Source organism: Loxodonta africana, chromosome 9, assembly GCF_030014295.1.
Source record: "Loxodonta africana isolate mLoxAfr1 chromosome 9, mLoxAfr1.hap2, whole genome shotgun sequence".
NCBI lineage: Eukaryota > Metazoa > Chordata > Mammalia > Proboscidea > Elephantidae > Loxodonta > Loxodonta africana.
The window spans coordinates 104176961-104249049 of record NC_087350.1 but is presented as its reverse complement, the minus strand read 5'-3'; the positions used below and the strand labels follow the sequence as shown (position 1 = coordinate 104249049).

Genomic DNA, 72089 nt, shown 5'->3' with positions numbered 1-72089 from the left:
AAATTCTGACTATAAAAAACTAGAAAGCTTAATAGCTTTGGCCCAAAACCAAACCAAACCCACTGCCGATGAGAAAATTCCCACTCATACTGACCCCGCAGGGTCTCCAAGGCTGTAAATGTCTCTGGAAGCAGACAGCCCTATCTTTCCTCTGAGGAGCCACTGGTAGTTTTGAACTGCCGACCTTTCGGTTATCAGTCCATTGCTTTAACTACTGCACCACCAAGGCTCCTAGCTTTGGCCCATTTATGCTAAATTTCTTCATCTATTAGCCAAGTGAAAGTTTTAAAAAATAAAGTGAGATGATGGCAGTGCCTAATGTTTTAAGAACCCGATCTTTTCTGTTCAGTGATTAAAATAATGATGCGAATACTTAATACATATTTTCTTTGAATCCAAAAAAAAAAGAAAACCCATAGCCATCGAGTTGATTCCAACTCACAGCAACCCTATGGAATATAAATTATTCCATAACCAGACTTCTATGCTTCATCTATTCAAATGAAAAGTGTGTTTCCTTCCCATTTGATCTTTTGTACTGATTAGTATCTAGGTTTAATTTTCTCTCTCATCAGTTTCCTAGTTTATTTGTTTAAACCTTTCACACATGTTGGAGAAAAATCATTGAGCACTTCAGAAAGAATATAGAGCCCTATTTTTTTACTTAAAAAAAAAAATTTACCTGCTTATAATTCTGCACGAGAAAATAACCTACTGACAGAGCTCATTTTGAAATACAGGAAAAGGTTTAGTAACGACCACTGACTAAAACAAAACTCAAATAGCATCTGGAACATTGCACCACAACTGGACAAGGGAGTCGGTATTAAAAGACCATAGTCTATTTGTCTATATTTGTTAGTATAAGATATTAACATAGCTCATAAACAAAACACATCTATCAACCTATGTTGCAGTCCCTTAGATAGTCCTTTAGATATAAGTTTGACTCCCTTAAACATTTCCTATCCTTCCCTTCAATTGTCCTGTTAATTTCAAACTGTAGATGTCCTTGCCCATTGTGGTCCAGAGAACTAAAGAAGCTTGCTCAAGTTTGCACACCAGTAAATCAGTAAGCTGGAATTGAGCACATTTTTTTAGTCCCATTTCTAGTATTATTGAATTGTGTCCCCCCCCAAAATATGCATCGGCTTGGTTAGGCCATGATTCCCAGTATTGTGTGGTTGTCCTCCATTTCGTGATTGTAATTTTATGTTAAAGGGGATTAGGGTGGGATTGTAACACCACCCTTACCCAGGTCGCATCCCTGATCCAATGCAAAGGGAGTTTCCCTGGGGTGTGGCCTGCACCACCTTTTATCTCTCAAGAGATAAAAAGGAAGCCAGCAGAGAAGGGGGATCTATTACCACTAAGAAAGCAGCATTGGCAGCAGAGCATATCCTTTGGACTCAGGGTCCCTGTGCAGAGAAGCTCCTAGTCTGGGGGAAGACTGATGAGGCCTACAGAGAGAGAAAGCATTTGCTTGAAGCTGATGCCCTGAATTTGGACTTTAAGCCTGCTTTTCTGTGAAGAAATAAATTTCTCTTCATTAAAGCCATCCGCTTGTTTTATTTCTGTTACAGCAGCATTAGATAACGAAGACAATAGCACAACCACAATCAGCTGTAATGTCATGGAAATAATACCGGAAATGGGACTAAAAAACATGCTCAATCCCAGCTGATTTATTTACTGATTTACTGGTGTGTAAACTTGAGCAAGCTACTTTAGTTCTCCAGACCGCAGTGGTTAAGAATATCTACCTTAGAAAGTTGGCATGAGGATTAAATGTAAGGCGTGTTGCACATTTGCCCCCAAAATTATAAGTACGCTTTTAGTACAAGTTCTCTTTCCTTTTCAATGTCCACTGAGAAGAACAGGTTCATAATAAATGGGTGAGCTAGGCATGACAGTCTTGACAAAGAGTCAGATTTATGAAACAAACAAGTGCTAAAAATAAAAACTGCAAAAGAAAAAAACAGGTCCTTAAAATATGTAAAAATTATATATGTTTTTATTAGGTAAAGACATAGTTCACTACTTACTATATGTACAGTATAAAATAAGTAGTGGTAATAGATCTTTAAATAATAAAAACATAATTTTATAAGAAAATTTTTTAATTAAGAAAATACTTAAGGATTTTGATGGAATATTTTACAAAGGGAATAAATCATGTTAACATTAACAAAACTGTTCTGTAGATCTCAAGAACTCCCAGATGCTGATAGTAATGTTGTTAGTTGCCACTGAGTTGATTACAACTCATGGTGACCCCACGTGTGCGGAGTAGAACTGCTCCGAAGGGTTTTTAAGGCTATGACCTTTTGGAAGCAGATCCCTAGGCCCGTCATCTGAGGTGCCCCTGGGTGGGTCCAAACCACCAACCTTTTGACTAGTAATGCTTAGCCATTTGTGGCACCCAAGGGATCCCTGAAAGTAATAGATGTGAATAAACAGGCAGATGGCCTTTGTAATGAGCCAAGTGCCAGGCTATCCAAACGAATTGTAAAAACAATAGTAGTATTCACGGGCACGCACCAAGTCCCTCAATGTTGATGATGCTTTTCATTTATTTCTCTGGATTCTGTAATTTTGACTTCTTAAATGTCTCACTTTCTACATCTATAAATTGGAAAATTAAAATAAGCAAATTCGATAAAAAAAAAAATTTATTTAAAATGTTGTCATATTAGTTTGATCTTCCTCAATCCATTATTGCACATAGTTTTCATCCCATTTTATTATTTGACAGTAATCATGACAAATCTATCCAGAACTTCACTTCTCCATCTGTATATTAAAGTTTCATTTTTTAATATAAGGCATTTTTTTCTAAAAAATTCAAACATTCTTGTAGGATTTCAAGGATTTCTGATTTCAAAATATTATCATGCTTATTTGTGAGATTTTTATACTTGTATATCAGATATCTAAAGTAAATTCAATATAACTTGGATTAAAAAAAAAAAAGATTTAGCTTACATGGGCTTTGGTTTTATATAGTAACCTGCCTGACCAAAATGATGGGACCAGGGAATCCTTCCAGGGCTCTCTTCAGCCTACAATAAGCAACTTACTTGCTCATATCTGGAGTGAACTATTCCCTCGGAATCTTCCCAGCACATGTTTTGTATATACTTTTTCCACTTAATCAGTGAGTTCTCCTGAGCTGCTCCCTCTCTATTTGAGTGTTTCTCTAACATTATCCAAAACATAACTAATTTTTTCTTTTTTTTTCTGGTCTCATAATTATCTGATGTCCTTTAGTAGTAAGGTCAGTTTCCACTAACATCTGGTAAAAAATTATCAACCATCTTTCAATGAGCAATAAGGAGTTGTCCAATCCAAAACCCCAGGTCTCTTTCGGTCAGCAGTGTTTCATTTCTGGTAGTGATTATTGTATTGTATTTTAGTGAAGACGCTTTTGAAAAAATCAACATAGTAGTTTGGCCAAAGGTCCCAGTCAGACAGGCACAACACTTTGTAAATCTTTTAATGCTTATCTCTGCATTATTTGTGAAGACAACCAGCTGTATTCCTAAATGGGAAATGGTATTTCACCAGCACCAGAGAAGTCCCATTGTTTTCTGGGTTTCTTGCTTAGCAGAGGTTTGCTAAGAGGTAATAACTGATTTCTTACAGTTGGAATTTTCCTTGCTTTCACTAGACCATGTGATTTCCAAATATTTCATAGATTAGGCTGAGGCTTGGATTTTATTTGCATTTTGTAGTCAGCCTCTATTTGTCTTATGAGTCACTGAGGTTTAAAACTGCTCCTGTACTTTTTCCTCAGTGGAGGCAGTTATCAGGGTATCATTAATGTGGGGTACTAACTTATCCTTAGTGATATTACAAAGTTATGACATCCATTTCAATCAAGCATTCAGGTAACAGCAATGCAACCACAGAATATTATCTTGGTACCATAGCAGTCACTATACTTTCAAGCCTGAGCACTATGTTTTTTTCATAGTTCATACATTTTCTTCTAAAAAAGAACCTTAAAAAAATGGCCAAAGGACTTGACTAGACATTTCACCAAAGAAGAAATACAAATGGCCAACAAGTACTTGAAAGGATGCTCAATGTCATTAGTCACTAGCGAAATACAAATCAAAACCACAATAAAACCAAACCAAACTCAGTGCCGTCGAGTCTACTCCAACTCATAGCGACCCTATAGGACAGAGTAGAACAGCCCGGTAGAGTTTCCAAGGAGTGCCTGGTGGACTTGAACTGCCGACCCTTGGGTTAGCAGCTGTAGCACTTAACCACTACGCTACCAGCGTTTCTAAGACCACAATAGATATGATTTTATTTTCACTGTGATGGCTATGACTTAAAAAAAAAAAAAAACAGAAAACAACAGGTGTTGGTGAGGATATGGAGAAACTGGAACCCGTATCCATTGCTGGTGGGAATTTAAAATAGTGCAGCTGCTGTCTAAAGCAGTTTGAGGTTCCTCAAAAGTCTAAATGTAGAATTACCATATGATCTAGTATTTCTACTTCTGGGTATAACCAAAAAGAACTGAATGTAGGAACACAAATAGAAACATGTACGCCAATGTTCATTGCAGCACTATTCACAATAGCCAAAAGGTAGAAACAACCTAAATGTCCATCAGCAGATGAAAGGATAAACAAAATGTGGTGCTTACATGCAAAGAAATATTACTCTGCTGTAAGAAGAAATAAGTCCTGATGTATGCTACAATTTGGATGAACCCTGAAAACATCATGCTGAGTTAAATGTCACAAAAGGACAAATATTGTATGATCCCATTTATATGAAATGTATACAACAGGCAAATACATAAAGGCCAAAGTGGTTACCAGGGGTGGAAAGGAGAGGGAAAAAGGGAATCATTGCTTAGGGGGCACTGAGCTTCTGTTAAGGGTAATGGAAAAATTTGGAAATGGGTAGTGACGGTGATTGTACATCCAAATGAACATAACTAATGTCACTGAATTGTATATGTGAAAAATGTTGAAATGGCATACATTTTGTTAAATAACTTACAACAATGATTTTTTTTTTTTAATTCTAGATTCTAAAATAGCAACCACAATAAAAGAACCCTGGTTATGCATCAACCTGTAATTATCCTACCCCTCACCAAGTTTTCCTTTCCTTTGAAGCCATTATTACACATTTCATCAAACATATTTTGGAGACCATAATTTTGCCTCTATGAAGAAAGGGGCCAGTTCCTACTCTTCTTTTATGTCTAAGACACTGGCTGTCTTATTAGAAACTCTTCCCATTAGATACATCCAATTATTTTGGAATTCTGTCAGACCACTTCTGATTGGTACTAGCATTGGTCAGAGGAAAAGTAATCAGGGGAGACAAAAAAATCACTGGCAAGATCCAGGTCTCAGAAACATGATGAATCTTCCATCGGAAAAAATCAATCAATAAAAGAGTATAATTATTATGTTGGCCATTTTGGAGCCTTGAAGATAGTCTATGGTCAGTCATTGGGACAGAGACAACTAGCTAATCACCAAGTATATTTCCTCTTTTTCCTTGGCCCAGCCTTTCTTGTAGTATGTTGGGGCCAAATGACTATTTTCCGAATAATGGAATTTTATAGAATATGATGTATGATGTTGCAGGTCAGGCCTATGAAAACCTCCCACATAATGTAGTCCCTGCTCTTTCTCTCTTCCAGATCTTGATGCAAACGTATGGTACATTTAAAGCCATGTGTTGAAGATGAAAGATTCACAAAATGGAGGGAATATGAGTTCTCTCACTTGGAGGAGAACTAGTCTGACTAAAAAATTTGGGTTCCATGTGAACAAGAAATAAGCAATTATGATAAGTTATTGGTGTTTGAGGTTTATTTATCACAGCAACTAGAGCTACTATTTGTTTTAACAAACTGGAATTTATTTTCTCACAGTTCAGGAGTCTAGAAATCTGAATTCAGGGCACTGGCTCTAGGGGAAGAATTTCTCTGTCAACCCTGGGAGAAGGTCTTTGTCTCTTTTCAACTTCTATTCTTCAATTGGTTGGCAATCATCATGTGGCATCTATCCTCCCCCATCTGTGGTAGCTTTCTTCTGTGCCTAATCTGCTCCTTTTATATCTCAAAAGTGATTGGTTTAAGACATATCCTACACAGGTATGGTCTCTTTAACACAACAAAGAAAGCCCTGTTCTCAAATGGGATCACATCCACATGTCTAGGAGTTAGAATTCCAACACATATTATTGGGGGACACAATTCAACCCATAACAATGACTGTGATGAAATTATGCCCTAGAGATATGTTGAGAAATATCAAAATGATCGTAGCTTTGTCTTTACCAACATTATAAAACCAAAAAAAACCAAACCCAGTGCCGTCGAGTCGATTCTGACTCATAGCGACCCCATAGGACAGAATAGAACTGCCCCATAGAGTTTCCAAGCAGCGCCTGGCGGATTCGAACTGCCAACCCTTTGGTTAGCAGCCGTAGCACTTAACCACTACGCCACCAGGGTTTCCATACCAACATTATAGTGCAGACCAAATCTTTGGAAATTAGCACAGTAATTTTAACTGCACTATAAATACACTACTTAATTCCACTGCAAACAAAACACTAAGCCTCTTTGATTATTTTGACTTTATCACTAACACACAGGTATTTAGAAAGCTCTCTGTAGGGAAGCCTAATAAGACCGTTTGCTTAAAAAAGCAGAATGGAGTGATCGGTAAAACAAATATTTTAAATTCTTTAATCATTAGTCAGCAACAGAGAGTTTCACTGGACAGAAATCAAATTATTGTTGAATAACCCTCACCAGTATTTGCAATGTTGTGTTGAGTTTTGAAAGCTCAATTAAGAAATCAATGGCACATTTTATCAGAGATCACGTTATCAGAGACCTCTACTGCAAAATATTCTGCCCTAGAAGAGAAATGCTATGTTTGATTGAACCTCTGCTCAATGACACAAAAACACATTCCTTTTCTTTTACTGAATTTAAGCTTCACCATGAGTTGAAAACACATGACTGGCCTAACAGACATATTGAAATGCCATAATGCCTGTGGAATTCTAGCCATTAATCTAAGCTTAGTACAGCTAAAGACATAATTTAATGACATGTAATCCAATTGGAGGGAGCCCTGGTGGCGCAGTGGTTAAAGCATTCTGTTGCTAACCAAAATGTTGGCAGTTTGAACCCACCAGCCCCTCTGAGGAAGAAAAATGTGGCAGTCTGCTTCTGTAAAGATCTACAGCCTCGGAAACCCTATGGGGCAATTCTACTCTGTCCTACAGGGTTGCTACGGGTAGAAAGCGACTCGATTCCATGGGTTTGGTTTGGAATTCAATTGGATACTGAATACATGGAGTATCAATTGCCACAAATGATCACTAAAGATATTAATATTCATTAATAATTTGACTGGAAAAATACAGGAATTCAAGTGCCCCTGAAACTCTCTTTTCCTCAATTTAATCTAAATCCCTGGTCTTTATAATTCAATTTTTTATTAAGTTTTTGAATTAATTATTTTATAAATGACAATCAGAAGACTTCAAAGGAAAAAGTGGGAGGGGAGATGAGTTCTTTTTCCTGAAATATGATCTCAGTACCACTGTGAATGTATGGCACACCCGCCAATGGCAGTTACTAGTCTTTTGGTGCTGCCAAGTTGTACATTTCTAAACAGCCCTATTCTTAATTCTTTGTCAAGTATTCCTTCTTCTGTTTTTTTCTCTGTTGTCTTCAAAACTATTTCTTTGGTTTAAAAACGCATTAACACGAAGAGATATTTTATACAATGAAGCTGTATCATTTATCTAAAGATCTTTCAGTATTTGTTCTTATTAATTGATAATATTGAGTAATAAGTGATTTATAGATGGATGTATTGTTTGGTTTCTGCTGTAGGCAAATGAATGTCGCTAAATACTTCAGACTTCGCTCATTGCTCTATCATAAGGCAAAATTACTATCAAAAAACTCTATTTCCACCAATAAAATCTTAGAAATAATTTTTGCAGTGGACCAAGGGTCTAGAATGAAACCCACAATATCTCTAAGATATGTCTGCATTTATTGTGGTTATTTTATAGATGAGGAACTTAGAGAAATAAAAGCACTTGCTCATGGTGGCAAAGCAGGTACGTTTTATGACTCGAAATATTGCATCCTTCACATTCCCCAGCCTTCTCTTATTTGAATGTAGTATGTATGACTCAGAGGAGTACTTGTAAAGGACAGACATTTTAGAACCAAACTAAGTTGCGTTCAAAGCCTGACTCTGCCACTTGCAAACTACCTCATCTTAGGAAACTTTAAGCCTTGGTTTTCTCATCTGTAAAACAGGGATAAGAGTAGTATTTTAACAGATTTTGAAAGAATGAGAAATAGTCTTATATAATATTTAGGAAATAATAAATGTTTATTAATAGTACTTTTTTTAAAATAAAATATTAAAGGCAGGTTATAGCTATACCTTATTGTAGGATGGTACAATATAGCAGAGAAATCATATTTATAAAAGGCTTCTGTTAGGCGGAGCCAAGATGGCAGAATAGACAGACGCTTCCGTGGAGCCCTCCTTACAACAAAGACCTGAAAAAACAAGTGAAACAAGTATATTTGTGACAAGCTGGGAGGCATGAACATCAAAGGCAAGCTTAGACAATGAACTGAGGCGCAGGGAAAGGAAGAGACCATTCAGAAGCGGAGAGGAGTTACCGGACCTGAATCACAGGGAGCCTTCAGGCACCATTCCTGAGCTGCAGCGGCGACGGCGGGCTGGTCCTAGTGTTTGGCCGCAGTTTCCTCAGGGAGAAGCAGCCAGCCGCACAGCCCACTCACATCTCTGGAAGCTGAGCAGAAGGGCGCTCTCAGCAAAAGCTAAGTACGTGTGTATATTTTACCACGCCCCCACATCCCCAAGCCAGCTTCAGCAGCTGAATCCCTCGGCCTGAGATAGACCCTGGTGAGCACATAGAGCCATCCTCCCGGCCTTGGGGAAGGAAAAAATTTCCAACTGGGGGGAAAGATAATTTGCTAGCTCCATTAACTGGGGGAGCTCAGGTCAGAAGCGGCTCCTGTCCAGGCATAAATCATCCGTGGAGCTTGAGCACCTTTCCCTTCTGCATGGACCTGTGTGGGCCTATTTTGGGAGAATAGGCCCTTGTTGGCAAACTCCAATCATTTCAGTTGTGCGGTGGAGAGGTGGGTGTTTGACATTTGACATTGCTTTGCCTATTAAACAAGGTCCTCACTTACCCACATCAGGGACCTAAGGACTTGTGGCTCCACTTGGGTCACCCAGCCACCCGCGACAGGGGTCCAGGGATAACTGCTACCTCCCAGCCCTTACAACAAAAACTTTGGATGCCCATGGTCCCTCTGCAGAGCCCACCCACCAGCATGCTCTAGGGAACAGAGATGCGTTTTCCATGGAGATACTTGGGGGTCGGTTCTCAGCCCCCTGCCTTGTTCAGAGCGTGACCCCCTGCTGCAATCAGATATGGGTAGATATGCCAATCACCCCTGCCCCTCTAAGACTGTAGGACAGAGCCTGTACCACACACTTGATATCAGCTACCTGGAGACCTGAGCTGAATTCATACAAGAAAACTGAATGGACTCCTAGACTGATATACCTGATAACAGCTCTAGCCAGCTGGGGACAGGACACCAGAGCTCCAAAGGCAAAAATAATCAAGCTAGCTCACTCAAGCAACCCATAGGGGTATAACAAAACAAAACAAAGCAAGCGGCTATGACACAGTAAGCAAGCATAAACTAATACAATAACTTATAGATGGCTTGGAGACAACAGTCAATATCAAGTCACATAAAGAAACAGGCTTTGATCATCTCAATAGGCTCTCAAAACAAAGAATCCAGGGATCTTTTAGATGAAAGTGCTTTCCTGGAATTACCAGATGCAGAATATAAAAGTTTAATATACAGAACCCTTGAAGACATCAGGAAGGAAATGAGACAATATGCAGAACAAGCCAAGGAACACACAGATAAAGCAACTGAAGAAATCAGAAAGATTATTCAGGAACATAATGAAAAGTTTAATAAGCTGGAAAAATCCATAGACAGACAACAATCAGAAATTCAGAAGATTAACAATAAATTACAGAGTTAGATAACTCAATAGAAAGTGAGCGGAGCAGAATTGAGCAAGTAGAAGCTAGAATTTCTGAACTCAAAGATAAATCACTTGGCACTAATATATTTGAAGAAAAATCAGATAAAAGAATATTAAAAAATGAAGAAACCTTAAGAATCATGTGGGACGCTATCAAGAGAAATAACCTATGAGTGACTGGAGTACCAGAACAGGGAGGGATAACAGAAAATACAGAGAAAATTGCTGAAGATTTGTTGGCAGAAACTTCCCTGATATTGTGAAAGATGAGGGGATATCTATCCAAGATGCTCATCAAACTCCAAATAAGCTAGATTTTAAAAAAAGAAAGTCACCAAGACATATTATAATCAAGCTTGCCAAAACCAAAGATAAAGAGACAATTATAAGAGCAGCGAGAGATAAAAGAAAAGTCACCTACAAAGGACCGCCAATAAAAGTAAGCTCGAACTACTCGGCAGAAACCATGCAGGCAAGAAGGCAATGGGATGACATATTTAAAAAAATTGAAGGAAAAAAACTGCCTGCCAAGAATCATATACCCATCAAAACTGTCTCTCAAATATGAAGGTGAAATTAAGACATTTCCAGATAAATACAAGTTGAGGGAATTCGTAAAAACCAAACCAAAACTACAAGAAATACTGAAGGGAGTTCTTTGGTTAGAAAATCAATAATATCAGGTATCCGTCCAAGACTAGAACACTGGGCAGAGCAATCAAAAGTCAACCCAGACAGGGAAATCAAAAAAAAAAAAAAAGCAAGATTTTTTTAAAAAAAGCCCAACACAGGGTAACGGCGATGTTATTACATAAAGAAGACAACATTAAAATAATAAAGAGGGACTAAGAAATGTAATCATACACCTTCCATATGGAGAGGAAGATACAGCGATACAAAGAAATAAAAGTTAGTTTGAAATTTAGAAAAATAGGGGTAAATAAAAAGGTAACCACAAAGGAGACAAACTATCCTACACATCAAAATAAAATACAAGGGAAAAATACAGACTCAGCAGAAACAAAATCAACAACAAATATGAGGAAAGGACAATATACAAAGAAAATCTACTCAGCACATAAAATCAAGTGGGAAAAAGAAGCTGTCAACACACAAAAAAAGACATCAAAATGATAGCACTAAACTCATATAAAAACTAAACTCATACCTATCCATAATTACCCTGAATGTAAATGGGCTAAATGCACCAATAAAGAGATAGAGAGTGGCAGAATGGATTAAAAAACAAGATCTGTCTATATGCTCCCTACAAGAGACACACCTTAGACTTAGAAAAACAAACAAACTAAAACTCAAAGGATGGAAAAAAATATATCAAGCAAACAACAATCAAAAAAGAGCAAGAGTGGCAATATTAATTTCTGACAAAATAGACTTTAAAGTTAAATCCATCAGAAAGGATAAGGAAGGACACTACATAATGATTAAAGGGACAATACACCAAGAAGATATAACCATATTAAATATTTATGCACCCAATGACAGGGCTGCAAGATACATAAAACAAACTCTATTAGCATTGAAAAGTGAGATAGACAGCTCCACAATAATAGCAGGCAACTTCAACACACCACTTTTGGTGAAGGACAGGACATCCAGAAAGAAGCTCAATAAAGACACGGAAGATCTAAATGCCACAGTCAACCAACTTGACCTCGTAGACATATACAGAACATTCCACCCAGCAGCAACCAACTATACTTTCTTTTCTAGTGCACATGGAACATTCTCTAGAATAGACCACATATTAGGTCATAAAGCAACCCTTAGCAGAATCCAAAACACTGAAATATTACAAAGCATCTTCTCTGACCATAAGGCCATACAAGTGGAAATCAATAACAGGAAAAGCAGGGAAAAGAAATCAAACAGTTGGAAACTAAGCAATAAAAAAAAAAAAAAAAAGCAATACCCTGCTCAAAAAAGACTGGATTATAGAAGACATTAAGGATGGAATAAAGAAATTCAGAGAATCCAATGAGAATGAAAACACTTCGTATCAGAACCTTTGGGACACAGCAAAAGGGGTGTTCAGAGGCCAATTTATACCAATAAATGCACACATCCAAAAAGAAGAAAGAGAACTATCCCTACAACTTGAACAAATAGAGAGCAACAAAAGAAACCCACAGGCACCAGAAGAAAACAAATAATAAAAATTAGAGCTGAACTAAATGAAATAGAAAACAGAAAAAACAATTGAAAGAATTAACAAGACCAAAAGCTGTTTTTTTGAAAAAATCAACAAAATTGACAAACCACTGACAGAACTGACAAAACAAAAACAGAAGAAGTAAATAACCCGAATAAGAAATGAGATGGGCGATATTACAACAGACCCAACTGAAATTAAAAGAATCATATCAGATAACTATGAAAAACTATACTCAAACAAATTTGAAAACCTAGAAGAAATGGATGAATTCTTAGAAACACACTACCTACCTAAACTAACACAAACAGAGGTAGAACAACTAAATAGACCCATAACAAAAGAAGAGATTGAAAAGGTAATCAAAACACTCCCAACAAAAAAAAGCCCTGGTCCAGACGGCTTCACTGAAGAGTTCTACCAAACTTTCAGAGAAGAGTTAACACCACTACTACTAAAGGTATTCCAGAGTATAGAAAAGGATGGAATACTACCAATCTCATTCTATGAAGCCACCATATCCCTGATACCAAAACCAGGTAAAGACACCACAAGAAAAGAAAATTATAGACCTATATCCCTCATGAATGCAGATGCAAAAATCCTCAACAAAATTCTAGCGAATAGAATTCAACAACATATCAAAAAAATAATTCACTGTGACCAAGTGGGATTCATACCAGGTATGCGGGGATGGTTCAACATTAGAAAAACAATGAATGTAATCCACCACATAAATAAAACAAAAGACAAGGATCACATGATTTTATCAATTGATGCAGAAAAGGCATTTGACAAAGTTCAATACTCATTCATGATAAAAACTCTCAGCAAAATAAGAACGGAAGGAAAATTCCTCAACATAATAAAGGGAACTTATACAAAACCAACATCACCCTAAATGGAGAGAGCCTGAAAACATTCCCATTGAGATCAGGAACCAGACAAGGATGCCCTTTATCACCACTCTTATTCAACATTGTGCTGGAAGTCCTAGCCAGAGCAATTAGGCTAGATAAAGAAATAAAGGGCATCCAGATTGGCAAGGAAGAAGTAAAAGTATCTCTATTTGCAGATGACATGATCTTATACACAGAAAACCCTAAGGAATCCTCCAGAAAACTACTGAAACAAATAGAAGAGCTCAGCAGAGTATCGGGATACAAGACAAATATACAAAAATCAGTTGGATTCCTCTACATCAACAAAAAGAACGTTGAAGAGGAAATCACCAAATCAATGCCATTTACAGTAGCCCCCAAGAAGATAAAATACTTGGGAATAAATCTTACCAGAGATGTAAAAGACTTATACAAAGAAAACTACGGTACACTTCTGCAAGAAACCAAAAGAGACTTACATAAGTAGAAGAACATACCTTGCTCATGGATAGGAAGACTTAACATTATAAAAATGTCTATTCTATCAAAAGTGATCTACACATTTAATGCAATTCCAATCCAAATCCCAAGGACATTCTTTAATGAGATGGAGAAACAAATCACCAATTTCATAGGGAAGGGAAAGAGGCCCTGGATAGATAAGGCATTACTAAAAAAGAGGAACAAAGTGGGAGGCCTTACTTTACCTGATTTTAGAACCTATTATACCACCACGGTAGTCAAAACAGCCTGGTAATGGTACAACAACAGACACATGGACCAATGGAACAGAATTGAGAATCCAGACATAAATCCATCCACATATAAGCAGTTGATATTTGACAAAGGCCCAAAGTCAGTTAAATGGGGAAAAGACAGTCTTTTTAACAAATGGTGCTGGCATAACTGGATATCCATCTGCAAAAAAATGAAACAAGACCCATACCTCACTCCAAGCACAAAAACTAACTCAAAATGGATCAAAGACCTAAATATAAACTCTAAAATGGTAAAGATCATGGAAGAAAAAATGGGGACAACATTAGGAGCCCTAATACATGGCATAAACAGTATAGAAAACATTATAAAGAACGTAGAAGAAAAACTAGATAACTGGAAGCTCCTAAAAATCAAATACTTATGCTCACCCAAAGACTTCACCAAAAGAGTAAAAAGACTACCTACAGACTGGGAAAAAGTTTTTAGCTATGACATTTCTGATCAGCGCCTGATCTCTAAAATCTACATGATACTGCAAAAACTCAACTTCAAAAAGACAAATAAAACAATTAAAAAATGGGCAAAAGATATGAACAGACACTTCACTAAAGAAGACATTCAGGTAGCTAACAGATACATGAGGAAATGTTCACTATCATTAGCCATTAGAGAAATGCAGATCAAAACTACAACGAGATTTCAGCTCACTCCAAGAAGGCTGGCATTGATCCAGAAAACACAAAAGAATAAATGTTGGAGAGGCTGTGGAGAGATTGGAACACTTCTACACTGCTGGTGAGAATGTCAAATGGTACAACCACTTTGGAAATCGATTTGGTGCTTCCTTAAAAAGTTAAAAATAGAACTACCATACGATCCAGCAACCCCACTTCTTGGAATATATCCTAGAGAAATAAAAGCTTTTACACGAACAGATATATGCACACCCATGTTTATTGCAGCACCGTTTACAATAGCGAAAACATGGAAGCAACCAAGGTGCCCATCAACGGATGAATGGATAAATAAATTATGGTATATTCACACAATGGAGTACTATGCATCATTAAAGAACAGTGAACAATCTGTGAAACATTTCATAACATGGAAGAACCTGGAAGGCATTATGCTGAGTGAAATTAGTTGCAAAAGGACAAATATTGTATAAAACCACTATTATAAGAACTTGAGAAATAGTTTAAACTGAGAAGAAAACGTTCTTTTGTGGTTACGGGGTGGGGGGAGAGTGGGAGAGGGGTATTCACTAATTAGATAGTAGATAAGAACTACTTTAGGTGAAGGGAAAGATAGCACACAATACAGGGGAGGTCAGCACAATTGGACTAAACCAAAAGCAAAGAAGTTTCCTGAATAAACTGAATGCTTCAAAGGCCAGCATAGCAGGGGCGGGGGTCTAGGGACCATGGTTTCAGGGGACATCTAAGTCAATCGGCATAATAAAATCTTTAACAAAACATTCTGCATCCCACTTTGAAGATGGTATCTGGGGTCTTAAACCCTAGCAAGCAGCCATCTAAGATGCATCAATTGGTCTCAACCCACCTGGATCAAAGGAGAATGAAGGACACCAAGGACACAAGGGGATTACGAGCCCAAGAGACAGGAAGGGCCACATGAACCAGCGACTACATCACCCTGAGGCCAGAAGAACTAGATGGTGCCCGGCTACAACCGATGACTGCCCTGACAGGGAACACAACAGAAAACCCCTGAGGGAGCAGGAGAGCAGTGGGATGCAGACCCCAAATTCTCATAGACCAGACTTAATGGTCTGACTGAGACTAGAAGGACCTCAGTGGTCATGGCCCCCAGACCTTCTGTTGGCCCAGGACAGGAACCATTCCCGAAGCCAACTCTTCAGACAGGGATTGGACTGGACAATGGGTTGGAGAGGGATGCTGGTGAGGAGTGAGCTTCTTGGATCAAGTGGACACTCACTCGAGGCTATGTTGGCACCTCCTGCCCGGAGGGGAGATGAGAGAGTGGAGGGGGTTAGAAGCTGGCGAGAAGGACACGAAAAGAGAGAGTGGAGGGAGAGAGCAGACTGTCTGATGAGGGGGAGAGTAATTGGGAGTGTGTAGCAAGGTGTATATGGGTTTTTGTGTGAGAGACTGACTTGATTTGTAAACTTTCACTTAAAGCACAATAAAAATTATTTAAAAAAAAAGTCTTCTGTTAGATATGATAAGTATTTGTTCTATACAGATGACCAATGCTTATTTTATGCCCTCTCAAGCTCCAGAAATAATGCTTTCCTCACCAGTGCTTTTCTAAAACTCTAAATCCCTTTTCTATACTAGTTTCCCAAAGTTAATTCTGTGTAACATGGGAATACTGAAGATGAAGTGTCTTATATAAAGACAGAAATCTCAGAAGGATGCCACCTACTTTATTCCATACACTGTGAGGCCTATTATCAGGTAACATCCATCTGTCCCAAATAGGTAACTATAACCTTGTAGGAGGTAGGAAATCTTCTCCAGTACTTTATAAAAAAAAAAAAAAGTACATTTGTTGATAATGACTGAGTTAAAATTCTGAAATAAAGGCTACGTGCATTTTTGCCATAAATTAATATAGATGCAAATTTACACAATAGACCATGGATATTGTAGTTTATTAACACTATCATCTATTTCTTCTTCATTAAAAAACTGGTGACAATGCTCAAGCAGCCAAACCAAAAGGATAGTTTCTACTGTGACCCAGATTCAGCTTCTATATACATTCACATTTCAGGTATTCTCTCTATTCTTGCAACATGCCACATGGAGTTGGAGCCGTGGGTCTCAGAGCCCTCATGATTATCCAGAGACAATTCTTACTCTGCCCACGAAAAGTGTGAACCTCTAGGAAACAGAATTCTTAGAGGCTTTGCTTTTATTCAATGTATTTTGTTAAAATGTTTTCTGTTAATGTGTTGTTCACTCTAAAAACAGCTTTTGTCTCTTGGCTTCACTACAGCTCTTTGCTCTAACCTTAGTGCTTAAATACTAGTTTTCTCCCTGACAGCTTGAATTTTTTTCTGAGGCTCTAGGAAGAAGAGCTGTTTCCCCAATTTGATGGTAAGAGTCGCTTCCTTGTCACAATAGAAATAGCAAGTCTAACTATGTATTTAGGCTTTTCTTATATTCATGTCAATATAACTGGATTGTGCAAAGTTTATAAAAAAATAAGAAATATACATTGAAAGAAAAAATTATGCAAAGTTAATAGCACTACGTAAATGAGTGTACACACTTTTGAAAAGTCCTGATGGCACAGTGGTTAAGAACTCAGCTGCTAACCAAAAGGTCAGCAGTTTGAATCCACCAGCTGCTCCTTGGAAACCCTATGTGGGCAGTTCTACTCTGTCCTATAAGGTCACTATGAGTCAGAATCGACTGAATGGCAATGGGTTATACACTTTTGAAGTGGAACTACGTATACAGAAATATAAACAAGAGTACAGTGTCATTTTTGTATAGATACCAGAGAAAATATATTGAGCTATATATTTAAAACAAAGAAATTAATTTTGTGGAAGTATATTTATAGCATTCAACTAAATAAAATTATATAAATAAAAACATTTGAATAAATTCCATAGGAGAATATTACCTTTCCATGAAATTTTGTTCATAATAAATAGAATTATATAATAATAGGTAATAAACATAATTGTATAATCACAATGAAATGTTTTAAAAAACTGATTTAAAAAATTATCTGAGTATTTTCCATTGCCTATAAAATGTAACCTTAATAAAATATATCCTTTCAATAGTTTCGTAGGTAGAAAGTTGAATATATTTTTCCAAGATACAATGATTTATATCTTTTAGCAGCCTGGCATAGTTGACTGACAAGTAAGAAATCACCAGTCCAGGTTACTCATCATTGTCTGTGCCCAGAGCTCTACTTCCTGGTCTTTTAAAGTGTGACAGAAAGTGTGTGGGTATCTCTGGGAAAAAAAAAAGTATTGTTTTATTATTACTTTGGGTTCCCTCTATCAAGACTTTTCACTTGCAACTTTCTAGACAGAACAGGTTGTTTTCTTCATTCTTTCTCTTTTCCCAAGGGACCTCTTCCTTCTTTCATTTACCTATTACACAGTTTCTTACCTATTAAGATATGTGATAATAGTCAAAAGTTGGTACTAAAAAACAATTCTTTTTTTTTCTCTTTGTCTTTCCCTTCACCTAAAATAGTTCTTATCTACTAATTAGTGAACCCCCCCCGCTCTTGTAACCATCAAAGAATATTTTCTTCTCTGTTTAAACTATTTCTTGAGTTCTTATATTAGTGGAAATATTTATCCTTTTGCAACTGACTAATTTCACTCAGCATAATGCCTTCCAGATTTTATAGTAGGATATTGGAATTTTTGCTGACATTTTCTCCTTTTAATTCTGGCTCTGTAACAGGCCAGAGAATGGGAATAAATTTTGGTGTCTTTTAAGCCACCTCATATATTTGGCTGCACACTGTATTATTGGCTAAATAGAAATGAGAATAATTTATGAAAATGTATATTTAATTGACAAGAATATACCATAACTCAACAGAGAAATTTAGAAATAATTAGATCTGTTTAGAATAAACAGACCTTCTTCTAGCTTTTAATCTGGCTCACCTATCAAATATAACTTTTGGATATACGTCTGGTAACTTGTGTGGTAGTTTTCATTCCTTTTTTCACAAATGTGCAGTAATAGAAATAGCAACCATGGATTCTTAAGTCTAAATATTGAGCCTGGTGCCTTGAGATTATATTTTATGGTTATAAAACCACCTGTTAAAGACATTGGTATTTCCCTAGTCTATAACCTCCTGGGAATAGATTCAGATTATAATCTAATAAAACTCCCAACTGTTTCTTGTGATTCTAAGAAAATCCAGACTAGGCTGCAGACTAAAAGGGTATGGGTATATCACCTCCTTTAGGTCCCGGAAGTCACTGAGGTAGTTTTGATTTCTCACATTATACCTGTGTGCTCATCATTTTCTATAAGTACATAATTAAACAATGTTTCGGAGGTCTGGAGAAAAAAAAATTGAACATAAGAACCCACAACTAAGTGATTATATTTTAGGGTATAGGACAATATTTAAAATAGATTTCTACCCAAAATCAAATGTCATAACAATTCCAAATGTGTTAAAGACTCAAAGAAAGAAAAAGGAAGCCCAATTTATTATGAGGAGGACCTTTATCAGCACAAGGTTATGAGAAGAGACAGTGAAGTAAAATCCCTATTACTGTATTTAAAATGCACATGAAAATACCACAAACAAATCTTAAACAGAAAATTATAAACTGGGAAATGTATTTATGGCATAAAAGACAGCAACTCAAAAGATTAGATAGGAATATTAGGGGGCAGTGAGTTTTTGTTAATCAGGGAGGAACAACTCAGAAAAGGAGGGTGAGAACAGTTGCACAATCTGAAGAATGTAATCAATGCCACTGAACAGGTAGAAACTATGTTTTGCCATTGTTTTAGTTATCTAGTGCTGCTGTAACAGAAATACCACAAGTGGATGGCTTTAACATAGAGAAATTTATTCTCTTACAGTCTAGGATGCTAGAAGTCTGAATTCAGAACACCGGTTCCCAGGCAAGGCTTTCTTTCAATGTCAGTTCTAGGGAAAGGTCTTTTTCATCAATCTTTCCCTGGCCTAGGAGCTTCTCAGGCTCAGGGACACCAGGTCCAAAGAACATGCCCCTTCCTAGTCTTGGTGGTATGAGGTCCCTCTCTCTGCTTGCTTCTCTCTCCTTTTATCTTTTGTAAGATAAAAGGTGATGTAGGCTATCCCTAGGGAAACTACGCTTACATGAGATCAGGGCTGTGACCTGAGTGAGGGTGTTGCATCCTGCCCTAATCCTCTTTAACATAACCTAATCTTGCCTAATTGACCACACACAGAGATTGTGTCTAATTGACCGCACACAGAGATTAGGATTTACAATACATAGGAAAATTACATCAGATCACAAAATTGAGGACAACCACACATACTGGGAATCATAGCCTATCCAAGCAGACAAATATTTTGGGGGGAACAATTCAATCCATGGCGGCTGTGTATATTCTCAACAACAACAACAACAAAATAATTAAAATTAAAATAAATAAAAATAAAATGTCAGTTATACCCTTGGGGGATGGAAAAGCACAAAAGACAAGTAAAGGGTTAATAAGCTCCCCATGTAAGAAATGCTAATAAATTGATTAAAAATGATACACATTCCATTAGAATACTGAGCCAAGATCATGAAGTAGCAAGTCACAAATGGTAAAAAACAGAAATGATATCATGAAGAAGTCATTATTTGACTTCACTAATAAAATTAAAACCACAAAGATATATCAATATACTCATATGCAATAGGAATATGTTATTATGGAAATGATAATAGCTATTATTGGGAAGTGGTGAAGAAATGGATAATCTCTATCCAATATATATCAAAAATCTTACTTTTTTTTTAATGTTCCCTACACCAAGCATTATACTCATAGAAAAGTAAGTTAACGAAGCAATCTGAGGTAAAAAGCTGATCAAATAATTATTGATAATAATGGAGAACTGGAAAGAAAGCAAAAATTATTAATGTTATTCATTAATGCACAGCAATATAAAAATGGAAAGTAAATATTATCCGTAATCCCAATGTCACCACCAAGAAGTCGCCATTTAAGCACTTGGCCTAATTTAGTCTAATCTGGGAATTTTTACTTACTCCTTCTTGTCTCTTTCTCACATACACACACGTGTATTTGTGTGTATGTGTGTGTGTAAAATTTGTTTTCTAAATTAAGAGTTAGGTATACAGCCCAGTGGTGCAGTGGTTAAGTGCTCAGCTGCTAATGAAAAGGTTGGCGGTTTCAACACATCAGCTGCTCCATAGGAGAAAGATGTGGCAGTCTTCCATAAAGATTTACGTTTAGGAAACCCTAGAGGGGCAATTCAACTCTGTCCTACAGGGTGTCTAAGAGTCAGAATCAACTCAACAGCAACAGGTATGCATTTTTAAAATGCATAAATGACTGTTACATTTACAATAAAAAAAAAATTCTTTTTAAAAATCATTAGCCGTTTGAAGTAAAGTAACAAGTGATGATTCATTCAACCATGTATTGAAAAATACTGACTGAGAAACTACTATATGGAAGACATATGCTAATTTGTCGAGATATAAATGCCACATTTACATTTTTATCCCCAGAACCAGAATATTTATATAAATATCTTTTATATAGATCCTAATATATTAATTAGTAAATATTTGCTAATTAAATGTAATGTAATTAATGAAAAAGGAATAATAGAAGCACATTTAAAGTAAAACAGGGACACAAAGAAAATAATCTTAACTTTAATGGATAATTAATTATAAGTTAAATAAATAAAAACATCAGAAGCAATCCTGTCCTTTAATTTCCTTGAGAATAAACACCCTTAAGTGCTTAGATTGGGGGAAAGGAATACAAAGACTAAGGAACTAAGCCTCCAGCTTAAGTCAGATAAAGAATAGCAGAATAAACCAAAAGAAAGTTAAAAAAAAAAAGTGATATAAGAGTAGAAATTAATAAATTAGATAAAATATATATTTGAGATCAACAGAACCTGAAGTTGATTCTATGAAAACATGAAGAATCACTCTGGCTACACCAATCAAAAGAAAAAGGCAAAGAATACAAATAAATACCATTAGGAATAAAGAAGAGGACACAACAACAAATACAGAGATTATAAAGAAAATACTAGTTTAGGTTTAAGTGAATAAAACTGAAAAATTCAAAGGGATGGAAAGATTTCTAGGAAAAAAAATGTATCAAGCATGTCTAAAAAAAATTAGAGAGCAGAAATAGTCATATAGCCATTGAAGATATTGAATCAGTAGTTTAAAATCTTCCCACAAAGAAAGCAACAGTCCCAGATAATTTTACAAGGGATTTCTATCAAATTTGCAAGGAAAAAAAAAAAATCTAATAGTATCCAAACACCAGTAAGTAAGCACAAATAAGCCCTTGGTTACCTTGTTTACTGGTCATCCATCCCGTCAGGAAAGGTAAATTTGAAAAAAGACTTTGATTTTGTAGGAAGGTGCTGTGGGGTAGGAAGAGACAGATGTCAGCCATACCTAGAAGCAGAATCTTTGATGTGGTGAAATGAATGTGAAATTGTTCACTACAGATGATCTGGTAAGCAAGGTAAGCACCTGCTCACCTTGCTTATTGGATAATCCACCCCTGCCAAACACCTTCATAGATAAGAAAAAGGGGAAACACCCCACAACCTATTCGATGAGTTCAGAATAACTTTGATGCCAAACACAGACAAGGACAGAACTGGTAAGAAACTTGAGGCAAATCTCACTCATGAAAATAGCTTCAAAAAATCATAAACAAAAATCTGAGCAAATATGAGATTAGAAGACATTTGGGAAGAAGAACAATTTGGGAAGAATTTCAGAATGTCCCTACCACAGTAATGCCTATTATACAGTAGGAGTAATCAAGCATATGTAGTATTGACAAAACCAAAAAAGCAAACCTGTGGCCATCGAGTTCATAGCAACTCTATAGGACAGGGTAGAACTGCCCCATAGAGTTTCCAAGGAGTGCCTGATGGATTCAAACTGCCTGACCTTTAGCAGGTTAGCAGCCCGAGCTTTTAACCACTGTACCACTAAAAAAAAAAAAAGTAGGATTAACGAGAATATGTAGTATTAACAAAAGGATAGTCAAATTCACCAACAGAACAGAATGACAATCCCAGAAAAAAAATCCATTCATACCTAAAAAACTTGAAAGTGTGACATTGCAGGTAACTGGGAAAAGAGTATACCATTCTGCAGATGGTGTTGGGACAATTGGTTATTGATAAAGAATAAAATATTGAATTGGATGCCTGCCCCACATCAGTCACAAGACCCAATTTATATACATTTAGAGAATTAAAAGTAAAAAATACTTAAAATACTTGCAGACAATATAAGAAAATATCTTCACTCCCTCAGGAAAGGCAAGGGTTTCTTAACTAAGACATGAAAACTACTAACAATAAAATAAAAAGTTGATCCAATAAATGAAGAACTACTATTCATCAGGAAACCCTGGTGGTGTGGTGGTTAAGTGCTACAGCTGCTAACCAAAGGGTTGGCAGTTCAAATCCGCCAGGCGCCCCTTGGAAACTCTATGGGGCAGTTCTACTCTGTCCTATAGGGTTGCTATGAGTCAGAATCAACTCGATGGCACTGGGTGTGGTTTTTTGGGGGGGTTTACTACTCATCAAAGGGCTGTAAGAAGAATGTGAAAATTAAGCCATAAATTAGAATAAGATGTTTTGAGTACATATTTCTGACGTAAGATTAGAACCCAAAATCTATGAAGAACTTATATATATCACATTGGCGAAAACAAGGCTCCAGGAATTGATGGAGTATCAACTGAGATGTTTCAACAAATGGATAAAGCGCTGAAGGTGTTCACTTGTCTATGCCAAGAAATACGGAAGATAGCTTCCTGGCCAACTGACTGGAGGAGATCTATATTTATACCTATTCCCAAGAAAGGTGATCCAACCAAATGCAGAAATTATAGAACAATATCACTAACATCACATGCAAGCAAAATTTTGCTGAAGATCAGCCGTACCTCGACAGGGAACTGCCAGAAATTCAGGCCAGTTTCGGAAGAGGACGTGGAACCAGGGATATCATTGCTGATGTCAGATGGATCCTGGCTGAAAGCAAAGACTATCAGAAGGATGTTTACCTGTATTTTATTGACTATGCAAAGGCATTCGACTGTGTGGATCACAACAAATTATGGATAACATCGTGAAGAATGGGAATTCCAGAACACTTAATTTTGCTCACCAGGAACCTTTACATAGATCAAGAGGCAGAGCAAGGAGATACTGATTGGTTTAAAGTCAGGAAAGGTATGCATCAGGGTTGTACCCTTTCACCATACCTATTCAATCTGTATGCTGAGCAAATAATCCGAGAAGCTGGACTGTATGAAGAAGAAGGGGGCATCAGGATTGGAGGAAGACTCGTTAACAACCTGTGTTATACAGATGACCCAACCTTGCTTGCTGAAAGTGAAGAGGACTTGAAGCACTTACTAATGAAGATCAAAGACCACAGCCTTGTATGGATTACATTTCAACATAAAGAAAACAAAAATCCTCATAACTGGACCAATGAGCAATATCATGATAAATGGAGAAAAGACTGAAGTTGCGAAGGATTTTATTTTACATGTATCCACAATCAACAGCCATGGATGCAGCAGTTAAGAAATCGAACGATGCATTACATTGGGTAAATCTGCTGCAAAGGACCTCTTTAAAGTGTTGAAGAGCAAAGATGTCACCTTGAAGACTAAGGTACGCCTGACCCAAGCCATGGTATTTTCAATCGCATCATATGCATGTGAAAGCTGGGCAATGAATAAGGAAGACCAAAAAAGAATTGACACCTTTAAATTGTGGTGTTTGCGAAGAATGCTGAATATACCATGGACTGCCAAAAGAACGAACAAATTTGTCTTAGAAGAAGTACAACCAGAATGTTCCTTAGATGCAAGGATGGCAAGGCTGCATCTTACATACTTTGGACATGTCAGGAGCAATCCATTCCTGGAGAAGGAGATCATGCTTGGCAAAGTACAGGATTAGTGGAAAAGAGGAAGACCTTCAGCGAGGTGGATTGACACAGTGACTGCAACAATGAGCTCAAGCATAACAACGATTGTGAGGATGGCACAGGACCGGGCAGTGTTTCATTCTGTTGTGCATAGGGTCGCTATGAGTCAGAACCAACTCGATGGCACCTAACAACAACAACAAAATATATCAAGAAGAAGACAAACAACATCTATTAACATGGTCAAAAGACATGAAAAAACATTTCGTAATTAATGAAACAGAGGGATAAGAGCACAGGAATGATATTAAACCTATTAATTATCAAGATGAATGAAATACCATTTAACATACATATAACTGGCAAAAATTAAAACATCTGTTAATACCAAGTGTTAGCAAGCATGTGAATCAGTAAGAAATCTCAAACACTGCTTGTGGGAAAATAAATTGATACAACCATTTTTAAAGCCATTTAGAATTCTCTTGTAAATATTCATAAGTCCTGTGACTAGCAATCCCCTTTCCAGATACCACGAAGAATTTTTTATATATTTCCACCAGAAGACATTTACAATAAATAGCAGCATTATTTATAAGAACCAAAATATGTATATACATATATATTTAATATATTCCTGAAAAATGACCCAAATACCCACTAAATGGAGAAAGGGTAAATGATGTATCATGCTATAGTCTAACAATGATATATCAAACTACCAAAAATGACATATTAATTACTGTCATATGCAACAATATGGATAGATTTTAGAAACAAAGCATTAATGAAAAAAAAAAAGTCACTGAAGCCTACTAGGAATGACACTATTTTTCTGATTCTAATAGCCTAGAGATGCGGGGGTTGGGGGGGTGGGGAGCGGAATGGAAGGTAGACCTTTGCCCCCTAGGTATACGCTAGATCAAACCAGAATTGTTGCATTTTTTTTAAAGCATTTTAGGAAATATTCTAATATGTATTCACATTAAGAGGTTGCTGTATATATAACAAACCAACCAATAAAAAGGAAAAGAATAATACTTCAGATTTATAGATACATATCTTCATCATGGTTTGACATGATTTAACAAATCATGCTGATGGAATAGGCAAGGGCTCTGAAAAGAAAATCTTTTAATTATTTCTTATTAACTGAATTTATACCTGTAGCCTTAGCTAGATTTTTTTTTTTTTAACCATACACTCAATTCCTTTCTATAATTTTCTGGACAATTCATTGTATGGCTGGGAATCAAATAGGACAGATAACAATGATCATGAATCCTGATAACCTTTGTACGGTAATTATGAATTCCAAACTAAAGATTAGATTTGAAGATTGACTTCATATACTTGAGTTCTCAACTTCAGAAGAACATTTCTCTTGAAATAATTGGCTTCAGACTCCTTAGAGAGAAAGTAGGAAATAAGAACCCACTTAGTGAGCAGCTTCCAGGCAATGGAAGTAGCAGTGAACCTGTAATGCTTTGTTGCAGAGATGGAGACCAGCCTGGATGGAGGTAAAGGAGTTGGGTGCCAAATCTGGGAGCACCAGTAGGTGCCATGATGGCCAACGTCATGTGATTTGATGTAATTGTGACTGATGCTCTTCTACCACAATTATTCTTTCTAGAAATTGTAAGAATGACAGCATCTGTTTTAGAATCAGAGCACAACCAAAAACTACTATCAGGTGAAAGCACTAACCTGGCCCTTGTATCACCAAGAAAAATTAGTTAAGCTCATGTCATCTTCTAAAGATATGCTGTCAAATAAAATAAAACAAAATAAAAGCTCTGCAATGAAAACAGGAGCTCTCTCAGTTTCTCTGACTTGTCATGTTCCAAATTAGCGCCTCTGACCTTTTCTTAAAACTTTAAGCATCACAAGGAGATCAGCAGGAATCATGTGCTGACCAAGTACTTAAAGGGCAGAAAAATCTCACTGTAGTGGAAGGGGATTAATAAAGGGTGGAGAAGAGGGCTAGCCCCTCCCAGCTTGTGTGAGCAGATTTGGGATTAGTTATCAGGCAGAAACTGGCAAGTAATTAACAGCTCTGACATCAGGGGCCCAGCAAATATAAAACACTCAGCTGTAGGAGAGGTTCAGCAGAGAAACACCTCAGGAGTTGAAGGTACTAGAGACTAGCTCTATGGGGAGTAGGCGGACTCCCACCAAAACTCCCTAAGGATGGGGGGCTTTACATCACAGAAATTCACTTGCTGGAAATATGCTCCCAATTCTTCAGCTCCATGGTTAGATGTGATTACTGGTGGTGACCTGCTAATGAATGCTTTTGATAAATGACGTTCAGGATAAGTATTTCTATATATAAATTAAAATGAAGTCTAGGATAGGGGATTTAATTATGTAGGTATTATACACGTCACATTTTTAAAGGTAAATTACTATTTTTATTAATCCTTTGTTGGAAATGTCATTTCACAAGTATGGAAAGCATTCTGAAAGTGGGTTGGGAAAGACTTATGCCATTTATAAGAGAACAACAACAACAAAAAAGACTGCCTAATTGTGTTTTTGCTTTCTCCTTTTTGCAGCTGAATCTATGTGCCACAGTCTCCTCTACACAGAGGGCTGCTAACTAGAACTTCGTCTTGCACTCTGGCTTGAAGCACAATGAAACCTTGTAAACCTCTCTCTCTGGGTTATGTCTTCTTTCCCCTGCTGCTTCTTCAGCAGGTCTGTGCTCAGTTCCCAAGAGAGTGTGTCACTGCTGACGCTTTGAGAAGTGGCATGTGTTGCCCAGACCTGTCTCCTGTGTCTGGGCCTGGGACAGACCGCTGTGGCTCGTCAACCGGCAGGGGCAGGTGTGAGGTGGTGACTGCAGACTCCCGACCCCACAGTCCGCAGTACCCTCACGATGGCACAGATGACCGGGAGGGCTGGCCCACACGGTTCTTCAATAGAACATGCCACTGCAATGGCAATTTCTCAGGACACAACTGTGGGACATGCCGTCCTGGGTGGAGAGGCACTGCTTGTGACCGAAGGGTTCTCATAGGTAAGTGAAGACGTGAACCAGGTACACAGCCCTGCATGAGGTTGAAGGCCCTTCATAGAATGGTAAATCATTTGGTCTGGAGTAACATGGGGAGATCATATAACTCAAGCCTCTCTTTTGCACAGTGGAGGAAACTGAGGCTTAGACTGGTTAAGAAACTTAACCGAAGTCTAAAGGGTTGAAGATGGTGCTCAGACATTCTAACCAATAATATTTACTTTCACAAACATTCATTGAGCAACCACCATATGCTGGAAAGGATGGTAGGTTTTCCTGACCAGTCCTTGCAATAACTCCTCAAGGTAGTTATTTTAATTGTCATAACCAGTTGTTAAGCAGATGCTGTCAAGTCAATTCTGACCCATGGTGACCCCATGTGTATCAGAGTAGAACTGTGCTCCATAGGGTTTTCAATGACTGATTTTTTCAGAAGTAGATCACCAGGCCTTTCTTCCGAGGGTCCTCTGGGTGGAATCAAATCCCCAACCTTTTTGTTAGCAGCCGAGCATGTTAACCATTTGCACTACCAAATTCACACAGATGACAATTAATAAACCTAGAATTTACACTGGGGTTTGTCTAGCTCTTTTACACTTAAGCTGCTTCTACTACCCTTGCTGACTCACAGAGAAATTTCCCACTGAGATGATCAAATTCAGGAATGATTCTGTTCTGCGACCTAAATAGCACTCTATAACAAAGCACTAAATAATAACAGTGAACAATACTTGATTGTTTTCTATGTGCTAGACACTGGACCAAGGAGCACTGGTGGCTGCTAAGCAGTTCGAATCCACCAGCTGCTCCTTGGAAACCTTATGGGGCAGTTCTACTCTGTGCTATAGGGTCACTACGAGTCAGAATCGACTCAACGGCAATGGGTAGACATTGGACCAAAGGTTTAACAGAACATTTATTGTTTATGATGAGCCAGACCCTGATCTAATTGCTTCTTATGTTTGTGTGCTCTTTAATCCTTATAACAACTCTGTAAAGCAGCTATTATTATCCATGCTTTATAGATGAAAAACAGGCTTTGAAATATACTTCCAGCATCATAGAACAAGTCTCTGGTCTTACCAACTATGATATACCACCAACTTTGTTCTTTTGCAAGATTTATTATATTAAAAAGTGTAGAAAATTCCAAGTGAAATGCCAATAGTGAGTAGATATAAATATAATACGATCATAGAATTATAAAATTCATATATAAGATTAAAGAAAGCGAATAGAAATTCCAGAGTAAGTTGGAGGGAAGTAGGGAAAGAGGTGGAGAAAGTGAGAGAGAGAGAGACAGATACTTGAAGTAGGGGTTTTAGTCGGGGTATTATAAGAAATAGAAAAGAATTTAAAACAGATGCGAATATCTGTACAAATGTTCTTTAATGGGTAAATGAGATATGTTGTTTTACAAGATGATTGTACCCATTCTCTACCCACCCCCACAAGGCAGATGTTTTCATAACTGAATTTTCTATCCCTAAAGTCAGGAGAAATCTTTTGGACTTAAGTGTAGAAGAAAAGAACCGTTTTGTCCGAGCCCTGGATATGGCAAAGCGCACAACTCATCCCCAGTTTGTCATTGCCACCAGGAGATCAGAAGAAATACTGGGGCCAGATGGCAACACACCACAATTTGAGAACATTTCCATCTACAACTACTTTGTTTGGACACACTATTACTCCGTCAAAAAGACTTTCCTTGGGAAAGGGCAGGAGAGCTTTGGTGAAGTAGATTTCTCTCATGAAGGACCAGCTTTTCTCACATGGCACAGGTACCATCTACTGCAGCTGGAGAAGGACATGCAGGTAAGCATGGAACATTTTGATGTTCAGATCCTTTATAGACCAGGGCCCTTGTTTGTAAGCCATTTTAATTCACTCTTGTTCTGAATGGTAAGGACATGTGATGAGAAAGCAATTTCAAGTTTCTGCCTTTGACATTCACTTAAACTTTCTTCCTGTACCAATTACTTATTTAATTAATTGATCATGTTTTGTAGAAGTGAGAAGGAAGTCACATCAATGATGAGGAGGCCAACTGAGGTATTTCTAGGTGTGAATTAAAGCTTTAAAAATATTCCACAGCTCTGTAATTGAAAAATGACACTCATAAAGTCTGAATGAAAAGAATCTCAATTAACACATCTTTCTTCAGTCCCAGATATAAATAGATACCTTCTCCTGGTCTGGGTGAAGGAGTGTGTGTATACTTCTCAGGCTCTCCAGTCCCAAGTGTATACCTTATCATTCCAGTTGATGGCTCTTCCCAATACGGTACAGGGTTTTAGTGCTGAAAAAAGTTTTTTTGTTTTTTTTTCCCAATTTGGTTTGTCATATTTTATCCAACTCAATTTTTTCTCCCCCATGCCCTCTACCATTGTGCGGCTTAAAGAAAAAAAAATTTAAAATTTTACTTCAGTCAGACATTGTTTCTAATTAAAAGGTATTGGTCTTATTTGACATAAAGTGAACTTCAACTCAAGCATATTTATTTCCTGCTTAGTTTGTAAGCAGATAAGCTCAAAGCACATCAAAGTACCTGCTCATGTAAATAGCTTATCGTTGTCTTTTTTATCCATTGCTATGTTTCTTGAGGAAAGTACTGTAATTTTAAAATAAAAATTTAAATTATTAGATCTCACTAGAAAATCTACAAATTAAAGCTGTTTTCTGTGTGAAAACAGTAATCAATCCTCCCCTTCCCCCCAAGTTAAAATTTAACACTAACCTAAAAATGTCTGAAGGCAGAAATGGCGTTTAGATTCATATATCGATTTCCAGAGTGCTTCTGCTCAACATTATTTAAAAAATGAATAGTTGGGTGGTGAGAAATTAACCCACTAAAATATGGAATAAAATATTCTCATGAAAGTAGTCTATCCATATATAATTGGAGAGTGAATAAATACTCTGAACTTTATATTTTATGGCTCTGATTACAATTCAGACATTTAGTAGATTAGGAGTAGATAAATCTGTCATTCGTAATTGGCTCCAGCTCTTGATGCCTCCAATTCATCTTCCCATGGGCACACCAAAATGAAAGGGTAGGCGGAAAGTATCTAAAAGCTTTGATTTTGCCTGTGTAAACTTCAGCCTCTATGACTTACATTTTAAAAACACAACAGCACAAGGGATCATACAAATTACTGCTTAAATGTAACACACAGTTGAAATGCCACATGACTACGCTTCGGCTCCTGATTGTCAGTTGCTGGACCACAAATGGACCCTTAACGATCCCTTGGAAGCTGTCACTAATTTTTGTGAACCAGAATGATGGATTCTAAATGAGGACTCGAAAGCCCTGGAGATCAATAACTGGGAATGCCTTTGAAAGCTTTTGGCCCTCCAAACACCCTGAGGACAAGGAAATGCTTCCCAGAAAGGAGCTTAAATTTAAAAAAAGCAGAGATGATCTAGAGCTCGAGAGGTGAGATAAAACAATGGTGATCCCTACACTGAAATCCAACCATCTAAATAGAACTCCCCAAAGGCCCAAAGAAATGAGGACTAACAAGTAAATATATGTTCTAAATATCCCAATAAAATAAATATGTGATTTTGAGCCCCAGTATTTTTTTAAAAAATGGGAGCTCAGCTCTAAATGGTAAAAACTAGGCCTGCCTCTGGTCCAAAGAACAAAGCGCAGCACAAAGAAATATTGTGTTTTGTTTAGAATTTCCCGTTGGTATGAGTTTCAGGAAGACCATTGAGTCTTCTAAGTTTAGACTCTGAAACAGGGGCCTCAAAGTAAAACACCTTTAGTCCCCAGGCAGATCACCTAAGTGTAAAAGAGCCTGTGTGGTCTGTGGCCAAACCAGAATCTAAACAGAAAAATCACTGTCCACAAAACATATATCAAGGCTGGATCTGGCTCCCAGACTAAGAGTTAGTGACACTTGAATTAGAGATAGTAAAATCAGAAAAAGGTGGAAATGTCAAGGCTTGGAGTTATTATTAATAATTTTTGGTAAAAACAATAGAAATGGAATTGACTGCCTAATTAAAGAAAGAGGAAGACTTTTTCCCCAAAAAATCATTTGCAGAAACTTCTATATAATGAGCTGAGTTTCCTTCCCTCTAGTGCCTAAAGGGTTCCTTATAGTAAATTAGAAGCTTTGTTAAATAGGTATCTAACTTCTCCAGGCCCCTCAGACACCACTGATACACTTACTGATTGCTAAGTGGCTGAAGACAGCTAAAAGAAAGAGAGATCAGGAATGTAAACCAAGCAAAGAGGGAGAATTTTTAAACAGAGAGAGAGGATACTAAGAACGCTACTAAACAGAGTTTCTGTGATCTAGGAAATGTTGCAGGATCCTTCTTTCTCCCTTCCTTACTGGAATTTTGCAACTGGAAAGAATGTCTGTGATATCTGCACCGATGACTTGATGGGATCGAGAAGCAACTTTGATTCCACTCTTATAAGTCCGAACTCTGTCTTTTCTCAATGGAGAATAGTCTGTGAATCCCTGGAAGATTATGATACCCTGGGAACCCTTTGTAACAGTAAGTTCCAAATGAAATATAGAAGTAAGAATTCCTTCTTAGATAAAAAGATTAAATGTGCTGCCCGGAAATTCCTTTATTCTAGTAGAGACTTCAGACTACCATCTACTTTTACGATGGAAAATCATTGAGCACTTAGGATAGTCAATGCAATCTGTAAGGTACTCCCAGGAGTCAGAGTGCCCATACATTTGTACATTGCTTTTCTTAAATAATTTGGTCAGTGCATTGCCAACTTCTTTATTTTGGAAATGTCTAGTTATAAAAATTAATCCTCTTAGTATACTCAGCACTGCTTAGTAGTCATGTGTCTCATGTTGGAATTTCACAGAAAAGTTTTCTGTAGACAATCTGAAATACGCACAGAGTTAGGACTAAAAAAAGAAACATTATGCTTATTTAGTCAGAGGGGTAAAAACCAAAAGGTGATACTAAGACTGCTTTTAAGAAAATGAAGACACTGCACAGAAGACGTCTACCACCTAGCTGCCTTCCAGTTCCTCAAATGTCAGTGAGAATAAGAGCCAATGCCTAGTCAGTTGTCCTGGCATCCTTCCTCCAGTGATCGCAATGCCACCTCAGCCAGGTGGGTCTGTTCCTAGGTTTCCTGTTGTTTTCCTTGGGTCATGTTATCTGTCCCTGTGCTAGTGACACAAGGTTTTAATTACTAGAATCCTTCTACCCCATCTTATTTTTCTTCCTTGGACATGTCTTGACTATTTTGAATTTTTGGTCTTCCGTAGAATTATGGGAAATTATTTTATTATTAATGTAATTTATTCATGTTACCTTTATTCTGCATATATGCAGAATATTTTATGCATCAAATATTAAAATATTTTTAACTTAAAAATAACATTCTAAACACATCAGAAGGGATTCAGTAGACTTCCCTTCATCAGAAGATTATTTACCTAAGTATAAGAGTAGTGACAGTGTATGAAATCTCCCCTGGAGAAGTGTAAATATTAGAATAAATTTCTGTATGTTTGGCATGCTGAATAAGTGGTCCCACCTTGTGGCCGACAAATGAAATTGAGGGTCAAGATATCTTTAAATACCATAACTTTTTTCTGTTTCTGACTATCCTATTATATTTTGTCCAGGGAGTTTTCTAGACATTTTCCAAGCATTTTAATCATTGGATACCAAAATGTAAACCAAAAACCAAACCCACTGCTGTCAAGTCAATTCCAACTCCCAGCGACCTATAGATCAAAGTAGAATTACCCATGACGTTTCCAAGGAGTGGATGGTTAATTCAAACTGCCGACGTTTTTGGTTAACAGCCAAGCACTTAACCACTGCGCCACCAGGGTTCCAAGCACAATTTAAATGGATATATAAAATTATATCATAGGAGGAAAGAAGAAAGGGGAGGAGATTTTTTTTTCATCACCATTTTTCTTGTCAACTAATACAACAAACCACTTCATTTCATACCAATTAAAGATTATACATTTTTGGTTAAACAAATTTCAAAATGATCTCTTTCCTCAGTTCAATAAATACTCAGCAGTATTGATTAGTAAGGGAAAAAAGAAAGGAACTATCATTTTATTGACCATCTCTGAAAAGGTGCAATATGCTTTTAATATTCTTATTTAATCCATATAGCAATTCTTTCCTCTATTTTTCTTTTTGGATGGTCTTATCCATTCCTGTGGTTTCATTTATCATCTTTTACAGAAGACTCATACGTGAACACACTTAATTTAAACCTTAATTAGACTTTCCAAACCTATGTCTTTATATGTTTGTTGCACAAAAAAACAAAAACCCCATTGCTGTCGGGTCAATTGCGACCCATAGTGACCCTACAGGACAAAGCAGAACTACCCCACAGAGTTTCCAAGGAGCGACTAGTGGATTCAAACTGCAGACCTTTTCAATAGCAGCCAAAGGCTTAACCGCTTCTCCACCAGGACTCCTCTTGTTGCATAGTACCTTCCAAATATGTATTCCATTAATACACCAAACTCACTGTATTAAAAAGGGAATTATTGACACCTAACATTCTTCCAGCTATTATAACATCATATTTGATTCCTCCTATGAAAAACATTGCCAAGTTCTTTCCTCACAGTATTTCACAAACCCATTTTCTCCTTCAGACACTCAGAACCATTCATTCAGGGCAGCATTTCCTACTTGGAAGTTCTCCAAAACTCAAACCAATAGGATGTTAATAGGTGTAGTGGCAGAAGTTCTCAAGATGCAAGTATATTATTTGGAAATCACTGGGTTAAAGTTAAACTAGCTTAACTAGTTTCTTCACTATCAAATTCTTTACTTTGAAACTCCCTGAGGATAATTCAAGATGTGGTGCTTTCGAAACCCACCTTGGCAATACTTTTTCTTTGTTCTTCGTGAACGGTCATCCCTAACACATCACTGGAATTGATATTTTCAGTGGTCTCTGAACATTTCTGATGATCGTGTACACGGAAAAAAAGCACATGTCCTTCCCAGACTCAAGATAGGCAGAAGTTTTATTTACATATAATAAAAATAAAATTCATTGAGCTAGTTCGTTATGCACTAATCATGATGTTACTCATAACGCATACAAAATAGGAACTTTCATGAAAGCTAATCATCCTTTATCACCTTTGCCTAAAATGTTTGACTTTTAAAATTAAAGTTTCTCGCATTTCACTTATGGAAACTCTCTTTAATCCTTTGGGGCTTTTTGCAAATCTCTCTTCTTCATGAAGCCCCGTAGCTACCCAACTAGGGGGGACTTTCTGTCTCTCTCTCCGTCTCTCTCTCTGTGTGTGTATCTCCTTGCTATTTCTCCTTAAGGCACCTGTCGTATCATCAGTTGTATCACAGTTCTTTGTCTGCCTGATTGTCTTACTGCCTACAAATAATTATCTCCCACAATAATTTTTAAATATACGTTGATCAAAAATATGCACCACTTTGCAAAAAAAATTTTCAAGGTTTTTCCTCTCATTCCTCTGAAGGCTTGACACAGACAGAATTGGGGTACAAATTTATTTATATGTATATTCTTGCCTCGTTTCAAAATAATTGGAGGCAACTTTCCCCTCCTTCAAAGTTTATGCTGTGCTGTAGAATTCTAATGCTTAAGCTCTTTGGTATTGAACTTCTGGGTGTTACTATAACACTTTGTTACTGAGGACATTACCAGATAAGCACATTTCTACGGAATACTTTTGAAGCAATTGGGAAACAATATCCCAGTGCTTAAATGCATTTTGGATGTGGGAGCCTCAGTGTAGAATTTAGATGTCTGAGGTTATTTTGGCAAAATTAAATTTTCCATGAAAGAAGCGTATGTTGATTTAACAGACACCAGGAGCTACATCTGGTAGTGTGATCCTTTTTTCCTTTAGATGATTTTATGTATCACATATCTAGTCCACACAGAACTTGTTATCTTAGATTTTTTTTCACTTTGATATCACTAAATTTGCATTTTTTAATCTTCTCTTTTGCCAAGGAAAACTCTTTCGGTGTTCATGTTGTGCAAAAGTAGTTTTAAAGAGCAGTGATAAGAATCGTTCTGTAAGTGTCCATATACCCATCTTTTTCCCAGGCACTGAAGGTGGGCCCATTAGGAGAAATCCAGCCGGAAACGTGGCTAGACCAATGGTGCAACGTCTTCCTGAACCACAGGATGTCACTCAGTGCTTGGAAGTCGGTTTATTTGACACACCTCCTTTTTACTCCAATTCTACAAATAGCTTCCGAAACACAGTGGAAGGCAAGTAAACAATGTTGGTGTTCTGAATTGATTCAGTTTTCTTTGAAAGGCTTTTGAATGACATCAGTCCCATGAGTTTATGTCACTGGGGTTACCTATGAAGATTCGGTCACAATTCTCTCCTCAAAAAAGAACTTTCTTAAAGAGAAGTATCAGACCATGAAACTCTTTTAATTATCATAGAAGAGGCCTTGGAAATTATTTTTCATAAACCTAAACACTATTTAAACCCAATTTTCTATCTAGCTAATTGGCCAACATGAGTAACTGTACCAAATTCTAGTATCGGCAAATAACGTTCAAGACTTTGAGAGCTTATGAGTTATTTTTTTCTAAACAGTTGTCATCTACAGAAGCCTGGTTTGGGCATATGTTTTATTTAGGTCTGTATCATTTTGTAACTTTTTAAATATCTATAAAAATTCAAATTAGTATCTACCAAGATTTTATTTGATTTTCCTTATCTAATACAAAGTATTTTAAAGCTGAGGAAACTGAGGGTCCAAAGAGGTGAAATGACTTTCCCAAGATATTCAATATGCACTGTTTCACTGAAAGAAAAACAGTGATAATTTTTATAATCGAACATTTAACATAAACCATCAAGTATTTTGCCAGTTTTCTAATGTTCACCTAAAAAAACATAGATGCTGGACAAAGCGATTGTATATATGTGAGTGTGTGTATGATAATTATCAAAGTCCCGTAACTGTTTTGACATTAAGCTTTCCAGATGGTTAAAACTAATACAGAGGTGGTGGGAAAGTTCTGAGAAATTGTAACTTCCCCACACCATAAGGTAATTTTCTAAAAATAAACATGCTGACAGTCATTTCAAAGGAGTAAAGTAGGAGGCTAAAGTAACACCTGGCAATTTTAAGTTCCAGGACAATCAGAGTGGCGTCCCCCCAATTGGGTCAGCAATTTTAACTAGAAGCTGGAGTTTTCCACTATCTTTATTTCAATGTAGACCAATGTCTGCCTTGTCAAAATAGAGTATTCTATATATTTTGACTGATTTCCTTTGTAGGTCATTATTTTTGACCTAAAAGATACATTTAGAATGTCATGCCACTAGCTTAAAAATAACCTAGCTTGCGGTATAGCAAGCAAATGTCACCAACCATAGGAACAGAGAAGCAATACTATTACTGTATATTAAGGCATGAAGTGGCCTGAGAAGCATTGCAAAGAAAAAAAATTGTTTCGCAATATAATCACTGTTGTTGACTTTAAAAGTAAAATATTTGGAATAGTCTTTACTATTCTTGGAAACCCTGGTGGTGTAGTGGTTAAGTGCTATGGCTGCTAACCAAAGGGTCAGCAGTTCAAATCCGCCAGGCACTACTTGGAAACTCTACGGGGCAGTTCTACTCTGTCGTATAGGGTCGCTATGAGTCGGAATCGACTCGACAGCACTGGGTTTGGTTTTGGTTGGTTACTATTCTTATCCTTACTTTTATATCTAGGTTATAGTGATCCCACAGGAAAGTATGATCCTGCCGTTCGAAGCCTTCACAATTTGGCTCATCTCTTTCTGAATGGAACAGGGGGACAAACCCATTTATCTCCAAATGATCCTATTTTTGTCCTCCTGCATACTTTCACGGATGCAGTCTTTGATGAATGGCTGAGGAGATACAATGCTGGTGAGCCACTTTCATATGTTTTTTGCAGGCTCAGCAAAAGAGATTGTTCAGGTAGCATAGTACTCACTGACGCCTAAGCACTTGACACACATAAAGTACACTTCAAAATAAAATGCCATAATTTCTCACCATTTTCAAAATATTCAAAAACACTTTGAAAATGCAGGTAAGAAATATCTCAGAATAGTTATGAGATAACATTTTTCATCATTCACTAGGACTAAGCAGGTAATCCCTTCTCATTTTGCCTGTGAAAAGATGACTACTGTTTCCCCAAGTTTTCTTCCCTGTGTCTTCCAAAATTCTTGTTGCTTTTAAAATTGAATGGGAAACCTTGCAGAGCTTGTCTTTGATACCCCAAAGACTGAAACATCATATTCGTAGTCCATAGAGCTTTGTGGCCTCTCACAAACAGCAGTTTTGTTGAACTTGAAGAGTTAAAGGTGGTTTGCGTATCATACCGTCAGAATCTCAGTTGAGTTCATTTTAAGTGCGTTCTTTAAAATATTATCTGCGAGGCCTCTTTCTCTTTGCTCCTACTCAGCTAAGCAGTTTATACTTTTCAAACAATGAAAATGTTTCTATTGGTTAAAACAGCATAAATTGTTCCTATTGGGAAAGTATTCTAAATGTTGGCTTCTGGGCCTATACTTCATCAGGCACGTGAACAAATATTGGAGATTTTCTATCTATTCAGTCAGCCAGCCATTTGGTCAGTTTCTTATTTCCCTGTTGTGTGTGTGTGCGTGTGCACGCATGAGTGTGTGTGTGTGTACAATAGAAGCCCCTAATCCAACCTAATTAAGACCATTAATTGATAGGTTGGTCAAAATAGTTTGCTCCATCAGAAAATCATTTAAGAAAGAAGTAACTTACACATAAATATGCATTCACTTATCAATCTTTTAGTACAAAGCCAAGAACCATTCTCTGGACATGAGTTGACTGATGGGAGTTCCACTTCATTTTTTATGTGTATGTACTTACAGATATACAACCATAATGAAGAATTTACAGTGTCATATTTTTAAATGAAACAAGTAATTAATGGTAATCTGAGTGCAGTATTATTCTAGATTTTTATAACATGTCCCTAACCATATACAGTCACATTGCCCACTCCTAATTCTATTGCAATATTTCAGCTATTCCTTCTTAACACATATTTCTAAGTCATTCAACCTACTTATTATTATAGAAATAAAATCTTCCTCTCTTTTAAAATCATAACTGTCATTTTATGTATGTTTAACCAAATTTTATTTTGTTATAATAACAAGCACAACTGGGATAAATAGGTTTAGGAACAAACAACTTTTGGTAAACATACACTTCTGGGAAGTAGGCAGCAGCATACAAAATGTAGTCATTTAGCCATTAGCAATTCCATGGATGTTAGTATGTTTTTTAGAGGAAACAAATCTGGCAAGTCTCTGAGGTGGAGTTCTCTTTCAACTGTGAAAACACATATTCCTTTGCTTTTACACAGCTTCATTAAAAACATAATTATGTCATGTTGTTGTTGTTGTTAGGGGCCATCAAGTTGGTTCCGGCTCATAGTGACCCAGAAGACTGCCCCATAGGGTTTCCAAGGAGTGGCTGGTGGATTTTAACTGCCGACCTTTTGGTTAGCAGCCGAGCTCTTAACCACTACGCTACCAGGGCTCCGATTATGTCATATTAATAGCAATTTACAAAAGTTCTCCAAATTTTAATCTAAAATTCATTGATGAACCAGAAAAAATATCTTTGATCCTCAGTTATTTTTGCTTGGCTCCCTTTGTTTGTCCTAGAAGTAATTCGCATAAAGTCTCTTAGTCATCTGGGTAGTAGTGAGGAAAAGAAAAGTACCACAGAAATAGAGAACTAACCAGAAGCCTATTGCTGATAAAATGTAGCCACAAAATTATAAGACAAGCCAAGGTAAACACATACAAATTGCATGGAAACTAAACGCAAATCATGAGCCACCTTCTTAAATATTCCACTGGGCAGCAACTACCCTTTGGGAAACAATATGGTAGAATAACTATGTTAGGGAGAAAGAAACATAAGAAGATTAGAAGAATTTCTAAAGCTATTCATAAAGCAAAGTCTTTTTGGGTGGAGGATAGAGTTATTTTTCAAAATGTGGCAAAAGTTCTTATAGATTTGAGAATCTTCAGAAATCACAGGAATATTGAATTGTTAGGGTCAGAAAAGAGCAAGTACCACATTTTACAGGTGAAGATTACAGTCATTCACATTCTAATGTTCCTTACAGAATCCTCTCCTTACACAAAAGAGATAATACAATATAGAACACCTAAACTTTAAATAATATAATGTTAATTTCAATTCACTAAAGTTTTAGATCTATGTACACATTTAATTCAACTTCGGTTGTTTTTCAGCTGAGTCATGAAAGTTACAGAAGTTCAGTACTGTTTTCAAAAGAAGCAGTTATACATTTTCCAGACTGAGCAGTATTCTACTTATTATATCCTATAAGGAATGAAGCAATCACACACATACACACACACATGCAAATACACACACATACACAACATTTCAACAAATGTTATTTGAGCATCTACTATTTCCTAGGCAGTATTCTAGGCACTAGAATATAGTGAGATACAAAACCAATGAAAATGTCCTCCCTCCTGGAACTTTGCCACTTTAGGACTGACAACAAACATATGTAAATAATACATAGTACCTCAAATGGTGGATAATCTTTGTAGACAAATACATTAAGGCAATAGAAAGTCCTATGTGGGTATGTGGAGGAAGACCGTCCCAGGAAAAAAGAACAGAAAAAAGCCCGTTGTGACTCGAGCAGAGTGGGAAATAGGGAGAGAAGGGTGGGAGATCAGGTCCGATGGATATCGGGGTGGATCCTAATGGACCCTGAATTTAACACTAAGTGAGACGGGGCACTGAAGGGTCTTATGGAGGGAAGTGAATTGACAATACCAATTGTTATTTTTACTATTATTCCTCCACTTATTTTTATGCACATAACTTCCACTATCACATAACTGAAGCTGAACGGAGTCAAAGCTTTTCAAGTCAGGATTCAGTAGGAAGGTGAAATGGGAAGTTAAAAAAATATATATCTAAATGATAAGCCTTATCTAATGTTTAGTTTTAATAAATAATTCCTAATAATATATCAGAATGTGAGTTCCTGGAGGGTAGAAATTTTGTCTATTTTGTTCAATGTTATGACCTCGGTGCCTGGACCAGTGCCTGGCACTAGTAGGCATTCAATGGATTTCAAAAAGTAAATACTGAATTTGTTTTAATACACAATAAACTTAAAAGTCACAAAGATATAAACACTACCTGCCATTTCACTATCAGTTGTTCCTCAAACTGGTAAAACCTGGGAAAGCTGGAATCTGTGTAAAACCGAAAGCTGTAAGGGAAGGGAAACTCAAATATTTTCCACTAAAAGAGAGAGAAAGAAAAGTGGTAAGATTACTTTCTGTCAAAGGCATCAAAGTTCTAAGACCTAGAGAAATAAGGCTGTTCCCTCAAGTTCCAGCTCTCACAGTTTTTACTGTACCTGCTAAAGCACCTTTCCTTGCTTTAGAGAAGGACAGAGACTGTCTATGCAATGTACCTTTTGCAAACAAAACCTAGTACCTCGCTAGTCTTCCCACTTATTCTCATTACTGCTCCACCCAAGCCCACTTCCAACTCTGATTTGTGACATCCCATTTGGTATTTAATTATGTGAACATAAATATAGAATGAGAAAAAAAGGTCTTTGCAACAAAGAACCTATCACTCTTTTCTTCCCTGAAGATAGAAATTCACTAATAATACAAATCCCTGTAGCTTTTATTAAAATAGAAAAAAGAGAAAGGTACCAGGAAGCCAATGGGATTCCAGGGCAATGATTAAAATTTTTACTTTTTTTTTTTTTGCTAGTATAGTAAAACTCTGAAAATAAAGTTAATATTGATTTGTTCACTATAAAAGTTAACAAAGAAATAAAAAAAATAAACAGAAATATTCAGCATCAAAGACAAACCTCCTTGGATACACTGTCTCTCTAATTTAAATTACAGACAAGGCTATAACAAACTGCAGGTTCATCTTTTCTTTAGCTTTGAAAAATAAGTGTAATGAGTTTTATTCAAACTAGTGTCTCTAATTTAAAAATAAAACAACTGATGATCATCACAGATGATAAAATAGTAAAACTTCCCTGCTTTTAAACTTTCTTATTCTACCGGGTGATATGCTGGTGCTGTACTTAAATCATTTGAACTCTCTTTCATGTAATTCCCTGTTCTGGTGAAACTTTTTTGTGTCTTTACTCAGTGTAAAGTATGAAAGAACATTTTTCATGTTCTCCTTGAATACTCTTAGACGACTCCAGAATATAATAATGACATTAATATTAATTTTACATTGTCTATTAATAAGTTGTCTTTGGCATATTTTAGATATATCCTCATTTCCACTGGAAAATGCCCCTATTGGACATAATAGACAATATAATATGGTGCCATTCTGGCCACCAGTCACCAGCACAGAGATGTTTGTTACTGCTCCAGACAACCTGGGATATGCTTATGAAGTACAATGGCCTAGTGAGTATTTAAAATTTATTTCCATTGTGGAAATTTCCAGAATCAAATTTGTTACTTTTAAAGTAAAGTTAATCGCAACATCAGGGGTCCCTAGGTGGGGCAAACAATTCAGCCATTGAAAGCTCTACGGAGCACAGTTCTACTCTGACACACACAGGGTCGCCGTGAGTTGGAGTCAAATGGACAGCAACTGGTTTTAATCACAGTATTGCTGAGGGTTACATTTTCCATTTGGACTTAGAAGTTTTCATTTTGATTTTTATCTAGGGTTAAAGAAAGGCATTTAATATTTGTTGAGAGCCCTGACCTGGTGTTGAGCTAATTATATAGCATACTATCTTACTTAATCTGTACAACCCTGTGAGGTAAATATTATAATCTTCATTTTACTAATAAGGTAACTGAGGCTTAAAACTAAAAAATCAAACCATTGCCACTGAGTTGATTCTGACTAATGGTGACCCTATAGGACAGAGTAGAACTGTCCCATAGGGTTTCCAAGGAGCAGCTGGTGGATTCAATCTACCAGCTTTTTGATTAGCAGCCAAACTCTTAACCACTGCACAACGAGGGTTCCATCCAAGACTTACCCATTGCCGTCGAGTCTATTCCAACTCATAGCAGCCCTATAGGACAAGTAGAACTGCTCCATAGGGTTTCCAAGGAGCAGCTGGTGGATCCAAATTGCTGAACTTTTGGTTAGTACTCGAGCTCTTAATCACTGTGACACCAGGAGTCCACCCGAGGCTTAGAGAGGTTGTCAAAGGTCACCTTTCTAGTAAGGGAAGAGAATGAGTTCTGAACTTAGGCCCATGAAATATGACAAGATTTTTTTACGGTACAATGACACCTCCAACTACTTAACCTAAATAGGGGAGATTGAGAGACTCTGAGCCATCTTTCTTGAGATTTTGAAATTCAAAAGTTTCTTGTTTAATTTCAAGCCTCTTTCTCACTAGGGCATAGTGGAAGGGCAAAGGTTTTGGATCCTGACAGACCTGGGCTCCAAAACCCGGTCTACAGCCTATTAACCAAGTGACCTTGTGGACAGGTGACCTTCCTCACATTTTGAATGGAAATGATAAAATAAATTCCAATAGGGTTCATTCATTAAAAGAAATTAGGAAGTGCCTTTGAGAGGTGCTGTAATAGGCAATGTGTTCTGACAAAAAATAAATGTGAGGACTTCTGTAGCTATGCTTAAATTTGTGGTTTCCGATTCTTGGTGGAACAGCAACTATTTTATTGTTCACTTTTACTCTCATTTTCTTTTTCAAATAGGTCGGGATTTTAGTATTTCGGAGATTGTTACCATAGGAGTAGTTGCTTCTCTAGTAGTGGTTGCGGTCATTTTTGCTGGTGCGTCTTGTCTGATTCGTGCCAGAAGCCACATGGATGAAGCAAATCAGCCTCTCCTCTCTGATCACTATCAACACTATACTGATGATTATGAAAAAATTCAGAATCCTAATCAATCTGTGGTCTGAAGACAAGTGACCAATTCTCTTAAAACTTTCTACAGAAACTCATTCATATCACAAAACCACCTGGTTGAAAATAATGGATTGAATCACTAAGTGTTATTTGTCTTTACTCTGTTACTTTCTTCCTTATATGTCTTATATGCCTTAGGGTTAAAATTCCAGAAGTTGCTTTCCAAGCTTAGGAAGAATCATTAACAAGCTTTCCAATGGGTTGCATTTTTCAGCTCCATTTTAAATGGTGGTTTGCACCAACTCCATGGTATTTAAGCAGATAATGTAAAGATCATTGGCATGCTTCAAGGGTTGGCTATATGATGATTTAAATATACTGCTGTGCTTTGTTTGAGTTTATGTGCAAAGGAAAATAACGATTGATAGAAAATCCCTGTTTAAAATACATGAGTAGGCATTTCTACGATGTTGAAATGTATATACGTTCATTGATATTGGCCAACAGATGTAAAATTAGTTAAAACAAATTATTTGGAGTTGGAAATGGGATGCGAATTAGTAACTTTTTCAAAATAGTCTTTTGGGTATCAACATATGTCACGTATTCTAAGAGTCAAGGTTACAACAAGATCAAAATCTTCGTCAGAATAGGTAAAAATCTCACTTTGTTTAAGAGGTAGTTCGTACTACCTATGTTTACCACTGTGTGTTCTCTTGCTTCCCAATTCACTGAAAAAGGAGCCGCCCATTCATCCATTTTACCCCACCCCCAATTCCACTTCTAATATCCTGGAGGTCCACAAAGAAGCCTTGTTAAGTGGAGACCACACCTCATAGTTCCACAAATAACATTCAATTCATTTTGTTTAATACACATAGCACTCTCTTATAATTTACCAGGCTTTATGTATTTTTACAATTAAAATTACTTAAAACATTGTATCATTAGTCCCCTATCCTATTCTGCAAGAATCCTATTCTTCCCCCTCCCGCTCTTCTTATCCCACCATCATCTAAAATTAGTTTTTCTCATCTTGGTCTTGTGTTACTGAAACAATAGTCTCAATGAAGAACTCTATAGCCTCGTTATAAGTGAACACACATTTTAAGTAAAATTGATTTAAAAGTAACAACAATAATAACCACATACTAAAGAAAATTGCTAACCTGATATATACAATAAACAGAACTCAAGAAACAGAAACAACTTTGAAATCGTGTACACTGATTTTTTTACTGAGATTCCATGTTAGGCAAACTTAAGGTCCTATAGACAAGATAAACAGACAAAATATGTTAGTGAGTAAGCACACACGTAACAGGATTTTCTTTTAACCTTCAACTAGTATTGCCCACTTGGTTCTCTTGGAATGCATTTTGATTTGTTAAAATATTATACACTCAAAACTGTTTAGAGACCTTATTGTGTAATGTAAGATTTCTTTGTCTAGAATGTCAATGAAAGTAAGTCCCCCATTGCATACTTTTTTGGAGATTTGCTAATTACTCACTTCATAAATATTTATTAAGCACATACTAAATGTCAGACATAGTTCAAGGCAAGGGGGCTTGGGAAGGAGAGAGTCAAGGATAGTAAAATTGAGAAGGTCACGTTTGACTTGGGCCTCAAGAATGCCAATGGATTTACAAAGTATAAGAGTTTGAGAAAGGCAGGATATGTAAAAGGGACAGCATGAGCAAAGGCACAGAAGCTAGGAAGAGGATGGAACATTCCAAAATATAAAATAGATCAGTGGGGCTAGATCATAGTTTCAGAGAGAGTAGTAAGAAAGATTGTGAATAAAACCAACATGTGTCCTACATGCAGTTCTAAGAAATTTGGATTTTAGACCATAGCAAGGAAGGACTGGGGGGAGTAATAAATAAGCTTGTACTTTACAAAGATATTGTTGGTGGTGGTATTTGTAGGTAACATTAGCGAGAAGTGGTTTGGAATGGTTAGAATAGTTTATATGTAATAGTTTGAAAGGAAAAAAAACTAAACATTCTAAATTTTTTTTTTTTAAAGAGAACTACACCCATAAATATAGATTTAATAATTTCTCCCTGGAGTTGTTGCTTTATTTTTCCTGCATTGAAGGTCTTTGGTTGTCTTTGTACTTATTGTACAGCTCTGTACGATCTTAATCAGGTGACCATTACTATTCCTATAATAAGCTATACTATTTATTGCAAATAACATTCATGTGCAATCTCGGACATTTTTGCACTGTTGTTAGCCCTCCAGTTCTCTTATAAAACATAGTAAATGAGGTATAATGCACTCAGTGGAAAAGTAAATTCCATACCACTTTTAACCCATTCTTTTTGCTGCATAAGTACCCATTGCATGCCAATGCCACAAATTGAGTTAAACTTTACAGGCTAAAGAGAGTGAGTAAAAATGCTTAAGTGAACCTTCCTATGTAATCCTATTATTTTTGTGGCCATCTAAAGTTATATCCTATCTTCATTCCCAAAAGCAGATTTCAGAGTCAGTGGCCCCAACAACTCCATGCAATCTTTACACTTGGGTGCAGAAGAAAATGAATTTTTGGCTATTAAAATAAATGTTCTATGGGTTTGTTATAAGACATTCATTCTGAGCTCAGTACATGGATATTCAAAACATTATGCATTCTTTCCTTTGCCATAATCTGGTTCAAATTTTTATCGACCAACTAATCAACCAATGGAAGATCAAATTGGTCAAACAGCTACTATAAAAAAGAAAAGAATAAGATTTAAAAGAATAGATTCACAAACCAAGAGCAGGGCTTGACATGAAAGAGATAAAATTTAATAAGGAAAAAAAAGGCAAAATATGGTACTTCAAAAGCACAATTTCAAATTTTACCGGGTAGAGGAAGACAGGAATAAGCAGGATTCTCTACAAAATTACTTGGAGATTCTAGTGGATTTTAAGTTCAATATGATTCAACAGTGCAATGTAACTGATAAAGGGGACAAGTCTATAAAAATAAATGGGAAAGAAGGAAAATGCCTCATTAACTCAGAAACAAAAGATCTGTGGTGGTCGAGTCACATCTGGAGCATTTACTCAGCTTTAACGTCACAGTTTAAGGAGAATATTGACAAATTCAAATGTGTCCTCTTCATCATTTCCTCTCATCTCAGGGGTTTAAGTGATAAAATTACTAGTCCAAGGGAGAAATGTGGCAGTCATCCTTGAATTTTACTATCTCTTTCAATCCTTACATTCAATTAAATAATAATTTTGTTAACATGGTCAATATTTATTGAACACCTACTATATTCTAAGCACCGAACATATCAGGTAAGGCAACAATTCTCAACTAGGGGATAATTTTGCCCCCCAGGGGACATTTGGAAATGTCTAGAAGCACTTTTGGTTGTCACAACTGAGGGTGGGATGCTAGTGGCATCTAGTGGGTAAAGGCCAAAGATGCTGCTAAGTATACCTACTCCTCACTTATCAACTATCTCGTTACCTGACATTTCATATTTATGACTGTAGTAAAAAATCTACTATTTGACTATTTTGCACATTAATGATGTATGTCCAGCAGTAACAAATGCCAAGGTGTGGGTTGGGTATAAGGATGGCTGTGATGGTTAAGGTTATGTGTCAACTTGACTGAGCCACTATTATCAGTGGTTTGGCAGTTATGTAATGATGTAGTCATCCTCCATTTTGTTATCTGATGTGGTCATTCTCCATTTTTTTATAAAGCCAGTTTTCACATAATTAGTCTTTGGAATCTAACCATGTCAATAAGTGAGGAGTGGGTGTACTCTACTGTGCACAAGTCAGTCCCCACAAAAATAATTACCCAGGCCAAAATGTCGATAGTGCTGCGGCTTAGAACCTGAGTTTAATAGCATCCTGGGCATCAAGGAATCAACTCAACGGCAATGGGTCTGGTAACAGGTTTGGCATCATGGAGCTTAATATCAAATGGGCGAGACCAGCAAAAACTAATATGAACAGACTTGTTCAAGGCAACACAACTAGTGAGCAGCTAACTAAGAATAGAATTCAAGCCTAACAATTTCCAGAGAAAGTGAAGTGGCTTCCAAAGCACTTATTTTTTTAGTATCCTGTGAGTTATTATTATTAATGGAAAGCTGTTAAAGAGAAACATCTTAGTCAAATTCCTGCTAACACACTGACTTTTTATTCCCTTAGAACACACTTGATTTGGTAAGAGGGCATGCTGGAGAATGGATAGATTATCAGACAAGGCAAAGATGTAAACAGCACAGAAACACAACCTTTACAGAAGAGGTAGCTGTCCCAAGAACACAGGGGTTATGACTCATCTACTCCAGATTATTGCATCAATTCTAGTGCAAGGACAGTCAGTGCTTACCAAGGGGACAAATGAATAGGTGTACTTTCTTTCCTAGTCAGAAATATACATAGAACCAAAGAAAAACGAAACCCAATACAGTTAGTCATTAAAAAGTAGAATAGGTAAGACAGATAAGGTCCTAGAGAAAGAAATGTTTTTGACTGAGACTATAGAATTAATCATTTAGGAAGGAATGACTATTAGAAAAGCTTTCCAGAAACAAGTTAAGCCTTAAAAAATGAAAAAAAAAAAATTGGAAACATGTAATTGTATAGATAAGGCACTAAGAGTAAATTTAGTCTGAATAAAATAAGCATTAATTGTATCATGTACTTTCTCAATAAATTTTTAAGTTTTTGGAATACAGGACTAAGTCATTATATCTTCCTCTTTGCTCATTCCTAGTAGAATATCTTGCACATAATAAATTATGTATAAATGTTCATTGAAAAAATAATAATGGTTTAAAAAGAGGAAGAACTATGCCATAGCTAATGGAAATGAAAGGATAATGATTATGATCTCAGGGTGGGAGGGGGATTAAGCAATCAGACTTTGTCAAACTTGATTATCCAGAGGGCAGTACTCTGACAATTCAGATATTTCCATTTCTGGAAAAGTGTACTTTTTAATCAAGAAAAACAACTCAATAATTCCAATGGCCTGGTTGAATAACTATGAAAATGTTACACTTTTCATTTTCCACTATCCCATGCTTAAATAAATCTAACATTTTGTCCGGTTCTTAAAATCAGAAAAGAGAAAAGGATACATATTCTGCAAAGTATACACCCCATTGTAAATTAATAGTCTTTCTCGTATACCTGGCTACACCAGTAATGTACATCTTTATTTTAGGACCTACCTGGTATCCTGAGTGATTTCTATGTAAAAGTTCTAAATTTAACCTTTATAGAGAAGAGACAGCCAACCCTGAACTAGCCTAAATAATATCTGCCACTCCACAAAAATATCATTATCAATTACTTGGAAAATCAAAGACAAAAAAAACCAAACCCGCTGCCGTTGAGTCGAATTCCATCTCATAGCAACCCTACAGGGGAGAGTAGAATTGCCCCATAGAGTTTCCAAGGAGCTCCTGGCAGACTTGAACTGCTGACCTTTTGGTTAGCAGCTGTAGCACTTAACCACTACACCACCAGAATGAAGAGAACAGAAAGACACAAAACGCAAATCTCTATATGGAAGAAACAGTAAAATAGTTGTGTTGAGAGGACATTTTTAGGTCTATCAAAATTGTGATTGTTGTTAGGTGGTGTTGGGTTGGTCCTGGCTCATATTGACCCTATGTACAACTGAACAGAACACTGCTTGATCCTGAGCTACCCTCACAATTGTTGCTGTGTTTCAACCTGTTGTTGCAGCCCCTGTGTCGATCCATCTCATTGGGGGTCTTCCTCATTTTTGCTGACCCTCTACTTTACCAAGTATGATGTCCTTCTTCAGGGATTGGTCTCTCCTGGTAACATGTCCAAAGGAAGTCTTGCCATTCTTGCTTCTAAGGAGCATTCTGGCTGTACTTCTTCCAAGACAAATTTGTTCTTTCTTCTAGCAATCCATAGTATATTCAATATTCTTTGTCAACACCATAATTCAGATCCATCAGTTCTTCTGTCTTCCTTACTCATTGCCCAGCTTTTGCATGTGAATGAGGCAACTGAAAATACCATGGCTTGGGTCAGGCACCTTAGTCCTCAATGTGACATCTTTGGTTTTTAACAATTTAAAGAGGTCTTTTTCAGTAGATTTGCCCAATGCAATACTTCATTTGCTTTCTTGACTGCTGCTTCCATGGGCATTGATTGTGGATCCAAGTAAAATGAATTCCTTGACAACTTCAATATTTTCTCCATTTATCATGATGTTGCTTATTGGTCTGTCTAGTTGTGAGGATTTTTGTTTCCTTTATGTTCAGGTGTAATCCGTATTGAAGGATGTAGTCTTTGATCTTCATCAGTAAGTGCTTCAAGTCCTCTCCACTTCCAATAAGCAAGGAAGTATCATCTGCATATTGCAGGTTGTCTTACACGGGGTTCTCTAGAGAAGCAACGCCAGTAAAGAGTATAAATATACATAGAGAGGATTTATATTAAGGAAATGGCTCACATAGTTATAGAAGCTGAAATATTCCAAGTCCATGGGTCAGGCTAGAGGCTTCTCCTGATTCACGTAGCCATAGGGATTGATGAACACTAGACTGGCAAGTCAGACAGCAGGGCTCTGTCTCACAGGCTGCAAAGTCCAATGAATCCCAAGATCAGAAGGCAAGATGGCAGGTAAGCTGCTGGCTCAAGTCCCAACAACCAGAGGTCAAATGAAGAGGAACCAGCAGCAGGATCTAGTTTCAGCAAAAGTCCCTAAGCCTTGCAGAATGTCCACCTCTATTGGATAGAGCCCATACCCCTAAGGAAACTCCCTTTCAACTGGTTGGCTATCCACAGCAGATCCCATCATGGAGGTGATCACATTATACCAAATCTCATCATGGAGGTGATCACATCATTATACGACAGTCAAACTACATCATAACTGCCAAATCACTGAGAATCGTGGCCCAGACAAGTTGGGATACAACCTTAATGATCACACAGGTTGTTAATGATTCTTCACCCAATCCTGATGCCACATTCTTTTTTATATGGTCCAGCTTCTGAGATGATTTGCTCAGCATACAAACTGAGTAAGTATGATGAAAAGGTACAACCCTGACGCACACTTTTCCTGATGTTAAACCATGCAGTATCTCCTCATTCTGTTTGAACAACTGCCTCTTGGTCTATGTATAGGTTCCTCATAAGCACAATGAAGTGTTCTGGAATTCCCGTTCTTGACAATGTTATCCATAATTTGTTATGACCCACAGAGTTATATGCCTTTGCATAGTCAATAAAACACAGGTAAACATCTTTCTGGTATTCCCTGCTTTCAGCCAAGATCCACCTGACATCAGCAATGATATCCTTCAGTTCCATGTCCTCTTCTGAATCCAGCCTGAATTTCTGGCAGTTTCTTGTCAATGTATCAATGCAACTATTTTTTAATTATATTCAGCAAAATGTTACTTGCATGTGATATTAATGATATTGTTTGATGATTTCCATATTCTATTGGATTACCTTTCTTTGGCATGGGCACAAATACAGATCTCTTCCAGTCATACAAATATATTAAACACTAAGCAAATGAAAAAAATGAGATAACTATTAATTCTAGGGAAACAGTGATTTGTGTCAAAAAAAATGTAACTGTAGTATTCTATGCGGGAAGCTGTAGACAAAAAAATTGTTGTCTAAATGGTGAAAACAATAAATATTAATTTAACAACAAAAAAATGTGATATAACTAAACTGGAAAATGGTGTCAGGAACAACGTGTGATGTGTTGGTGAGGCAGGACTATGACAAAAGCTGATTCCTCATTATCCACTGTTGGCCATAAAAAGATAACTAATTTTTCTTTAATACATAGAAAGTAGAACTTTAAATATTACTTAGAAACAAGGAGGCAAAATAGAAAGAAGCAGCCTGAAGAGTGAAACTAATTGCATTTGGAAAGTATGATTTTCCTACGGGCAGTGTTAGAGCAGGGGACTTCAATAACCTTGATCTTTTAAAAGGAAATTTTTAAAGAAGAAGGTAATTTCGGAAACTTCAGTTAAGAATGATTAATTTCAAAATTTATATCTCTAAGTTGATGTTTCTTCTTAATTTTTTTTTTTTCTCTATGATATCAGAAATGTAGGCCCTTAATTTGGGGAAGAGGAAAATAAAGAATAATGAAGAAAATTTGCCATGGCTTTCAAATAGAAACTACTAGCAAATGAGTAAAACCATTTATTAATCCATTAGAATTAAATAAGCAAATTATATGTGGCAAAACTCTCTGACATTCTTTTTTATTTAGGCTTCAAAATATATTTCCACAACTTTGATTCCTGAAATAGTCTTCAGATTTAGCCAGTCTTTTGTCAATAGATATGTTAAAAATTGAAACAAATATTACCATAAAATGACATCTTTCAATGTATTTCAAAATGTTGATTATGAACATCAAATGCCTCCAACTGAAATGAATAGTGAAGACATCTGCTATTTCTCTTCTGGTTTAAAAAAAATGCTCACATAATCCTTGCAAGCAGAAGGAATGCAATTTTCATTCCGGTGGAAAATGACTTGTGAGATTAGTAATCTCTAAAAAAAAAAAAAAAATCTCTACATGGCTGAAATTCTCAACCAAATAATAGTAACAAAAATGTGTCTTCTTTACTGACTCAAACTGTCTTGTATTCATTATCTCCCTTCATTGTAATCACTGACCATCAGACCCTTCCCAGCCACAAAATGAAGAGTGAGTGGCTTATCACCCAAATGGTTTCACCTACAATAGATGATTCTGTCAGCACCAAAGACACTGATAACTTGTGACAAGGGTGAAGGGCTGGCCAGCTAAGGGAATCGACTCCACTGATCCACTGAGACACAAATAATAAAACTCATGGTTAACTTTGTAGATGTATACCTAAAGCTTTCAAAGAACAACTGGCCTAATAGAATGTTTTTTTAAAAATCATTTTTAACGTACTTTGAAAAAAAATTTCAAATTACAGAAACATTGCAAGAAGAATACACTGAACTACCATATACACTCCACTCATATTTAGCAATCGCTAATATTTTGCTACATTTTCTTTATCATTCTCTATTTTCCTATGGTGGCTTAGTGGTTAAGTGCTACAGCGGCTAATCAAAAGGTCAGCAGTTCAAATCCGCCAGGCGCTCCTTGGAAACTCTACAGGACAGTTCTACCCTGTCTTTATAGGGTTGCCATGAGTTGGAATCAACTCGATGGCAGTGGTTTGGTTTTTTCTGGTTTTGATGTATATAAAACTGTTTTTAATGTTTTTCCTGAACAAGTTTGAAAATAATAGCCGATATGATCCTTGATACCTATTTCAGTGTGTGTCTCTTAAGACCATGTTTAAGGATATTCTCTTACATAACCCCAAAACAACTGTCAAATGCACAAAATTTACCATGCATACAATATTATTTTCCAATATTCAAATATCTCCAATTGTTTCAATCATGTCCTTTACCGTATGTTTTTTTAAATAGCTAACTCAACGGTTTGAAGCAGAAATAAAAACAAAAACCAAAAAATCAGAAACAGAAGACAAAATTCTTTAACTGAAGGTGAGCAAAGCCAAGTAAATCTAAAAAGTAGGGGGGCAGGGAGGGGAGAAGAGGAACTTCTACCAACTTCCCTAAAATTATAATAATAATAATTATTATTATTAACATCAATGGTAGACAATATTATGGGACAAACTTTGTATCTGAGCAACTCTAAGTTGATTTCCTGTCTCTTCTATTTATTAACAGTATGTTCTTAAGTAAGTTGAATTACTTCTCCAAGCTTCAGTTTTCTTTTCTGTAAAATAAGGACAGTTCTTACAAAATAGGGATTTTCAGGATATTAAAAAGAGATAATCCCCCAGTGCCTGGAACGTAGTAAGTGTTTAATAAATCTTAACTTTCAATCCTAGAATCTTAAATACTTAACCCCTTCCAACAATTCCCTTAAAAAAATGTGTTGGGGGAAAAGTCCATCCTCCAAAGTTAAACCTCACGGTTCGCTCTGCCATGCGGCACTCTGGTTTCCAAGTGAACGCCCTCATCCCACTGCCATCGAGGGGCACGTCACAGCTAATTATCTGCCATCACGCCCTGTTGCATAGGCGGATCCCTGCCTGCTGCTGCTGGGCCCTCAGTGCTGTCTGTTGGTTCATTTGCATTGTCTCCCGAGAGTCTCTGCTGCAGACGGATCACACAGAATGAAGCCTAGGGGCCAACTGGCAGGCCCAGCTGAATTGGGAAACATATCTAAGGCCCCTCCTCATTACTGAGTGAGTAATGTGGGGGTGTTCGCTGGTTCACACACACTGGCAGTGTAAACGGTCATCTGCTGCCTCATCTGCTTTTCTGCGTCTGGGGTGCGGGGCCAGGTCGGAGAAGGAGATTTGCTAGCATTTATGCAAATAGCTATGGGGTCTCTTGGGTTTGGCACCACTTCCTTTCAGAAGCGTCGTTTGTGGCTGCACCGTCTGCCTTCTTTGTGCTTTCCTAGTTTTGTGAGGCAACTTCAAAACTGGTCTCTCCCCTACTCATGTGGTATTTATACCCAAAGGCTAACATCCTTTCCCATACCTCAAATGTACCCTGTTCAATATCCGAGTGATTGTGATGATGTTTTAATTTAAACTCTAAAAGAGCATATATTTCAGACTAAATCAAACTAAGCACGTTTAGACAGATGTTCCAAATTAAGGGGAAATTGCATTTCCTTAACTGATTCCCCAATTAAGATTTAAAATACATAAATAAATTTTTAAAGCACATGTATAATTGAACAATGAGTCCTAAACCCTTAGGCGTTCGTGTATAATATTATAATTTTGTTCCAATACGAACTTTATTCTCCCAACTATACTGCAGAACACATATCTAAAAAAAAAAAAAAAGAGGAAAAAGAATTTGATTTCAAAATTTTCCTAAAAATTTGTCGTTTCTTCAACTTACTGACTTTGCTCAGCAACTACGGAATCTGCAACAGCACCGAATGATAAGGGTACATTTTCACCTTGGTAAGAATTCTTATTCCATTAATGGATGAAATTTCTTAATTTTTCCTTCTCTTCTCTCTACATTATTCTATACTTTTTACTATAAGATATTCCTATAAAAACAAAATTAAAATTCTGCTCAGAAAAGAAGGAAAGAAATCAAGCATTGTAAATAAGCCCCAGTCATGGGGAACTTAGACCTACAAGGGCTGGAAAAAGGACAGCAAATCCGTGATGCTTTAATATGATTTCCTCTAGGTGTCAGTATAGCCCTAGATCTTATAAACTTTCAGCCTAATGAAAAAGTAAGAGCACAGTAAAATAAATTTGTTGCCACACAGATACAGTCCGGAAGGTTTTTCTTTAGAAAACTGGTCTAAATTTGTAACCATGAATGTCCATCTTAGATGATAGAATGGATTTTGTGCTAGAAAGAGCAAAATGTGACTGTGCTACAGTTATGCGAACGTATATTGTTTTCCACATCTTTTTTAGCATTGTAAGACTCTGTCATTCATTCTTGGCTAATTTAACTTACTCTGTCCTTTATAGAGACATTAATGTTTTAAAAACTCAAATTTTAAAACATCTTAGACAATTTTTGACACTCATCAAAATAATTGGATTCAACTCGACATGCTTATTGTCACAGAGTCTTGAGTTATACCTTTAGCACCAATAGAGTAGATTTGTTTAATTAGACTAGCAAAATTTAAATAAATAAAAGGTTCTACCAAGTGGATAGTTCACTATGTATCTCAGCATATACCCTATTAAAAACACTGGAATCCCCCTTTTTTTTTTCCAGCCACAGAAAATTCTTGAAATGTTACTTTTCTCTGTTTTCTGTTTAAGTTGAGTTCCCTTAACTAAGTAGCCCAGGTGGTGCAGTGGTTAACAGCTATGGCTACTAACCAAAAGGTCAGCGGTTCAAATCTACCAGCCACTCCTTGGAAACCCAATGGGGCAGTTATACGATCAACTCCGTGGCAATGGGGATGTATCAACTGGAAACCTCTCAACAATTAGACTAGGGAAGTAACAGTGACAGTTCTATACTTACAGATTTAGTGCATTTCAGTAATTCATTATATCCTATCTCTGAATTTTTTCCTCCAAACTTTATTTTGAATAATTGTCAAACTGAAAGGAAATTGAAAGAGCAAAACAATGAATACTCACATATATTTCACCTAAATTAATCAGCTGTCAACATTGTATGACATGTTTTATCTTTCTAAATAAATACCTTGACACTTCATTTACAGTAGAACATATTTCTGAGGATAGAATAGAAAATTGTTGTTAGTCATAAATTTGGATAATGTAAATAGTCTGATCAGAAATAACCCCTGAAAGCTGTCTGTGAAGTCCTTAGTCTAAGTCTGATACTAGAGGGCACACACTGGGAGTATGTACAGATGTGTGTATATGTGTACACACACACACATATGTCTAACCACCTGCTGGTATGAATGGCAGTCGGCCAAAAAAGTGAAAAAAAGACTGGAGATCTTGTTCAGGCAGGTAATCACACACAGAGCTATCAGGAAGCAATACTAAGATGATAGGATCTTTGAGATACCTTCAAAAACTGACACTCCAAAGCCAGCACAACTTTTACCTCCTCTGAACACCCAGGGCATCTCATCTCTTATTAACACTGCTCTGTCATCTGAAAGTGAAGAGGACTTGAAGCACTTACTGATGAAGATCAAAGACTACAGCCTTTGGTACGGATTACATCTCAATATAAAGAAAACAAAAATCCTAAAACTGGGCCAATAAGCAACATCATAATAACCAGAAAATATTGAAGTTGTCAAGGATTTCATCTTACTTGGGTCAACAATCAAGGCTCATGGAAGCAGAAGTCAAATCAAACAACACATTGCATTGGACAGATCTGCTGCAAAAGACCTCTTTAAAGTGTTAAAAGGCAAAGATGTTCCTTTGAGGACTAAGGGGCCCCTGACCCAAGCTATGGTATTTTCAATCTCTTCATATGCCTGTGGAAGCTGGACAATGAATAAGAAAGACTGAAGAAGAATTGATGCCTTTGAATTATGGTGTTGATGAAGAATATTGACTATACCCTAGACTGCAAGAAGAATAAACAAATCTATCTGGGAAGAAGTACAGCCAGAGTGCTCCTTAGAAGAAAGGATGGAGAGACTTTGTCTCATGTGCTTTGGACATATTATCAGGAGGGACCAGTCCCTCAGAAAGACATCATGCTTGTTAAGTTAGAAGATCATTGAAAAAGAAGAAGACCCTCAATGAGATGGATTGATACAGTGGCTGTGACAACGGGCTCAAACACAGCAACGATTGTGAGGATGGTGCAGGACTAGGCAGTGTTTCATTCTGTTGTTCATAGGGTCCCAATGAGTCAGAATCTAACAACAACACTGTCATCTTAACACCCATGAACTTTAGATGGATGAATAAGTAGATAAATGAATAAGTACCTCCCCTTCCCGGATTGAGGAGGGAGCAAATTACAGAGAAGGTTGAATGGTCTTGGTAAGCAATCTATAAGGTTCTGGAAGACATCACTGGAAAATTTAAAAATATGGTTCTAATAACCTCACGGACAGCTCCTTCCCTGTCTGGCAAAATGTAAAGTTGTCCCTGTCTGATCAATGGAAACAGAATTTTCAAGTGAAACAAACAAACTAAATTGTTAACTCCGTGATAGAAGTGACCTTCTCTACTAAATAAATTAATATGCATTTATCCACTAATTCCAACTCATAGCAACCCTATTAGAACTGCCCCATAGGGTTTCCAAGGAGCATCTAGTGGATTTGAACTTTTGACCTTTTGGTTAGAAGCCGTAGCTTTTAACCACTATGCCACCAGGGTTTGGGTGAGTCGGAATTGACTCGAGGGCAATGGGTTTGTTCATTTATTAGTTTGAATGGATGATAATAATAGCCTATCCTGAGCACTAAATCTTAGTCTACCCAACTTACTTCCATGGCCCTATGGCTAATTCTACTGATCATATCACTGCATTTTTACACAAATAATGTACGCCTTCTATGTATGCTTGCCAACCAAACCCTCCTCCCTCGAGGTATTTTCATAAGTGCCAATATGCCAATTTTTTTTTACATGTTGCTGTAAAAAAAAATAGTATAGCATGCTTACAAAAATACTTCGTGGAAGGAGGGTGAAGTTGGCAAACAAACATAGAAGCTGTGTGTAATTTGCGCAAAAATATGGTATTCCTATAGTTGAAGGTTAAAGTTCATCTATCAACATTCTCCATAGACTAAGACTGGAACGGAAGAAAAGGGAGTGAGGAAATGGAGAAGACTTGTCATAGTGAAAAAGAACTAGACATACTGGGGAATATGGAAACAGGAAGTTACGGTTAATAAAATTTTACAGTTTACTTTGGAGTCACTTTCCTACTTAAATATCAAAAGCCCAAATAACTTGACTAGCCACACATCTAATTTGGTAGATGGAGCTGCTTCTAGAACAACTGCATATTGAAAACTCCACCCACTCACACCCTTACGCTACTTAATCCATGCTTAGTGGGCACGTTAGTCAATCTGCCTGCCCATCTTGTTCTGCCACAAACCCTAAAAATTTGCTCTCACAAACCCTATTGAATGCAGGCTTCTTCATCATAAGTGATTGAAGTGGTGGGGGGAGGCGTTGGAAATGGCACATCTGACATTCTTTCTTAGAAGAGTTGAGAATCAGGGGCTTTAGTCACTGTCTGTTGAGTGGTTGGATTGGGAAGCAAGGTCAAGTCATCACAAAGGAAGTACCACTGGGTTGTTTTTCAAGTGAAGGAAAGAAAACTTGAGAGCAAGGGAGAACGAATGAGGCAGGTAGAGAAAGCAGAGACCAGAGATTATGCAGCCCTGAGACAGATATTAGCTGCCCACGTCTGATGTCTTTCAGTAGAGGGTTGCATTTCCTGCACTTGGGTTCTGAAAGACCCTCATGTTGTCTTCCAATATGGTATACTATTCAATCAAGCTAGATTATTTTCTCCTCCTTGTAGAAAAAATTCTAATATGGCAACTCTTTTTCTCATCAAGAGAGTCAATAAAGGGAACATTTATTTGATGGATTGAGTAGAAATATAGTGTAAACCTTAAAAATAATTAGAAGGGCTTTAACTAAGTTATTTTCAAACACCGGAGCCAACTCTTTTTCAGGCCTTCTTTTGCGCTTTGTCAAAACATATAGAATATTTCATTCTTCTTTTAAGTAAAGGTTTGGGGGATTTTTAAATATATATATGTAATATCTTTGAAGATCTCTAGGGCAATTATTTTAAAAGTTAAAAATTCTGCATCAGTTTCCTATTGCCACTGTAATAAATCACCAAAAACTTGGAGGTTAAAATAATGCAAATTTCTTCTGTTACCGTTCTGGAGTCCTGAAGTCCAAAATCAGTTCCACTGGGGCTTTCCATGTCACTTGCCTTTTCCACGTTCTAGAGCTGTGTTATTTGCCTCCTTGGTTCCTGGCCCCTTCTTCGATCTTTAAAGCCTGCACCATTGCACCTTCTCCCTCTTCCTCTGCTTCTCTCTGCTTTTGTCTACATCTGTCCCATGGCCTTCTTCTTTGTCAAATTTCCCTCTGCCTCCCTCCTATAAGAACACTCGCAATTGTATTTAGCTCCCCAGCCACCCATCCACCCACGCCAGATCATCCAGGATGATCTCCTCATTTCAAAATTAACTTAATCGCATTTGCAAAATCCATTTTGCCATATAAGGGAACATTCACAGGTTCTAGAAATTGGGACCAGATATCCTTGGGGTTGATTATTCAGCCTACCACAAATATTTTCTTTGTGTGCCCATTTTGAAAGATCAGCTTGGTTATTATCAATAGAGAAAAAGGAAGCCAGTTCCAAATTCTTCATTTGTCTTCATTAAGCTGCCATGAGAAGCTTCTCCTTGGCCTTTATTCTGGCACTGATAGAAGATACCGAATTAGAACTATAAAACTGATGAAGGAATTCTACTGCAGCCTCATAAATCTTTCATGAAATCTCAGGCGCTTCAATTATTTTCCCCCCTCTTCACCTGGAATCGTTATTTTCTGCCATATTTCTATACACATTCTGTTGTTGTGTGCTGACAAGCCAATTCCAACTCACAGAGAGGCCCTACAAGACGGAGTAGAACTGCCTTGGGTTTCCTAGGTGGTAATTTTTACCGAAGCAGATTGCCAGATCTTTGCTCCCTCAGAGCCACTGGTGGGTTCAAACCAATGAACTTTTCGGTTAGCAGCCGATTGGAGCGGGGACTAGATATTTTTCAAATTGAACAAAATTGAAATGAAGGAACTTGAAGGAGCTACTTGCAAATCTTTTCGCTTCCACCAGGTGGCACTACTTTTATTCTCAGTAGAAACCAAATCCCCAAAATGAAAAAAAAACGTTCCAAGATGGTGATGTGTGTATTTGTACGCACCCACACATGTGCATAGGTTTGTGTAGACTGGAACTCTTCTCACAGTTACCTAGTTATGCTAATGCAAAATAGCCGATGTTTCCTTTTGGATCTTTATAAAGGTAAAGTTAAAAATGTATATATATTAAATTACTGGGCAGTTATAGAATCAATCCTCCTAAACAAAACGAACCTCACGTCCTTTTCATTCAGAATATTATTACCCAGAGGCTTTCAAGAGTAGAAATGGTAGTGAATTTCTATTCTTGGGGTGATTTAAATACATTCCTACCTAGAGAGATGGGGTGATGGGAAGATGTGGGGGCTTAGAACAAGGAGCTTCTGCTGGGTGAATTTTTAACCCTCTGAGACTCAAGATCTCAGCTTAAAAACTGAGTGTAAAGAATTAAACATTACACAACCTGTAATACTTATAAAGTAAGGAGCAGAGTGAAGAAACTCAAGATCTGACAGCAATTACGATTAAAGGCAGTTAGATAGACCAGGATACTTTTAGGAATTTCATCTGGCCTGAAAGCTGAAAGAATTCAAACAGCTGTTTTGTTTCAATAAACTACCTGGGCTGGAATCTGTTTCAAACACTTGTTTTATATGTAGCTCTAGGCAAGTGACCTAACCCCATTAGCCTCATTTTTCTGAGCTGTAAAATGGACCTAATAAGAGTTCCTACCTAATATGGTGGTTAGAAGAATTGACTTAAGTATTAGCTATTAGTCTGATTTAGAAAATAATATTGGAATTACTACTTCTCTTTGCTCAAAGAGAATGTGACCCAACTGAAGCTGAGCCCACAAGGACTCACAAGGACACATCAATTGGGCTCTGGGATAAAGACAATGGATGGGACAATCTTAGAAATTATCTTTTAGGGAAGAAAAATATTTTTCAGGGAACTTTTCACATAAAGCCAATCAAACAGAACACAAAAGACTTTCCACTCCTGTCTTTTTCTATTAACATTTAGTGAATAGAAATTTGTTGAACCGATGAAGACCCTCCTGACTGTGGCTACTGAAACCTATGCCAATGATTGTTAAGTAAGGTAATTCAAAATGTCAGACAACAGTTCCTAGCCAATCTGTGAAAAGGTGAAGCTTTGGATAGTTCTACCCACTTTGTGTGGTGTGAATACATATTGATGATTCTGTAACCTTCCTCAGATCCGGGCAGACATTAGCTCTGGCAACCTGTTCGCCTGCTTCCTACTTTTGTCCTTTTGAATATATGCCGAATAAAATTCTCTTTTTGCTTTACTAAACTTTATGATGTTTTTCCCCTACAACAAGTCTAATAGTAATGAAGCAACGGTAGCAGAAGTGTAGGATGTGGCAGGTTGTCTGCCTCAAACTCTAACCATGGCCTAGGCCTGGCATTTGACTTCAGAATGCTGATCGCACTAATGGCACTGGGTTCAGAGAAATTATGTTTAGATCTGTCAGTAAGGTTTAAAAAGCAAAGTCATGTATTTTCTGTGACTTCTTTCTCAGGAAGGTGCTCTTTCCCTTTAACCTGTATGTTTACATTGCAAATGCAAATATGCACCTGCTGCCTTAATTTCTATCCTTCAATGCCTCCCCTAGTAGGGTGGTAAATATCTTTTATAACAGTATCATTGCAGCAATAATATCCTATTTGGGAGTTCTGCCCTTCCAAAATAGAGATTGGCTACCTCTTTCTTAAATATCGGACAGCCATAGGAAAAAAATAGAAGAAACCTGGCGTCTTTTTTTGGTAATAAATATATGAAAAAAAAAAAATTTTTTTTTTTTTTTTTTTTTGACCACCTAGAAAATGACTCTTTTTTCCCTGGTGGTGTAGTGGTTAAGTGCCAGGGCAGCTAACCAAGGGGTCGGCAGTTCAAATCTGCCAGGCGCTCCTTGGAAACTCTATGGTGCAGTTCTACTCTGTCCTATAGGGTCGCTATGAGTTGGAATCGACTCCACGGCAATGGGTTTTTTTGGGTATTGGTGGCCAATACCCACGGGGGTGTTTACTGATCTGGGTATGCAGAGGACTAGCAGGGCTGGGACCCCAGAGTATGGGGAAGTGAGCAAATGAATATCTCCCTCAATAACTAACTCATTCCTAAAATTCCACAGTTAAAGATCCCTTCTTTTGACATAAAACCTTTGACCCCTGGTAAACACATGCAAGAACAGGTGGCTCTTGAAATCTTATCAGTTATTTGCATCTAAATAGAAGTGATTTTTATCAGACATTATTAGAGCGGCCCCTTCTTCTGAGACAGATTTTGAGTAGGGAAGGATGGAAAAAGCAAAAAAGTCACCAAAACCTGGGGGATTGGGGTGAGGAGGAGGCTGTTTGGGGTACACTCATTCCATCATTTTCCATACTCCTCCCACTCATGCTGTGACATTCATATTTAATATATTTATTCTCATTTTATAGACAAAGAAAATGAAGCTCAGAGAAGCCAATCAACATTAAGCAGCAGAATTTGTATTCAAATGAAAATCTCTATCTCCAAAATACTTATCTCCAAAGTTCTGACTGTGAGGCCAAGATGTGGCTGACTTTATCAATGCCACAATTCTATAGAAGCCCTGGTGGTGCAGTGGTTAAGAGCTAGACTGCTAACCAAATGGTCAGCAGTTCGAACCCACCAACTGCACCTTGGAAACCCTATGGGGCAGTTTTACTCTGTCCTGTAGGGTCGCTATGAGTCTGAATCAACTCGACAGCAATGGGATTTTTGTTTTTTGTTTTTGGTATAGTTCTAGATGGAATGGTCTGCCTCTCCTGTTTCCTATTGTCACAAGGCTGCCACTTTATGGACAGGTAAGGGAAAGGAACACTCTAAGTAGAGAGCTGGGGTCTCTGGGTGGTGCAAATGGTTGAGTACTTGACTACTAACCTAAAGGTTGGTGGTTCGGACTCACCTAGATGCGGCTCAGAAAACATGCCCGGCAATCCGCTTCCAAAAGGTCACAGCCATGAAAACCTTATGGGGCAGTTCCACTCTGCAACACTTGGAGTAGCCATGAGTCAGAATCAGCTCAGCTGCAACTGGTAAGTAGGGAATCCTTGTTACGATGCAACCCAGCTTTACAACTTCCATCATACATCTAGATCTTTCTCCCTTGTCATTCCACACATGTTCATAAGTTTAATTTAATATATGTAAGAGACTTGTTGAAAAATGTGTTTCAAATTCTAGGCTATCTTCCAGCAGCTATGAGTGTTCATAGCAAATACAACTAAGAGTTACTTCATGAACACTTTTTAACTCCAAAAATTATTTCACTTGCTATCGCAGCTGCTCCACCTCCCTTTAAAGCAACTAAAATTATGAGATGTTGTGAAGGAACTTAAAATGATACTATACTATACTGCCCTCCTTCTCGAAGTTAAATATGGTAGTTGAATCTGACCTCTGTTAAGATTCTTCCCAAATTTTCACCATCACAACTTGACATAACGAATAGCATTTTGCAAAAGCGATGGCTGTATGGTGAGAATTTTAGCATTTCTGTCACTGCCTGGTTTGACAGATGGTAGAACACATTTCTACCAACAAAAGGATAAAAGTGAATGCATTGCAATTCTTCCTCAGCAAATAATATTTGTTAGTGCAGTGCTAATCCAGATCTCATGTATCACCTTTGAAAACGAACCATGTTGTTGAAATGCAGCAGTGATATAGGGCCTTTTCAGTAATCATGATCCATGGTGTAATTTTCTTATTTTTTGTCTACAAATGTGGTTTTCTAAAGTGCTTTCTTCAGTCAACTAATCAAAGCAACTATAAAAATCTACTTTCAAGTAAAGAATTTATAGGCCGAAGCAGGGTGTCATTAATTATCCATTGGTTCAATTAATTCAATAAGTAACGTATTAAAAACCTACTGTGCATACGCCTCTGAGTTTACAAATATGTACAGGGCATGGGCCTTGGCCCCGAGGAACTTATAGGAAACCCACATATGAAAACAAACATGCAAAGCAGCATATGCTAAGCAAGTACCCACATAACCTTACTGCAGTGAGCAAGCTATGATAGCCGTCAAACAGCTGCAGGGACCAACAAGCAACGTAGGTGAATGAAATGCTTCAGAACACATATGTCCTTCTAAAAGGGCAGCTGCCACCCAACCTAAGCTAACTGTTGTCATGCAAGAAGACAAGTCCAGTGCTGTCAGGTTTTGTGATTGTACAAAAGAAAATCCACATTTTTAATGTGGAAATCTCCCACTATTTAATGAATTATAATTATAGCAGCAGCTATAGTTTTTTTTTTTTTTTTTAATACTGTGCACGTTAAACAACAAACACATCTGCTGACAAATCCTGTACAGTTCCCAAAGTAGAAAGAAGTCACATCTGGCCAGCATGACCTAGGAAAGCTGCGTGCAAAAGGCAGTGTTTTAGCTCTGTCTCAAAGAGGAGACAAAGTTTTCAAAAGATACTGGGGAAATAAGCATTTCAAATGGAGGCCAAGTTTGAGGACAGGGAAAGCAGGCAAAACTGTACTAAGGGAGCAGAGTTTAGTTTTTCCCATTTAAAACATGTTTAGAATTATTTATGATGTGACCACAGTGATCTATTGATTCTTTAAAAATTGATGATGAAGATACAGTAGGACCTTAAGGTTTAAACCACTTTGAAAGAAGGACTTTTTTCTTATTTTTACAAAACGAAACATGTTCAACTTAGAAAATACAGATAAGCCAAGATAAGAAAATAATATTATCTGTAATCCCATCATCAAAATGTAACAACTGTTAACATTTCATTAAATAAAAATAATAATAGCTAACAGTTACTGTGCACTTACTTTCTTACAGGTACTATGTGAAACACTCTTCAAATCGTCACATCTTTTTTATGCAAATATAGATTGTAAGCCAAAATTGATTACAGTATATGCTGTTTTTTTTTAACTTATTTATACACCAAAACATTATATCATTCTATGTCATTATATCCCTTTCTACAGTATCACTTTTAATTCCTGCTTATTATTCCATTGCAGAGCCCTGGTGGCAAGTGGTTAAGAGCTACAGCTGCGAACCAAAGGGTCACAGTTCGAATTCATTAACTGCTCCTTGGAAACCCTATGGGGCAGTTCTACTCTGTCCTATAGGGTCAGTATGAACCAGAATTGACTTGACAGCAATGGATTTGGGTTTTTTTGTTGTTGTTGTTTGTTTATTTTTTTGGTTTGTTCCATCGTGTTTGCAATTATTTATTTAACCATTTTCTACTGGTAGATATTTAGAATGTTTGTAGTTTTTCCCTCCATAAAGAATCAATGTTGATGCATTCAACCAAAAATGAGGGAAGATCCAACTCCAAATAATTAAATGACAGTAAGTGACACATGGGCTCACTGGTAGGCTGTGGTTCAATCAAAGCTGAGACTTCTTTTCTGTGAGATCCTCTTGGCCCTGCCCTCTTCCTCCGGCTGTGCAGTCCTTAGGCTTGTAATGACGACAGTAGTTCTGGGCCTCACATTCAAGCACAACAATCCAGAAGAACAGAAACCACTTCTTCTAATGTCCGCAGCAAAATGCTCTCCTGTGTCTCTAATACCCATTTATGATCCATTTCCTGAGACGGGAAGAATGCCATCAATGGACTGGCTTAGGCCTGTGTTTCTAAATTGATCTCTGGGGACAGAGTGAATCTGGTCTTAAGCAATAAGGCTCAGCTCCAGAAGCCAGAGGACGCAAAGCTTAGTCTTGAAGTAATGAGTGTGGGATGGATAACTGAAAGCAACTCAAAATTGCTGAGAACAAAAAATATATCAGATGAAACAACCAGTGGTGTTCACTACAATAAGTAACAGCGTAACAAACTCTCTTAGAAAAAAAAAAATGTAGAGAGACCATGAGTTTGTATACAACCATTATTTCCTTAAGGGCTTGTTCCCAGAGAAGGAATTGCTAGAGCAAAAATGATTTTTAAAAAATACTTTTTTTTTTAAAGTAAATATGTGCAACATCAAATTGCCAACCAGAATTGCTGTACCAATTTACGCTCCTTTAAATAGTGAGGAAAGGCCTATTTAACTGACTTAAAAATATAAGTGGTTGATAGTTGATAAGACTACAAACAAGTTGAGCTGAACTGTGGACATGCTGAAATGCCCAAATGAGGACTGGAACTTTAGTAAGAATTTAAATATTTTTATTATTTTTGCTTGACATGTTTGCTTGACTTGCTTTTTCCTAAAGCAAATCTGAAAAGGCTTAGAGTAAAGGACACACATACAATAAGATTAATTAAATATAAATGAAGTCTTTTGTGCAAAAGGGAGTGGCAAGTGCTTTAGGAGATTAATCCTGCAGCCTTGTTGAGGAAGATCTTAGAGTAAATGAAACAGGTGGAAGGAAAGGAGGTATAAAGCTATTATAATTGTCCAAACAAGGAGTCATAAAATTTTTAAGTAGGATGGTGTCAGTGGACGATCACAGAATATACATGGGAAATAAAGGCACCAGTAAGATTTACCAATTGGTTGAATACTGATCTGTTTGGGGCAAGAGTCACTGAAAACCATGAACCTTGAGGAAACCTGAATCCAACTCCATGATTCTCAAACGGTGAACGATCTGTTTGAGCAAAACCTCGTCTGTCTTCCCAGCTCATCTCCTGTAACTTCTCATTTATGTTTTTCCACAAGCAGTACTGAAGTATTCGTTGAGTTGCTGTTAGGTGCCGTCCAGCCAGTTCCTACTCATAATGACCCTTATGTACAACAGAAGGAAACACTGCCAGGTCCTGCACCATCCCTACAATCATTGCTATGTTTGAGCCCGTTGTTTCAGCCACTGTGTCTATCCATCTTATTAGAGTCTTCCTCTTTTTCACTGACCCTGTACTTTACCAAGCATGATGTTCTTCTCCAGGGACTGGACCCTCCTGACAACATGTCCAAAGTACATGAGATTGAAGCTCTTAGCATTCTCTAAACCATACCATAGGAGCCCTGGTGGGCAGTGGTTAAGCACTAGGCTGCTAACCAAAAGGTCAGCATTCAAATCCACCAGTGGCTCCATGGGAGAAAGATGTGGCAATCTGCTTGCATAAAGATTTACAACCTTGGAAACCCTATGCAAGCAGTTCTACTCTGTCGGTACAGTCACTCTGAGTTAAAATCAACTCAAAGGCAATGGGTTTGGTTTGGTTTTAAACAATACCACTTTCAAGCCATTGTACCCTTACACAGTCTACTTCCTTTGATGGAACTATCTTGCCCTGGCCTTCCAATACAGAGTTTGACACCAGACCAGTCAAAAAAAAAAAACTAATTGCCGTTGAGTCGATTCCAACTCCTAGTGACCCTGTAGAACAGAGTAGAACTGCCCCATAGGGTTTCCAAGGAGCGCCTGGTGGATTCAAACAGCTCACCTTTTGGTTAGCCGCTGTAGCTCTTAACCACTAAGCCACCAGTGTTTTCACTAGACAATGTCATTAAAACATCCAATCTGCCATTTACTAGCTGTGTAACCTTGGGTGAGTTAATTCCCCGTTTGCCTCTAATTGTTTTTACCCATTAAAATTGAGATAATAAAATAAAAATATACACTTCACAGGTTTGTCGATGGGGTTAACGGAGATAAAATACTGAGCCAAATGTCTGTATACTAAATGCACAATTACGTATTTTTTTTTCTTTTCCCTTTACACTGTTCCCAAAACACACACACACACACACACACACACATAGAGGCAGTCTCTGATGACCTCATTTGCTGTCTATCCAACTCCTTCTAAAACTCGCTGTAATGAAAAGACCTGATAAAGTGATTCCTACAAAAGGGTAAACAACTGATAAGCCTTGAAGTGTTCCCTTGAGGTATTCACCAGGTTAAAAAAAAAAAAAAAAACTGTAACCATGGAATTTAAGCATCAGGTGATGGCTGCAGAGGTATTCTGTTGGGCAAGGATCTTTTCCAGGACTCCTTCAATGTTCTCTACCTACCCTTTCTTCCCTCCTCCCAAACTCACCCAACCAGAAAATTCTGCCTTACTACCTCCAAGCCTTCAAGCCTGTTCCTCTCCTCCTGCTCCTACTGTGTGGAGTGCACACCACCCTTCTCCCAGAAGTCAGACTGCATCGTTATTGTTCGCCTGTGTCTTTTTTCCACAGGCCAGTAAGTTCAAGTTTTACTAATAGAGTGTAAGAGAATTCTGACCCATTCTTTTCTGGAGGCCGCATCTGTGAGCATAAATAGTTGGGGACTACTTTGGAACTGTTAAGGATAAGTTCTGAACTATGTCGTGGTTTCCTGGTCAAGAGGAGGTGTGGTCACATATTATACTTCTGCTGTGACCTAGTCCTTCAGATGTGAGGACTGAAGGATGTGCAGCATTGAGAGTGCTGAGTGGCACCTAACTCCCCCTGCTTGCCTTTTTTTTTTTTTTCTGAAGAACCACTCTGACATAGACAGGTCTCCTTCAGAGAAAAAAAAAAGAGCTTCCTTGTAAAGAGTCACATGAATAATGTGGTAGGCTGATAAACTCTTTAAATATATGTCGAATACCATGAGCCTATGAATGTAACCTTATTTGGAAAAAAAGGTCCTTGCAGATGTTATTAAATTCAGTTATTCTGGATTATGAGTACCTGAGTGGTGCAAGCAGTTAATGGGCTCAGCTGCTAACAGAGGTTTAGAGGTTCAAGTCCACCCTGAGGGACCTCTGAAGAAAGGCCAGGCAATTCACTTCTGAAAAATCCCTGTGGAGTTCAGTTCTACTCTGACACACATGGAATAAACAACCATGAGGCAGAGTCAACTCAACATCAACTGGTTTTATCCTAGGTTATCTGAGTGGGCCTTAAATGCCTTCACAAGTATCCTTAGGAGAAAAAGAGAGGCAGAGGAAAATTAGACACATGCGGAGAAGAAGGCAATATGAAGAGGGAGACAGAAATTGGAATGATGAGGCCACAAGCCAAGAAACACCAGCAACCACCAGAAGGTGAAAGAGGCAAGGAACTGAGTCTCCCCGAGTCTCCAGAAGGAGAATGGCCCTGCTGACATCTGGATTTTGAATTTCCTGGCTTCAGATTTGTGAGGGAATAAAACGTCTTTTGTTCTGGTCCACCAAATCTATGATATTTTGTTATAGCAGCCACGGTAAACTAATACAAATAGCAATGAATCTGAAGCTAGCACGTCAGCAATGCTCTGAGCAGCTTCAGAAAATACTTTTTATCCCTGTGTTTTGCTTACATAAAATGCACTCCTTGTTTCTGTCCTTTCCCCCCTCTTTTATCAGTGGGGATTTTCCCCCTCTACTCTTTATATTTCTTTATGTCATACCCCTTGCCATTGAGTTGATTCCGACTCATAGCGACCCTGTAGGACAGAGTAGAACTGCCCCATAGAGTTTCCAAGGCTGCAGTCTTTATGGAACCAGACTACAACATCTTTCTCCTGGGGAGTGGCTGGTGGGTTCAAACAGCCAACCCTTCCCTTAGCAGCCAAGTGCTTAACCACTGTGACACCAGGGCTATTTCCATTTATCTTAGTTTCTAGTGCCTCATACTTTCAATTTACCATATTTCCTCATTGATTCTATAAAGGTCCCTGGGTGGCACAATCCTTTTGTGCTTGACTAACTTAAAGGATGGTGATTCGAAACCCACCCAGTGGTGCCACAGAAGAAAGGCCTGGCAATCTGTTTCCATAAAGATTACGGCCAAGAAAATCCTCTGGAGTAGTTCTATTCTGTAACTCATGGGGTTGCCATGAGTAGGAATCAACTTGAAGGTAATTGTTTTGGTTATTTTTTGTTTTTTTAATTGATTCTACATCATGGAATCTCCCTTTCATCCTTTCTATGTTAATTTCTGCCTCCAGCTGCCAACTCATCTCATTCTTTTCCAGTCCAGACTCCTAAAAGGGCAAAAGTAATTGGCGCAGCATACCATAGGTTACTTTGGATTTGTTTTTCTTGGTCAGATGTTGAGCTCCAGAACAATAGCTATATCCCAGGTCTCCTGGCTGCCTATGGCTGGTTCTTCAGCAAAGGCTAAATATGGCTGTGGGTGTGACACAGTGTGACAGTCACCTACTAAGCTTCTTAAGTTTAGAAAGTTACTAGTAGGCTGAGTGGAAAATAATCCAGCCATTATCACCAGCACAATGACTTTACATAACCCCTGCCTTTATGCAGCTGCGGCCAAATGGAAATTTCATAGCCTGATGCTATCAAATGAGGTTCATTTTCCTAGACCTTTTGGCAAGAATTTTGCATGTCTATCACTGCAATGATTTTGACACTAAAATTGCATTGCTTTAGCTAATCTACTTTGAGCACCTTTGAATGTCCATAGAAAGAGAATGGACATGTCTGGCCAGTTTACAAATAGGCTTATGTGTATTCATGAATACGCTCCTGGTTATTGTGAAAATAGAATGGCTGAACACCTATTGCTAGCTACATTTAATCACAGTTTTACATTTTTATGCCTTGATGAGGTCATTTTATTAGACTTAATAAGCAGGAAACCTATCTGGGTCAGGACAGGATGAGAGGTGCTAACAATTCTTCCTTCCTTAAGATATTATAAAAATTTACATTCAGGATGCAGGAAGTTACAAAAATAGTTTTGGGGGCATTTTCTGAAGGTAGTTATTGAGAACCAATTTTAATTAAAAACTCAGTAGCATTCAGCACACAAGGGGAGCAACAGGATACAATGTTTATTAGCACATGATAAAAATGCTGGTTTATACACAGCAACACATTGCATATTAAATAATAGTAAGTATGGGCAATATGACAAGACCATTTGTTATTAACTGAATTGTGTCTCCCAGAAAGAAATGCTGAAGTCCTAACCCCTAGAACCTGTGAATGTGACCTTATTTGGAAATTGGGTCTTTGCAGTTAACATGAGATTATACTGTATTAGGGTGGCCCTTAATCCAGTCTGACTGGTATCCTTCTAAGAAGAGAAGAAACACAGACACACAGAAAAGATGGTCACATGAAGACAGAGGCAGACATTGGAGTTATGATGCTCCAAACCAAGAAATGCCTGGGACCACTAGAAGCTAGAAGAGGCAGGGAAGGGTTCTTCCCACAGAGCCTTCAGAGAGAACATGTCTTATCAACACCTCAATTTTGGACTTCTAGCCTCCAGAACGGTGAGAGCATAAAATTTGTTGTTCTAAGCCACCCAGTTTGTGGTACTGTGTTTCAGCAGCCCTAGGAAACTATGATGCCATTGTTCTATCTTTCCAATTCCATCTGCTTGTACTCAAACGGTAACTTGAAATGCTTCACATATGATACCTGCGGGCATCGAAGACAATGAAACAAAGATGAGCCAATATTCTGATCATATTTTCCTATTCCAATTTGTACTTTTAATCATCAGTTTTTTTTTTTATATTTAACCATGTTCCCCCATGCCATTTCATTTATTGCTATTTACCTATTTAAATGAATAAATCACGTTTTGAAAAAGCTATAAATACCGTGGCAAATTACAATTTTTTATTCCTCAAAGTAAGAAGGAATGATCAGAAATTATGTTTAAACAATCAGCTCATTTTGATGAAATTTTAATGAATTGCCTTCAGAAAAATAGTAACTTTCCCTATCTATATTTATTTACTAAACTATGATAAGAGATAACTTGAAACACTTTTTTTTTTTCTAATGTGGATTTGAGGCCACTCTGGATCTGCCACAACTTTTAAGTGGGTGGCCTACTAAGCTTTACAAAACTGAATGTTTAGTTTGATGTAATCGCATCTGCAGTTCTAAGTATGGAGAGAGGCTCTGTGCAGCTCTGGAACTCAGAACTCACAGCATTGGTGGGACCTTCTGGCTTCCTCATTAAGGGAAAGAAATCAGATACCCACCTCCCAAGAAGTTTCTGGTGGACGTCTTGACATCTTGACATCTTCAAGATCAAGACTAAGAATTCAAGATTTCCCCAAAATCCCACTAGAGTTCTCCATCTCATAGCTGTTTTCCCATCTGAAGAAACTATTCCTACTGAGTGACTGACCCAGCCATGACCTCACTCTGAAAGCAAGCTTCCATCCTGTTGAAGTAGGAGCATCTCTTGATGATGCAGGTGCATCCTCATAGCTGTAATTTACAAGAGCACAATAGTGGTTTCACTCATTCAGATGGTCAA

At 37.4% G+C, this 72089-nt stretch overlaps 1 protein-coding gene across 1 annotated transcript; it reads left to right on the top strand.

Moving 5' to 3' along the window:
* Window positions 1-27213: 27213 nt before the first annotated feature.
* On the top strand, window positions 27214-43574 carry TYRP1 (tyrosinase related protein 1). Its single transcript, XM_003407348.4, has 7 exons — window positions 27214-27598; window positions 29088-29410; window positions 31912-32116; window positions 35682-35849; window positions 37319-37498; window positions 41941-42087; window positions 43369-43574. Exons 1-7 carry the CDS (start codon window positions 27214-27216, stop codon window positions 43572-43574), a joined length of 1614 nt encoding a protein of 537 aa, XP_003407396.1.
* The last annotated feature ends 28515 nt before the right edge of the window (window positions 43575-72089 follow it).

Bases quoted from the DNA above. Each gene is read 5' to 3' on its own strand.
- TYRP1 (XM_003407348.4), top strand. From the start codon at position 27,214: ATGAAACCTTGTAAACCTCTCTCTCTGGGTTATGTCTTCTTTCCCCTG. The intron at 27,599-29,087 runs GTAAGTGAAGAC...CTATCCCTAAAG, and splicing joins TGACCGAAGGGTTCTCATAG to TCAGGAGAAATCTTTTGGAC. The intron at 29,411-31,911 runs GTAAGCATGGAA...TCTGTGATCTAG, and splicing joins AGCTGGAGAAGGACATGCAG to GAAATGTTGCAGGATCCTTC.